Here is a 59,856-nt window from a genome sequence, read left to right as displayed (position 1 = left end):
TGGCCTCCCACCAGGGACTGCCAATGCTGCATATCTCCTCGCTAGCACTGAGGCTGAAAAAAAGCAAATTTCAACATAGACTAAATTCCAGCCAGAGGAAATCTAATGACAAAATGTAATGCTGTTACTATACAGTAACAGCTTTGCATCTCCAGCAGAACCATTCTTGGCATTTGGCTTTGAGCATGATAGAACATCTCTGAACCCCAGCCTGAAGAATCACAAATAAGAGGAAAAAAACAAAACAAAACAAAAAACTGGTCACAACACATTTCTCCCACTGCATAAAATAAAATACCTTGTGTCTTGCCTAGGCTATTTCAGTTTGGAGACCTCTCCTTATGAGAATCCAGCAAATGAAGAACACTGGAAGACAGACTATAATGAACTGGCAGCTCTGCTATCAGGTAGGGATTGTAATGGCTATATGATATGCTACTGCGTGTTTTTAACGTTTCAGGGATGAAAATTATTAAGAAGAATGATTTGAGGTAATTGCCCTCAGAGGAATGTCTGCTCTGGGTACATACCTATATTTGCACCCCTACCAAATATAGCTACAGATCCAGGCCTATGAAACAGGCAGTAACCCACAATGATGCATTCTTTGGAACATCAACCAATAAAATAGGTGACTTTGTAACTAACATCACTGCAGTGTCATACCACAGGCACATAGCAGGGCTAAGATGCTTTTTTCATTTTGATGTTAGCAATTAGACCATCAAGTAAGGGCTACTCCTATTTCCATGTAAAATCTTTTCTGAAGACTTGCTTCCTTGTTTACGGTGTGGGTTTTTTTTTGGCTTTATAGGGTCACAGTTAGCAGGAGATGCAACAAATCCATGCCTGAAAGCAACTCATGTCTGTAATCTGAGCAAGAAGTGCGTTCGGCTGCGCACAGACTATGCCTCAATCTGCACCAAGGGAGCAGGAAGTGAGGACATGTGTGACCGTCGCAAATGCCACAGAGGGCTAAGAAATTTCTTTGAGAAAGTGCCTGAGGATTTTACTAGAAGGATCCTGTTCTGTCCATGTCAGGATGAACTTTGTGGAGAACGACGCCGGAAAACTATTGTTCCTGATTGTTCCTTTCAGTATAACACTAAACCCAATTGCCTCTGGCTTCTGGACTCCTGCTTGGAAGACCACATCTGCAAGTAGGTCTGGCAGCAGCAGACACTAGCCACAAGACGAGAACAACATAGACGCTGATAGTCTTATTTTCCTTCCTACAGATCCCGACTGGCTGACTTCCAACAAAACTGCCAACCTGCAGATATGTCCCCAGATGGTTGCTCTCAGCACAATCATGCTGCATGCCTGCAGGCTTACATGGGGATGATTGGTAAGTGATACCCAGGGGAACACACAGGGTGAATGCCTTTAGGCAACAAACTTGCAGTCACACTGCTATGCCGTGAGGGACTGTCTTGCTTTGATGCAGGTAATAGTGCTCAGTGTGCTCATAAACATGCCTTAGCCTAATTGATGATAGTGTTCTCACTTGCTTCTGAGGTAAATGCAGCCCAAAGAGAGCTCCTTCATGGCATTTATCACTCTGTTTTGTCCTATCCACTGCTGTCAAAGCAGCAGCATTTTCCTGGGATCCTTGCACTCCTGTTTGCATCATCAGCTGATGCAAAATGCTCGAAATGCCTGACCACTGGGACTCTCTTGGCTGTATGAACTAAGACATCCCTGCTGTAGGAGCTACATCATGATCACAGGAGAATCCAATTGTAGGATTGTTATTATACATGCCCTCATTTCTTAATGTTTACATTCCTGGTGGTTTAACACTGTGTACATGCTGTCTCTGAGCCAGTCAGAACAACAGGTACACAAAGCACCATCAGCTGTTGGAATGAAAGTTGTCTTTGCTTACAGACATTTGCTGTCAGCCTGCTAATGCTTTTTCAGAATGGTTCAAAGGAGAAGCTGCAAAGTGCAACAGTATCTCAGAAGCTGTAATTCTAGACTACAACTTCTGTTTTTCCAGATGGTTTTGCTATTGTCATCCCAAATAAACTGTGCTCTGAATGGCACGCTACAGTGCCAGCACTTATTTGGCCATGCAGTATCGCCTGCTATGTGAGAACTGAGAGAGCCTTTTGCTGTTATATGCCAGTATTGCAGTTGAATCTTTGTAAGTGCTTCTCATCCTTCAGTCTAATGTTTTCACCATGTTCAGTTATCAGTATACCTCACCATCAGATTGTCTGAGTCAGGATTAGCAATCTCCCCACTTTCTCACAGTATAGCAGACTACACATGAATTCATCAGACCTGGGTCACCTTGCAGGGGCTTCTGATCTCTTTGAGTAACAAACACATCACAATGGAAGGCTTCTGCCTCCAGGGTAGCATTGCCTTTAACATAAGAGGACTGATCATGCTTCTTTCATTTAGTGAAGTAAATCTTGATTCCCATTTCTGGGGATTTGGGACAGGCACGCCTATGACACCCAACTACATCAGTAACTCCAGTGTGGAGGTCTCCTTGTGGTGTACCTGTGAAAGCAGCGGCAACCAGAAGGAGAAGTGTGACCAGATACTCAGCATGTTTGAGAGCAACAAATGCCTTGGTAAGCATCACATCATGGAACTGGGGAAACAGCTCAGCACACGGAAGTTCAAATCCTGTTCCTTTCAAAATCCTACATTGCATTGCTCTTGCATATAGTTCTGTCTTCTGAAGTGTTTCCATGATCTCCTAGCCAACCTGTGGGACCAGCCTGGATCTGGTCACACAGGTGATTTTGTATCTTTTACCAACACAGACACCAGTGAAGCTATCTACAAACAACATTCAAATGAGGGATTACAAAGAAATCGGGGGGTGTCAGACATGTTGTATCCATAGGTTGCTGAGTAGCCCCATCACTGCAGAAGGATTATGGGGTTTTGGTTTCCCCTCCCCTTATTAGCAACATTTAATAAGATTTAAATACTTTGTTTGTAAAAGCTTCCAGAAGATATCAAACAAATAAATCAGCATAATTAGATAAATGATTATTTAAATCTACCTACTGCTATACTGAAAAGACCTGTGCCCAACACTGTAGATGCACCTACAACCTAAACATCCCACCTGAGACACTACATACCTGCCCCTTACAAACAGACAGCTGGCAAAGTCCCATAGAAATCCAAAGGTCTTCAGATAGAGTGAAAATTGGCTTTGTAGTCTGTTCTAAAAGTCACAAGTAAACCCACAAAGTAACATGCAATTTATTAAACACAAAATATGTATTTTCTAAATCAAATCCATACAGACTGTGAGTGCCTTTCTTAAAATAGCTACCCTAGACTTCTGTTCACTAAACTACAAGGTATGCACAAGAAAAGTATAATAAGACTCTTGCTTTACTTCTGTTTACAGAAAATACTATTTGGTCTCAAATGCACCAGAAGCAGACAGGTCTGGAAAGACAGGAAGACTTATTTTATTCATCTTCCCTAAGCTTCCAAGGAGACAGTGCCAGCACATCTCTTGCTTCAGAAATGTCCCAGGTACGTATTGCTTTGTTGCCTCCAGCAAGTGGTGAACCAAGCAGCATAGATACAGTTGTCCAATAAGCCTGGGTCTGGAAACATACGATTTTGGACATCAAAGTGAGGGATGCCATATGCATGCAGAACCCTAAGCTGCTTTAGCTGAACCTATTCCTTCCACAGACAAGCAGAAATAGGAGGCCTTGCTGCTTGGCTGCAGAAGTTTCCCATAGTCTCACAGCTGTGCCCAGAATTGGAGGCTCTACAGAGGTATTTGAGCACAAATAGGTCTAACTGGGATTCATTCCTCTTTTTCATTTCCTAGGTGGCTGAAGTGAAGACGCATCGAGAGACCTCTGAACACAGCAGTTTGCCTATGGTCTCCTCTGTATATTCTGGAGCTGCTGTTTCTTGGTCATCTCTGTCTCTGTTCCTGGCCCTGTTGCTGAGTGCACTTTAACTTGGGATAAATTGCATCTTTCCTTCCCATATTATTAATCTTATTCCATGTCCAGGCACCTCCCACTACTGATTTACCCTGGAGAAACAAAAGGCTTCTGGAAAAGAGGAAGGGAATACCCTTAATCCATAAATGCAGTCACTAGAAACCTCTCCCTAGCTTGGACCCCACTTTCCCCCAGTCAGTTTGCACTAAGAACTGCAGATCTGGAGCACACCATTGCTTCTGCCATGTTAGTATTTTGAGTAAAAGTCCAGCTGATATTCAAGCACTGTATTTTAAAACAGAAGTCTGAATTCTGTCAGAACTTGTGCAGGGTTAGGTTTCTGAATAGAGAGAGGCACCTTTAGTCAGAAACTGCATGAAGCTGCTTCAGCATGGAGCTGTAACAGAGGAGGCTCAGGCTGGATTTTAGGAAAAGGTTCTTCACTGAGAGGATGTTCAGGCACTGGAACAGGCTCCCCAGGGCAGTAGTCACCACACTGAGCCTGCCAGTATTCAAGAAACATTTGGACAATGCACTCAGCCATATAGTTTGATTTTTGGGTGGTCCTGTGCAGAGCCAGGAGTTGGACTTGATTATCCTTGTGGGTCCCTTCCAACTCAAGATATTCTAAGATTCTATACCTGACACTGTATCCTATCACCCCACCTCCTCAAGCTATTCCTCAGGCACAGAGTACAGCATACCATTTTTTAAGATTTAGTGGCCTCACTCCAGGGAGAGTTGCAAACAAAGCTAAGTAAGTGTAAACATAAAGTCCCTGTCAAATACCAGTTTTGTATTACTTTCAGTTCCTTTTATTTTTATTTTTTTTTCCAAATCCATTCTTTTAAATATATGAAAAACACTATCCCAGCTCAAGGATGCTATACCCCAGATTATGTTCTTGCTTCTTTCAGTTTTGCCCCTTGTAACTATACATAACATCCATTAGCATGGCTAGCAACAGACTTGTATTTTGTGGGTTAGTAGAAATTTCTCTACTCAACCCTAGTAAATTTATCTAGCCAAGGATGACCTTGCCAGGCCTCAGGCCAAACCTTTTTAGGAATGCTCACAGAAAGCGCATAGCTCATTGAAGCTGTATTCACTACATTGAAGTGGTATTCTCCTGGCACATTCAGTTGCAGAAGCCTCTGAAAGATGGAACTAGTTTGTAGCTTTCCACATATTGAAGTTACCATTTTCCCCTTTCACTCCCTGCCAGCCTCCTCCTTTGCCAAGCTCTATTTCATAATCTGTTTATTCTGAGTGTAAACATGTGCACTGTATAACTGCTGTTATTTTATGCTGCATTGGCCTGTTAAAATGTGGTGTTAAGTAAATATTGATTTCTGAGCATAGGTTAATAGTCCACAATCAATTGTGTGCAAGAGTTGCCTCATCAGCCATCTTATGCTTTCAGGATAGCTAGAAACTGAGTTCAGTACAGCTTCTCTACACACTCATATAATGCCTCTTGTTCATCCTATGAGGCACAACAGATCTGAACAATATTATGCACAGCTAGTACTGTGTGAGCAATATTAGAGTCCTGAATAGATGCAGAACAGGTTAGCATTTCCTTTTACCTTGTGCTTTATGTGCTCCCAGAAAGGTACCAGCTAGGTAATGTGCTGTGGTTCCCAGTCACTGTCAGACACCTTCTTACTAGAGAATCTTCCATTGCTAAATGTATCAGAGTAGCTATCCTTCTGCAGCGCTAATATTTCTATTTAGAATTCCAGCCTTCTCTTACCTTCTTAGGCAGATAGGGCAGGAAAATGATTGCAGGGAGCAGGACTTTGTCTGTTGCACAGAGAAGCAACACCTTATTTCCATGCAGTAGGAACAAATATCATGTTATCTTATTTAAGAGGAATATGAATGCTGTTATTTACCATTGCCTACTGAAATGTGACTATGTGAATCAAAATACAGTATTGTTTCCACATGTTTGTTACCCCTCTTTAATGAAAACAGAACCCACATTACCACAGAACTCTGAGATCTACATTTGACCATCCTCCATGAGCTGAGGCTGGAAATGTGTGTCAAGGCTCCTTATTGTAGCATTGTAGGTTCTGTTATCTCCAGCAATTGCTGGAGAGTGACAGGGAAGAGGAAAACACTGTGCTTTACAATATTCCACAAATCAGTGAGAACGTTTATCAGACGAATAGCTTTCCCTGAGCCATCTCTACCACATATACAGTCTACAGCATCCATCTTCCACTCATCTATGCTGCGAGCTTTCCTCTTTCTCCACTTCAGTGCTCTGAGACAGGTGGATATGGGGAAAGGCATTAGCATTTTGTTGTTCATATTCATGGCACTGTGGACTTTTAGCCCCTAATAAGAAGGTTACTGATTGCAACTGCAGCCTCCTGTTGTGCCCTGGATTACATAGGAAAATGCTTTACAGTCAGACAAAATCCTGCTCTAGACAGAAATTAAATAGAACACATCAGTTGGGATTTTTGTCCAAATGTCTTTTTCCAAATGTCCTTTTTCCATGTACATATGCACTTTTATATATACAGCTGCCTCCTAAAACTCATTCATCAATAACTGGAAACAAAATTTTCCTATAAATACACCTGCACTCACAGGTACGCACACTGATATGTGTACAAATCCATTTTTACTTAAACTTTCTTAATACCTAATCTCCAAATATCACAGTTGTTGAATGACACAGCATACATGCATGCAGAAGTATAACTGCTACTAAGAAACATCATGCCAGTATCAGTCCAGTTCTGCTAGCATCACAACACACATTCAGAACAGTTCCTACTATCTGTACTACACGGTAATTTACAAAAAACAACAACAACAAACCCTCAGCATCTATTCACTAGTAACTGCAATACAACATCTACCTAGCACCTTTGCTCTAAATACAAAAATAATCTAATAGAAATTCTCTGTCTTGTCAGTCTTAATATTGAACTCTCCGCAAGCATATAAAAGGAAGGAACCTTCTAATTGTTGTAATGTAAATTATTTTTAAGAGTATAAAATAATACCAAAACTCAGTAATAAAATTTATCTTGCAACTCTAGAAGTCTCCTGCCTTTCTGTGCCTTTAAGAGAAGCTACACTCCTTTGTGTCTACTGCTGGACACACTATGGGAAAGAAATTTAAAGAACAGAGACAGGATCTCTTACCAAGCAATCTCAACATTAACTTTTTCACTGTCAGGGACTTCAGATATGGCTACAGAAATGTACATCTGATGTAGCTTTAGATTTCTTAACATGGTTTAATGTATTTACAAAGGGCATTCACATAGTTCTTTTTGAGTAGTGAGCTCAGTCACTGTGTTGGATGAGTTATTTCTTGTCTGACAAGTGAGAGAACTGATAGGCATTTCTTGCCAAAGGTCACAAGCAAGGTTATGCCTGAGATAAGCCTTGGATTTGGAATCCCTGAAGCATCATGCCCTAGCCTCGTTAAAATCAAGTAGGAACTTCCTCCGGCAAATGCACAAGCTTAAGGAACAACCAAAGGAACATGTTTTTCTTTTTAAAGAGGGACACCATTTGTATCACAGATATGGAAAAATTAAGCTTTACTTCAAACACTAATTCTTGGTTACTACCCTGGAATGCCTTTTAAAACCTGCTGATGGTACAAGGTAACTTGGAAGTTTACAAGACAACACTACAGGTTCAGCACCCATAAAGAACAAAGGTATCATTTTCAATATATCAGAAACGTCACAAGTTGCTCTATTTGCTAAAATGGAAGGCAGCTTTACACAAGAACATGAGGAAAAACCCTCCAAGTAATCTTCGAGGTGTCCACACACCAGACAAAGCTTTTGGGGACAACAGTGAAGAAGCAGGAAGCCAACCAACACTGTTATGGAATCTGAACCAGCTGCTGCTCTACAGCTGCTTCCCCCATTGAAATATGGTAAATATGATCCACGGCTAATCACTTTTACCTAAGGGATTTTGTGGCTGAACCTTTTTTTCAGATGAGGGAGGGTCAGTTGAGGCTGAACTTGGTTTTGCCTCTAATGGAAGCTTTTCTTATAGGTGATTAGCTCTCCTCCAGGAAGTGATTTGGTGTTTGGGTTTCTTGCAAACCCTAGGGTTAGCAGAGGTCAAAGAATACAGCAATTTCTCCAAGTGCCTTCATGAAAATAGCCCCACATACTTTCCATTTACAGCTGATCACCTCCATTATCTGCAGGCTAGGAGGAGATGATCAGCAATTGTTAAGTGCTTGAATCAGACTAATAGCTCACTGCTAATTCCCCCAGTAATGTGAATCTAAATTCCTGGTAAACAAACTGACTGCTTTTCACGCACAGGGACGCATGCCAAAAGCCTAATATTAGAGCTCTGGAGCTAAAGCTTTTAGAGCAACTCAAAGATGTTTGATAACATTATATTATGTACTAAATAATTAGAAAATGAAGGCCCACTTGGAATCAATGAGTTACTGTCTAATTAAGATTAAAAAGGGGCTCTACCCTTTTTTAAACAAGTTTATACTAAAATGGTGTACCTGATAAATGGCGCTGATAGCTAGGTCTTTACCTTTGGGCAGAACACGGCAGCCATTAAGCTAGTAGAAAATAACTGTGATTTTTGGCTCATCTCTTACTCTTATTGGTCCCACCTGTTTTCCTGTAAGGCACAAGCTTCAGCAGTTCTTTCTCTCTCCCCATTAGATGACAAATTTTATTAAGCACCATTCAAATAGCTTATCTTGACACAGAGAATCATCGTTACCTTTGTTTTACTGTTGTTATATATGGAGTGGTAATTCGTGTCGAGAAAATGGTTGATATTAATAAAGAAGGGGGAGATTTGGGAGTGTGGCCATGGGGGTCGGAAAGCTCCGTGGTTGAGATAACATTAGACTCTTAACGATGAGGCCATCAGGAATGTAAAAGTGTTTAGAGGGAACAAAGAAGGGTGATTCAGGAGACTCCATGCAGTCTTGGGTTTCTTGTTCTCCAGCCGTTAAGGCATGGAAGTTTCTGGGTGTTTGCCGTTGCTGTTATTTGCAAAGTTGTTTGACCAACGAAAAGTTGTTTTTGAAAAGGACTGCTGTGGGGAAAAGGGTATAAGAGGGGAGCCTGCTCTCAAGATTAAAAAAAAAATAGCAATATGATGCGATGAAGTTATGTCATCAATAAAGAAGTAGAAAGAAGAAATGAAAAGGAACAGGCTAGCAGAACGGAGACCAGGATGGGAACAGGCACATTGATTGCCTCATGAAGATAGGTTCGGCCAGACTCAGCAAAATGCTCAGAGAAGCTCGTACTGAAAGTCGCTGGAAATAGGTGCACCGGAGCTGGGAAGAAGCTCAAGCTGAGAGAAGCGGACCTGTGCACACAACTGCCCCTCACTGAGAAGCAGCTGTGCAGTATGGGGAATCATACGTCCTTAGGAACAAAGACTGTCCTGGTAACCTTACGGCTTATTCTCCTTATTAACAATCGGACAGATTATGAGCCTGAAATATGGGACCAAACTGAGGTCAAGGTGTGGGACTCTGCAACTAAAAACAACAAGGTTGTAGTGGGATTGCTTGGCACCTGGCGAGCAATCTCTGAGGTCTTAAAGAGCCATGTGGGGCCACAGTCAGAAACGTGTGGCTTGCCAGATAGTGAGGGAGCTGCAGGCTCCTTTACTGATCCGACTGCTACGCCATGGGCCCCTCTGCTGCTACATCCCTCGAAAGCTTTTGCTGTTATGCCCCCTGCTGACCTGGATGTGCCTTTTGACCCAGGCCCTATTGGCTTTGAAAAGGAGATGGATGTGCTTTTCTTCTATCCGGGAAGAATGGGATACATAAGGCCTGAAGACCGTGTTGCTTGACAACTTCAAGCAAGACATATTGTTGAAAAGGAATGGAAAATGGAGACTTGTTTGTAATCAAGAAAAGGAACGGAAAATGGAGACTGTTAAGTCATGGAACTTAAAGGATTGTTTGTTACCTTTCCTGATTGTACGTATGTATAGGCATACTTGGGTTTAATATGTAAAAGCGACGTTTATATATTTAGAATGTTTGATGTTCGTGTGTGCGTGTTGGTGGAGCATAGACTCCCTGCACACCCAGTGCTGTTTACTTGCCTCTTTTACCTTTTATAGCTTTTATACCTTTTATAAATATAAATATTACTAAATTCAGATTGAGTTGAGACTTCATTTATAACACTGTGTGGCCAGAATCTCTGACCTCACACCACTAGATGTTTGAAGAGCTAAGAGATGCAGACTGGAGCCCCTAGAAGCAATCTGCAATAGGAATTGCTACCGAGCTTGAGAACACAGGAGAAGATTACAGTTATCTCTTTGTTTAGTTAGAAGATTGAGAAATGTTCTATTGATTATCTGGTTAAATTATAATTAATTAGAAAATTAGTCTTCAACTAAATTATATTTCAGCAACCTCTAAACAAAATAAAGAGCAAAATTTTAGAAAAGCAGTAAACAGAGTAGATGAAACTGTTTATTTTTTAAAAAAAATTCTACTTTCATTATACAACATGTACACACAGACACTTCTGTATTTATCATCCCTTGAAGAACGTGCAAGTCTTAACACTTCAATATCAGTGACACTGACAGTGGGATTGAGTGCACCCTCAGCAAGTTTGCAAAGAACACCGAGGTGAGTAGTGCAGTAGATACCAAAAAAGGAAGAGATGCCATTCAAAGGAACCTGGACAAGCTTGAGGAGTGGGCCCATGTGAACTGCACGAGGTTCAACAAGTCCAAGTGCAAGGTGCTGCACCTGGGTCAGGGCAATCCCTGACAGGAATACAGACTGGGAGAAGAACTCATTAAGAGCAGCCCTGCAGAGAGACTTGGGGGTTCTGGTGAACAGAAAGCTTGGCATGAGCCACCAGGGTGCGCTTGCAGCCCACAAGGCCAACTGTGTTGGAGTGGCCAGCAGGTTGAAGGAGGTGATTGCTCCCCTCTACTCTGCCCTCGTGAGGTCCCACTTGAAGCACTACTGTGTCCAGGTCTGGGGCCCCCAGCACAAGAAGGATGTGGACTTGTTAGAGACGGTCCAGAAGAGGGCCATGAAGTTGATCAGAGAGGGCTTCTGAGAGCCATTCTATGATTATAAGAACTTGGGATATTCTATGATTCCAAATGTCAAAGCCCTAGATTGCACTTATCTGAGTAATGCTGACATGTTTCTTCTTCTAATATTGTCATCTTATAAATCTACTTGTTTTTTATCCTTAGTTAAGTAAAACTTTTCAGAGGAAACACTTGGCTTCAACTCCTGGCACCCAATCCACCGAGCAGGAAATTTGTAATATAACAGCTATGTGCTACCTGTAAAACAAAGGTAAAATTCAATACAGTAAAAATAATTTCCTGGTTTGCTGATAAGACAGTATTGCAATTTTTCTTAGGAAATATGCACAATAGAAAGTGTTTTAAGTTTTTGCCATGAAAAGCATGTGCTGCTACGTATGTATATATCGCCATGTGACATTTCATACCAGTTATGAGAGTTATCAATTGATTATTTTTTTACACTCGCTGATTTCAATATTGATATGTGTTCTTTGCAGAGATTATAAATTCAGGGTAAAATCTGTCAGTCTAGTGTAACTGACAGGCTCTTGATTAATAAAGCCTAGGACTGAAATTTCAAAAAGGGGTGGATCTGCTGTTGGCAGAATGGAGATAGAGTTTCACATGGTGAAGCATCTGTATGTAAGGATGCTTTTCAGTCACCCTTGCTTAAGATAACTGTGAAAATAGTACTATTAATACATAGTGAAATTGCAGTAAGATTTTAATAGAAGTAAATGTAGTTTCTCCAGACTGTGGGCTGCCAGTCCCATTTGGGAAGGCTTCTACCTTTATCTGACATCTTGTTTAGCACTGATAACACTAGAGTCCAATTAAAGTATTTCAAGAAGACATCCCCATAGAAGACTACATTGATTGTTCGCTAATGTGTATTGAATTTTAGCTAAATACAGCCCCGGGGTGCTGTGCTGGAAAGCAGAGGAGCTTGCTGTCCGAGCTCTTAATTCCTTTTATATCGATTTGGCTACTAATGATATAGCCTTCTACTCTAATTAACTGACATCTGCATTAGGCTGAACAAGAGCCCCCTGCTTGAGGCTGTCCACTTGTTTGTGTTATGAAATGTGTCCTTTTGTGTTCAATTTTGTCCAGATTAGCTCATTCTGTGCAAAACAGTTTATCTAAAGGATGACTTTACTTTTAAATATCTTGTGAAGCAAGTTTGTCTTTCTGCTGTCTGCATTCCTACCTATGTGCCCAGGGCTAAAGTTGCTGGTGAGTCTAGCCAGAGTTGTTTCACTGAAGGATGCTTTTCTAATCCTTCACAACAGATTATTCGCCCCTTACAACGATTTGAGGCTGCCAAGAAAAGTGTAAATTCAAATAATGATGCAGGCAGGGTATGAAGACCTGAAGATGAGTATGATTATTTTGTATGCCTCAGAACATGAAACAAACATCTGATTTAAATGAGATTTAGCTAAAATTGTACAAATTTGTTGGAAAATATTTGAAGCTACACATGATTTTGATTTAGGAAAGTGCTACAGCAGTGTACTGAAATAATTATACAAGCACAATATAGCAATATATTCTTAGATCAGAGTACAGATGTGATTCCCTTTATGGGTCTCTACATACTCACTTTCACAGTGCTGGACATCCCCAGTGGCCATGAAGGCCAGGTTGGCTGAAGACAGCTCAAGCCTATTGCTCCCTTCAATTTTTTTTTTTTTTTTCAGCTGTTTTTTTCTTACACTTTATGTTGGGCTGAGTTATGTATTTGCTCCCTCTATGCTGGTCTCCCTAGCTCAGGGAAACATTCATACTCTTTAATGACCTCAGGGGGAAACATTTGAACAACCGGTTGATCCATTTAACTGTTGATAGCTGTTTAGCTAAACCAAAGGCCACCTTCCATCCTCATTGTGTTGGGTCAGCTTCTTCCAGTGGCTGTGGTCAGGCAATCCCTTCACTATTCCCTGAACTTCATGGGCACAGCAGCCTTGCTTGCCTATCTCTGCTGAGCCTTCTTCCACTGTAGGGCTTTAATCAGTGAATCACATTCCAACCCAGGATTTTAATCAGTCCTGGCTTCATACTCAGTGATATATACTGCAGGAAGATTCAGAAGTTGGTTTCTCTTGCTCTGTCTGTAATGTCATGTGGTTTTTTTTTTCTGTGAATACTATGAGAGCCACTTGTTTTTCTATGTTGTTTGTGGGGCTAGACAATCTCTTGAGAAATAGACCTATATATGATTGCATTTCCAGTGTTTGTTTGATTGCTATTCAGCCAAACTTGACACATAATAACTGTTTGAAGGTTTCTGTTTTGATGCACTTCTGAAGCTAGCAACTATGAAAAGGACAAAAAGTAGCACTCAGAGAAGAAATGGACAGAACTCAGCTGGTGAGACTATAGGCTTCTTCAGTCAGCGTTTGTATATGTCACTTAATGGCCAGTATGTACATAATCCTGGACTGGCTTACAGTATCTTCTGTTTTTTGCTTGATGGGGATATTGTTAGGAATGCAGGCTTTTTATGGCTTATATACATTCAAAGACAATAAGTCTGTGAAAACAGGCTTCATTAGTTCCTTTGCTTAGGGAGCAAATAGTTTTCCATGCCATTCTAGTCCTGTAATGGTAAATTTTATTTTATACTTTATTCTGTGTGTTATAAAATAATTCTAGTTATGGTTTATTTCCACTAAAATGATGTTCTCACTCTGGTTTTGCTAAGAAAATTTACAGCTTTGAGTTGTATTTGAAGTTTTTATTAACAGCACTAGAATTACTTTATCTCTTCCTTCTTTTTTTTTTTTTTCCTTTTTTTTTTTTTTTTTTCTTTTTTCATCCTATTGAATCCTACTTACGTTCTGGGGGACATAGAGAGTAATTAATTCTATTTAAAGCAATGCAACCAGTCCTGGTTTAATTCTTGATCCATCACTTTTGATTTGTCAAAGTCTTGTGCTTGTAATTAGTGCTGTCACCTTCTGTTAAAACAAACAGTCTGTGTACATGCCATAGTAGCAATGACGATATATTCCGCTAAGTAGTGGCACTGCTTTTCCTTAATCTGGTTTCTTTCCAGCCACTGGCTGTGAGCAGCAGAGGAAGGAAACAACAGAGGAAAGGTGGAAACAACAGAATCCAGAAAATAGAGGAATAGCAAATATCATTTTTTTCATGTGGCTAAAGGTTAACATAAATGAATCTCAAAAGGTGGCAGGTGTGTTAAACAGCAATTTTAGAAGAAATGTAATTGTCAAGGAAATGAGCAGTAGCCATAATCAGACAAGGTGCCTGAGATCCATGGTCATCAAAAGGATCTAATGAAGCTGAAGGAGTAGGCAACATAATTACAAACGGAATTTGGTGTTGGCAGATGTTAGAGAATACATACAAGAAGGAATGATTGAAACACTCATGATTATGGTGCTTTCTGTTGCTTATGACCACTTAAAAAGATCCAGGTGTCACTATGGCCATGATAATAAAGACTTCTCTTCAGTGAACAATAGTAGGGGTTAGAAGGTGGTCCAGCTCTGGGGCCTCTTGAATGTTAGTCCTTGTTAAGTCTTCTTTGCTTCTGTCATATTAACTGTCATATTTTAGGGTGAAGACAAAATGCAAATTGGACATTGGTATTAAATTGCAAAAGGCACAGGCCAGAGGAAAACGTTTGAGTCTGGGTTTCCATCTTTGTGTTCCACACTGATACTGGACAGACCAGTGTACTGGATCCTGAAGCCAGCTTGCAGAAGCACCCAGTACAAGGGCACTGAGCTCTTGAGAGGAAAACACAGTCTTGTGGAGAGTTCATGCAGTCTCTAGCAAGATGGAAAGCCCAGCCTCTGCTAGGGATGACAACACCTGGGTAGAAATAACACTGACAGCCTAAAATGAGTCATCACAGAGCCATTGATTCAAATCCACACTTCAGTTGGCCTTTTCTCACAGAATGTTTACTGTGTAATTCATGGAGGGATCTTTTCATTCCTCTCTCCTCCCTCAAGCATCTGGGTTTATTCCAAAGCTGAGAACAGAAGAATACAAGAAAGGTGTTTTATTGGCAATGGGATTTTCTGTTCCTTAAAGAACCTTTGCCTCTTTCACTAGAAAAGTGACCTCACATGTAAGAAAGTCTTGACACATTAAAGGCTCTTCAGTTGATGATAGTTTTACTTAAGTGGAGTTCTTGAGGAATACTGAAGATCAGTTATACCCTGTTGCAGAAGGTTTTGTAACTTTTGACAGAATGTGTTTCTTAGTTAGCTAAGAGCTGTGATGTCAGAATGTGATATGACTGAGCTTTGTTTGAGAACTTCTGTTTGTATTTCCTTACAACATATGAGAATATCTAAGATTTACTCATCTCAAAAGCAGAACTGAATTATTATATTACCAAGTGTGCAGACCATTTTTACTCTTGTCTGTGTCACTGCAGATTGAGGACATAATCACAACTGAATTGTACAAGACATTAAAACATGTCATTAGGCTAAGTCTTGGAAATGCTAAGTTTTTAAGGCTAAGGCTAAGTCTTTAACATAAGCAATGGACTCGGAATTGAAAAGTTCATGCTTAAAATCTGAATTAAACAGGCTCAGGTGGATACGAGTAATACTGTGCTGTCAAGAATGATTGTAGGATTTCTGCTGAGATCTGCTAACTAAGCTGAGATCAACCAATCAAAAAAAAAAAAACAACTATATATATATATATAAAATCTAGTAAAGTGTTCAACTCATCATCTTTTCTCTTTCCTTACCATTTGATTGTGCATGACTTACCAGATGGAAGATATAACTCGGTGATGCTTGAGAACAGAAGCCAATCTTGAGCTTCTAGTGACAGCATTTCAGTCCTATAGAAGGAATGTATCTCCTATGTAGTATGAATATAGCTGAGATTTTACTAACATCTTAGTAAGTCCCTTCATGGCAAGTCATAATCTCTCTCTGCCTCAGGACCTTTCTGTGTTTAAAATACATATAAAGCTTGCATCTGCACTATGATTTGCAGTTCCTTTTGAAAATATGCATATAAAGAATGAAGGATTCAGTGAGCTAAAAATGTGCTTCTGATGTGGTGCTACTGCTGTTCCAGTGCTGTTGGATGTAGAATAGGACTAAATTGTGTAGTAGATTTAAGGACCTGGACAATTTGTTCATTAAGGATTTTGTACAAGGCTGGATTGAAAATTGAGAGACAAGATGACAAATCTCTTTAACTGTTTCTACTAGAATTCACATGTTCTCTGATTTGGAATGGTGGAAGTGAAATCCAAAAAGGTTGAGGCTGGAAGAATTAGTTGTTAATCTCACATTTCTACAAAAAGACTGAGTGATTCCTTTTTTATAGTCCTGAAAACATAATGGACCCCTGGGGATTACTGACACAACAAGCTTCTGCTAGCACTTAGCAAAATTGACCTCAGTTAATCAAAAAACAAACCTTACCAAACAACAACAACAAAAACCTGCTGATTTTGCCCTCTAGCCTGGGGGGCTACAAGGCATGTAACTGTGTAGATGGTTAAAGAAATTTAATCTCCTTGAAGTGGGTGTCAGTGACCTGTAATGTCAGCACGTAATCGGCAAACTCAAATGGAAAGTAATTTACATGCTAAGGTGGTGGAATAAGTGAAAGGAAAGAGAGTAGAGCTAGCAAAAGAATGGCATTTTGCTCACCTTTTATTAAAACATTTATTGAGCATAGTGTTTATGAATCTGCAAGCACATAAAAGACTATGGCACTAACAGGAATAAAGAGAACAGAATTAAGCATGATCTGGAATACTAACATACTCTATTACAGGGAATCAGTTGCCATTATTCCGACTCACGTTCCAGGGACTTTTGAGTCATTTTCCCGTAGTCCTGTTTCGTGGCCTAAAATAGAGCCCTGAGGAACCCCACTAGGGACTGGTTGCCAGCCTAATGTAACCCCATTTACTATAACCCTTTGAGCCTGACCTTTTCAAAATAAAGGAAAGGCTGTAGCAATGCAATCTGTGTAGATTTCAGAAATGTTATAGAACACTTTCATAGTGTATCTTGGAGAAACCCAAAGTTATTTTTCCCCAGTAACAACTCATGTAGGCCATGAGTACTTTCTGTAACAGAAAAGCTGCACACTGCATCTTCCATTACCTTCCAGTTTAATTAAATGTTCCTTGAATAAATCTTGTGTTTACATTCTTGTGACATGCTCCCAGTGATAGCTTCTCCATTTATAAACTGACTGGATTCAGTCCAATCATTGCTGCTTATTGTACCTGTCACTCAAAGAAAACTCCAGACTCTTACAGTCATTCCTCTTTGGGTCCCTCTTTGCTAGTTACTAACTTGATATGCCTGTGAAACTCAATTATTTAGATGAGCTATGTAACAACAGACCTCTTTTAGTTCACTTGCCTGGAGTAGCCGAGAGGTTGAAGGAGGACAGGACAATATTCCTTAAACTGGAACTACTATAAAAATTGTAAGTTATTAGTTAATTAAATTTAAAACATGAGTATCCTCCAACTGACTACACATTTCTAGGCCACTGCAACACCACGGTGATTTAAACTAACGTGTTTTATTTAGAACAGATGAGAAGAGAATATATGCTCAATTGTCGTCTTTCAGCAGATGAAAGGGTATCTTTCAGAGAAGATGCAGTAATTGTTTAAATCACCATTAGCTTAATCATTAATCTGACCAAACACCACTATGCAACCTGAGAAGAGAAGGCATCAAGTGCCACAGAAGTCCTTTCAGATCACGTCTGCACTTAATAAGACAGAATGAGGATAAGCAGTAAATCACATACCACTGGCATTAAACTTGTATTCTCTGATGTTCTCCTCTCCTGAACCACGACGGTTGCCAGAATTTTTTGTAATGTTGCATTTTAATATACATTCCATGATGACTGGGAGTCATCCTTACTCTTTATGATGATAAGAAAAACAAAGTTTATCTACTTACATTAAAATAATCCCTACAAATTGGAAATTTCCTTATATTGCAGCTCCATTATACTAAGGTAGTGGTGTTTGTAGGGTTTTTCATAGAATCATGGAATGGCCTGGGTTGAAAAGGACCGTAAAGATCATCTAGTTTCAACCCTCCTGCTCTGGGCAGGGTTGCCAACCACTACAGCAGGCTGCCCAGAGCCACATTCAGCCTGGCCTTGAATGCCTCCAGGGATATATTGGGATTTTGTATTTCTTGCTCTTAAAAGGGAAGAAAAAAACTTTTCTGGGCTTCTAGAAGAGAGTCACCAAACTCTCAGAATCAATTTGCAAGCATATATTACTTGAAATTATTAAACTAAGTACTTCAAATGCCTAGGCTAACACTCAGCATATCAATGTTGGAGTTAAAGCACCAGTTCTGAAGGTTCTTAATGCCCCAATTTCTGGTGACCTGTAGAAGATTAACTGGAAATAAACTATGTCACAGAAGTCACTATTTGGCCTCATGGACTTTCTAATCCATCATAATATGGCTAGCACCAGACAATTTAGAAATACTAAATTCTGTTTCAGAACAGCATCACCCTCAATTAAAGAAAAAAAGGCAATTATGTGCATAACATAATATAGTAATATTTAACTTCATTTTCCTCAGGATGTCTAGTATGATACACTGTTATATCAAGGAAATAAATTTTGCATCTTTATCAGATCCAGTGACAGCAGAAACCGCTCCTGCAGCAATTCATCAACATAGCACAAGTGTACATGTGCACTACTTTATCTGTCATCTGAAACAGTACAGCTCAGTTAAAAAGCTAGGAATTTCAATATAATTAACTCAAGTGAAAAAAGCCCTGTAATTTAGTGTTGCTGTTTACTTGGATATTCACAATGTCCCCAGACATTCGTAATTCAAGTAAGGCTTGCATATCACTAAGTTCCAAAAGAACTGAGGAAATCTGAGGAGTAGTTGCAACTGTCCAAGAAAGTTAATTAAAATTAATTTTATCATCACCACATTAGAACCTAACTTCCAAAAAAAACACTTTGAATTTTTATTCAAGTAACAGGTGTATGAAGCAGAAAGAGCATTACTTTCTTAATGCGTGTACCAGTATACATGATGGTGGCCACTCAGCTGTAAAGTAGACTTGGGGGCCCTGGTGGACACCAAGCTGAACATGAGCCAGCAAATGTGCCCTTGCCACAAAGAAAGATAACAGTGTCCTGGGCTGCATTAGCAGGAGTGTCACTGTAGATGGAAGAAGGTGATTCTTTCTACTCAGCATTGGTGGGGCACCCAGAGACAGGACCAGAGGCCATGGGCACAGACTGGAATACAGGAGGTTTGGTCTGAACATCAGGAAGCAGTTTTCCGCTGCGCAGGTGAGGGAGCACTGGCACAGACTGCCCAGAGAGCTGGTTGGAGATACTCATAACTTGTCTGGACATGGACCTGGGCAAATGGCTCTAGGTGTCTCTGCCTAAGCAGGGGGCTGGACCAGACTTCCAGAAGTCCCTTCCAACCTCAACCACTCTGTGATTCTGTGAATTTTGCAGATCTGTAACTACAAGACAAGTTAAGTAACTTATCCAAATGCAAACAGATCATGCACAGAATTGGTACCCAAACTCATGTCTCGTGTTCCAGTCCAGCATCTGAGCCACATGAGGAATCATACAGCTTTAGGAATCATACAGCTTTACTGCTACAGATTAGAAAGACTTGTCAAACAAACAAACAAAAAAAACACAGTGCTGTTTCTTGCACAACTCATTCTGCTCTGCTTATCAAGCTTAACTGTTATTGTCTTTCTGAACCAGAAATATTTCACATATAATGATGTTTTTTCTAATCATCCCAAGATTCTTCTAATATACCATGTTTTACTCAAGTTCCTTCCTATCACATTCTTTTGTTTTTAATATTTTTTCCTGCACATAGCCCAGAAGTAACACCTCAAAAACTTCCCAACTATTCTCCATTTTCTGCTCAACTTTTATTTATTCTGGATATTAAACAAAACAAAACAACCAAGAAACAAACAAACAAAAAACAACCCAAGCTCAGTTGAAACTGCAATTAAATAAAATATCTTTGAAACAGAAAATACATGGCATGAGTAAATGGATTTTTCAAATATAAAGAAGTGATTCAGGCAGAGTAAACACTTCTGCTGCATGACTCCAGAGTCCTCAGAGGCATTTTATGTCACTTCATCACAATTAACCTCCCAAGAAAGCAATTCAGATCTGAGCAAGAGAGAAAAAGAAGATATTACTGACAACACACAAAGTGTGTTCTGATGTCATAATGCTATATTACTTGAGTCACAAGCAGATTTCCCGGTATTCAGTTTCAAAGCAGAAAAACAGACAATGGGGAGCATATAGAAGGAAGAACAGCTACCTGCTGTGAATCAGATGCAAAATGATTTAAACTACTGGCCAGATGCCGATGAAGTTATTTCTACTGCTGAAAGTTAAAGAACCACACCTGAACACATTATTTGGCTTCGAAATGTTCTCCAATCTCAATTGGGCACATGCTGCAAATGAAGAATATAAATTCCAGCTCTCCCACAGTATCTTCGCGGTTAGAACATGCTCTTCTATCTCCTTATTTCTGAAAATGACAATTTACTGTAAACTCAACTTATAGCTCCAACTACCTCTTCTGACGTTGTTGTTCTAGCACCACCCTTTATGTATCAGCACCACCAGCTGTCAGTACTCTGTTAACTTACTTTAAGACACCTCTTTTTTTTTTTTTTAATTGCACTATATTGCATTCCACACAGAAAAATACGGTACTTCATGAAACAAGAAAGTATTTCAGCTCTAAAGAAATTATCAGTCTGTGATAGGGGATCAAAAGGACAAAACACAAGGACTGCTGTAGCTATATGCACAGGTCTGTAGGGTTCTAGTAATACTGAGAAATTCTTACTAGTGAGACCACCTTAAACATTAGGTACATTGGTCATAAAATGAGCAACCTTAATAAAACTAGGCCTTAGTACTCTTTGGTCAAAACAGATGCTCAAAATTTCTATAGCAATCCGATGTTATACAACAGCACTTTAAAATAAAAATAATTAAAAACCCTCATATGATGAGGATACATGAACACGTATTTCTGCAGTTCTTACACAGATCTTTACAAATAATAATTGCAGGAGGAAAAATACAGTTTTCCATACTAAACCGCTATGTCAGTTCCAGCAGGGATCTGTCTCAGCTTGACTGTCATCTGGTACCTCTCTAGTCCATAAACTCCTAGCACAGAGATATCTGCACTACAACACTCTTCACCATCAGTAATGCCTTCCTGCTAGCAGACGAAGCACATGGATTCCAAATCAGTTGAGAGCAAACTAAGCCCAAGTTGCTTCTGGTGCAAAGGACAGTCCCATGCTTCTCATACATTCTTGTAAACTTTTTGCCATCCTTGTGAGCAGCCCTACAGTCTCTCTACAAGCTGGACAAGGCAATTGATTCAGTTGAAAACTGAAGCACCCTCTTTCATACAAAATTTGTTTAAAGCTAGATCAGTTTTACAGTCCAATTTATTCTGTGGTTGCATAATTGTTCCAGTCAGCATGACAGACTCATTAGGAGAAAGCAGCCTTGAATAGGTGAAGAAGGATCACAAAACAGCAGTCTAAGCAATGTGGTAAAGGAAACTGAAGGTGTTCAGACATTTTTAAGGTATCATTTCAAGACAGCCCAATGACAGTTTACGTACTGCCACTCAACTACTCGTCTTTCCCTTGAAGAGCACACAAGCAGAAGAAAACACTCACCTAATTTTTTTGCAGTATGAAATCCATCTGCTTAGCCTACCACCAATAAAAGTTTCTCAAGGAGGTAGAGTGGATTTTGTGAAAGAAATATTAAATCCTTCACTACCACAACCCCAAGTTCTCTTCTTGATTTGAATGGTAATCCCTGTAATGCAAAACACTGATGTGTGAATGAATGCTTGCTGCCTTGTTACCCGTGCTATCATTTCATGGACAAGGACTATGTGCTTCCCAGGACTATCTGTGTCCTGGGAAGGACACTGTGCCTGTTTTTAAAATTCTGGTGAAGAAGAATGTGCTGCTGCAGTAAACAATTTTCTTCTATCATGTTTGTAATGAAGACATGTCTGCTTTCAATCAGGACAGTTCTAAGCCTCCCTTGCTGTGTATTTTATCACTGCTTGTCCCCTAAGGGAGAAGGATAGCCAGCACTGCATCAAACAACTGCAGAAAAAAAAGATCATCGTATTGTGTGCTCCATTACTCATGTTAACACACTCTCTGGACATCAGACATTTTAGATTGTGCTGGTCATTACTATGACTGGACTATAATGCACGTTAACCACATGAGATATTCCCCAGTCAATTTCCCATAATCAGTAAATGACTCCTTTTTTTCTTTTTGCAACATATTTGATTTATGAGATTAACAACAGGTCTATAAATAGAGAAGAAATAACGGGGGAAAAAAAAAAAAAAAAACATGATGAGAGAAAAAAACAAAACATGATGAGAGAAAAATCATATTAAAATCACTCCTTCCATTCTACCTGAAGACTACAAACCCTAACATCCCATTTTTCAGTGCATTTCAATTGACCCACAGCATGAAGTGTCTATTTTTGTCACAACAAGATCCCTGCCCACATTAATGCACCTCATTAATCAGTAGGTCTTTGTTCTGTGTTTTTGTAACATTCTTAATTTCGGATCAGTTGCCAGATCTCCAGTTTATACTAAACAATTTGTCCACGTCCTGTGGGTTTGTGCTCTTTCCACATTTATTCATAGTGTTCCCACTTCCTCCACTCACAGATCTCTGTCTTGGACTTAAGCAATTTACACACGCTGAAACAATTGTTAATGACCTCCAGAACTACTGGGACTAGTTTCAGATTCTCACTTTCACTGCTGTAATAATCATGCCAGAACCAGTACGAAAAGTTTTCCTACTAAAAAAGCCAAACCTGTAGATTTCACCAAGGACACAAAACTGCCAAATCAACGATCCCTGTAGCCCAGTTTCTCCCATGTGGTTCTGACAACTGTTTCTCAAAAGGGTGCAGAAATTCTTAAAATACATTGAGAACTTCCTAATAGCAGATATACGCAACAGAGTTACCTGTTTCAACACAATCACTACTTCATATTGACCTTACTGAAAACCCCACAGTACCCCAAGGAAAGATGACAGAGGATGACAGCTGTTTTCCACATAGATGAAATGTTCACTCCCTATATCCTACTCTTCTCCATACCTTGCAGAATCCCTGACCCAGGTGCTGGGGTCCCTCTAATCCTAGGGTCTAATAGCATCTGCAAACATTTGAGTTGTTTAAACATTTCTGTACCAGACAGATGCCTCCATGTGTTTTGACATCCATTCTGAAGAAACGATGGTGTTCAAAGAAACACCATCTGAAATCAGAAACGCTCTAGAAATACCTAACCAGGACAAGGGTTGCAAAACCCTACCAGCTGCTAACATTAAGAGAAAGTTGAATTGGTAGCACTGGCATGCCCTTCCCATCACAGCTCTGTCACTCTTCTCCATGGTGCACCCTCCCTTACAGGGACATCTAAGAGGGAAATCCAAGAGATCCCAGTCCTACCATGTCAGTGCTGCTCTTATCAACCTTTTTGTATATCCTCCCAATCAGCCTTCCTCTCATTCTCCGTCTTCCCTTTCACATTTCCAGAATGGTTCTGTCACTGCCCTGCTGTACTGTACTATTTCAAACAACTACAGCAGGAATCCATGTATTAGCAGTACAATGCAGAGGAACTAGAGATGGGCTAAAGTTTCCTCTTTCCACACAGACTAATGATGACTTCCTCTAGCCTACACCAGGGCAGACCCACTCTTGCCTAAGAGGCTCCATGCTGCATTTCTCCGTCCAGTACCAAGTTAGAGGAAAAATAAAAAAATAAAGAAAACCACACCTTCTTAAATGAAAGTGTACAGTTGAATTTTAAGTTGGATCTTGCTTTACAGCTGATCCTGCTTTGTTCAGGGAGTTAGACCAGATGACCAAAATACGTACTTTAAACTGTCTTCATTGAATAACCAATGCCTTTCAACAGCTATGAAACAGCTATGAACAACATTTTGTTTTGTTTTGTTTTGTTTGTTTTACCACATAAGGTGTCCAAAGAGAGGTGGTTAAATTAATGTTGCTTAATATGAACAAAAACCTAAACTCACACACCTTGCAGAATTCTATGCATATTACTTCTCTAACAACAATTTTATTGATGAGTCTGTAATCTCAAAGAATGAAGCACAGTTTGATAATAACTGCTTTTCAAGAGATAAATAAGTAAATAATTAATTAAAGCACAGGATTATAATGCCGGGATCTTATACAAAAAGACAGGAGTCTCCTGGAAAGAGTCCAGCGGAGGGCCACAAAGATGATACGGGGCCTGGAGCATCTTCCTATGAGGAAAGGCTGAGAGAGCTGGGGCTGTTGAGAAAAGAAGACTGAGAGGGGATCTTATTAATGTTTACAAATGTCTTAAGTGTGGGAGATGGAGGGATTTGGCCAACCTCTTTCCAGTGGTTTGTGGGGACAGGACAAGGGGCAATGGCCACAAAATGGAGCACAGGAAGTTCCACACCGACATGTGAAAGAATTTCATGGTGAGGGTGACAGAGCACTGGGACCACTGGGACAGGCTGCCCAGGGAGGCTGTGCAGTCTCCTTCTCTGGAGATATTCAAGGCCCGTCGGAACGCCTACCTGGGCAACCTGCTCTAGGGAACCTGCTTTGGCAGCGGGGTTGGACCTGATGATCTCTTGAGGTCCTTTCCAACCCCTACAATTCTGTGATTCTGTGAAATCTATTGTATCTTTGATTTTTTTACTAACAAGAGCCAGCAAGAGAGCTGATTATTAGCAGCTGTGTGATTACATGATCATTTTGTAACTGAACTAAAATACTACAGTTTTATTTGGTAATGACTTTGATACACAAAAGTCAAAATGCTTTTGCTTTTCAAGCTGCATTAAATGCCCCATAGGGCTGTGTCTTTCAAGAAAAAAGGGGACAAGGGTTAATCCCAGTGAATTTACTTTGGTCTTAGATTTTCTCGTCTTTTTCTTTTAAGGAGGGAAAAACACATTACAAAGGAGTAAATGTTCAGATATCTAACGATAGAATTTGCCCTGAAATCTAGATAGTTAAAAAAATAAATAAATCAAACAGTTTCAGGACAAGTATTTGGTAGTTTTATAACTGCTACAAATTGTACTGGTAATCTGACTATCTGACTACAGTTAAATCACAATAAAGGCCTCCCACTAACCCTGGAGGTTATATACATCTCTCTACAGGCCAGGAGTGTAACAGCAGTTGAGAACCTCTTACAAATGCAAAGAGTGAAAATCAGAATAAAAATTGCTATTTGGGTCTAATGAAGCTACATACAGACACCCATTTATTCATATGATTAACTGATTTTTGCAAGAATCTACATATCAGTACTGTACGTGTACAGTACATACAGATTGTACTTACTTATATGACCTTACACAGAAATCACACAAGACTGATGGAGTTCATTGAATATGTGGTGTGGAATACATACTAGAAGATTAGATCAAACAAACTCTTTTAGAGCTCTCCACAAAGTGGTTACAAAAATCTGCTAAGTACCTACCAAGTACTTGTTTCCTAGCAGAGAACGAAATTTCCTTGAAAATGTGCTGTTGTCAACACTTAGACCTTCTGAGGTACTAATTTTCACTAGGCAGGAAAGAATGACAAACATCTTGACTGTTATGTGGGCAGAATATTTATATACATACATGTGCATATACTAAGTGTATAAGTGTATATACTATATACATGTGTATATACTAAGCCTTGTAGTTCTAAAGAAGTTACCATTGAATTTCAACCAAATAGTACAAATTTCAACTGAAAGTTTAAGTATCCTAAAATTAATTCTAGTGTTGCCAGGGAAGGAAGACTGTAGTCCTTTTTTTTCCTAAACCAAAGGTCACTTAAAGAGTTCTAGCATAGCATGCACAGACAGTCCAGACATAAAAATAACACTCATTTCTGGAAGCAAGAACACTAGTAGAAATAGGAGATATAAAGGATATTGGAAAGAGATGGTTGTCTCCATGGGATGAGAAATTTGGTAGGAGTCCACCTAAAAATAAACAGCAGTTCCACACTCAGGAACTCAATAACTGCATCACAGAACTTGATACAAATCTCTCGGTAACCCTTCTCACTTCTGACAGGCACTCTCATGTCCTTTGAAACTATTCACAGCTTGTGAAAATTTATTCTTTGGTCTTGGTGTAAATCAAGTATAAATGGTTTCCTTTACATTTTAGGGTCACATGGTTTCCCAGCTCTAATCTTAATGACGTCCTGGCAGACTGTATAACAAGCAAAAGTAGGAGTTGGATAACTGTGTTACACAGAGAATATAACCAATAGTGGAAGAGAATTTCTTATTACATGAGGTTTCTAGTGTAAAATTATAAAACAACCTGTAATCATTGTTGATTTAAAATATTTTTAAAAGCACTGTTTGATAGACTTATAATGAAGAAACTGACTTCAGATAATGAATAAGTCAGGATTTTCTAACTGGCTGAAATGTCTGCCAACGAATGAAATTCCCTGTATTGGTAAGACACTTCAGCATTACACTGGATTTTGTTGGAGAAGAGTTGTACTTTTCAAGATTTTTCTCCTTGAAAATATTAATCCTCTTAATATAAGAGTATCTGCACTCTCCATTTGTATGATGGGTATATTTTTGTTACCACGTTTCTGTGAGGGACCAGAGACCAGCTCATGCATGTAGGTGTGCAATGACATAGCGAACAAACTGCTGCTCTTTCAGCAGCACCCAGTTAGTACAGCCAAGTCAATCTGTGTCTCTCTGAGATATTATCAGTTTCATGCACAGCGTATTTAATTAGTCTCCTGCTCTAAAAGCCAGCCCTGGGTGTCACTTAATAGACGCATCTATTACACAATGGAATGACTGGAAGAATTATGCCTTCTCATTATGAAGCAAGTCTTGAGAAATTGAATTACTGAACTCTTAGCCACCGTAAGTACCCTCTCACCCTTTTCATGTTGCCTCAAGGAAGAGCCCAGAGCGCCACCTTCTGTTTAACGGCCAGAATCACAATTTCAGCTGCTGCTAACTGCTGCAGTAACAGCCATTCACAGCCAAGTCGATCGGATTGGGTACCAAAAAGAAAACCGTTTTCTTATTAAACAGCTCAGTATGTCATACTTGTCAGACCTACAGCTCTTCTAGAAATGCAACCATATGAACAGATAGAGCATAGCTGCCCAAGTGGCACACATCCAGATGCTGACACAAAGGATATTTTTCATAAATTTCAGCAAGCATCCAAATGAGTAGCACCTCATACATTTTTTGCAGAAGGTTTCATATTTCTTACTTAAATCTCACAGAGCACTTGCAGCTATTGTCACAATTTCCACCCAGGAAAACAACACACAATACCCAGTGTGACCAAGGCTGAAGTGAAGATAAACAGACTTTGATAAAATTACTTCACAGACCTCACTGAAAATCACTCACTGGATTCTTGTAAAACCTGAACAGCCTTAAATTAAAGCAGTGTAATTAACAAATAAATATCAAATACAAAATCTGAGAGTACAGAACAATTCACTCTAACCACTCTAACCACTCTAATCCCCAAATATAGAGAACACAAGAGAGACTGTAAGGACAACGAAAATTCATTTTTAGATAAAAAATAGGAGTCTCTTTTCATCTGTGTTTTGGAGCAGGGCAAGGAGAAGAGGAACAAGAAATGAGTCATAGGCATTTTGTGTGTTGATTAGGCATCTTTGTAACAAGAAGAATAACAAAGAACTTTTCATTTGTATCTTGGACATCTGGGCTGGCAGAGTATTTTCTGTCAAAGCTACAACTGAACTTGCAATATGTTTGGCTATAATCAAAAGAGAAATAAATGCAATATTAATTCAGACCTTAAACAATGGATTAATTTGCTTTGTTTATTTGAAAGACCATAAATAACTCGTCACTGCTCACTTTAACAATAATGTGAGCTATGCCTATTTCTGTAAACCTCTGCAGAACAACCGTCATTTCAGCAGGCTGCTCCAGAACAAATGGATCCAGACCAACATAGAGTTACAACCTAGAAACTGTTGTAGTAATTGTCACCAAACTGAAAACAGGTGGTGGACTTAGAATTCAAACTGGATTAAGTGCAATCAGAAATACAAACATTCAGTGGCTCACAACAAAAATCTTTCACTATGATAATAATGAATCAAGTATGGTGACATCATACTAATCAATGATACTCCTTTTATTACCAGTGACCTTGAGGCCAATTCAAACACAGTGTCCTCTCATTCAAGTCACTTTTGTAATAAAAGAAGCAATTGTGAAGGATATTTTCATGATACTGAGAATAATGTGCCTTCACAATCATTAAGAGAAAGAATAAAAAATATAAGCTTCAAACTACATAGAAAAGAATTTTAACATTACTAATTCTTAATTACTCTCTTAAAAGGGTCATCACTGACACTCTGATACTGGAATGAACACAAAAGAAGTATTACCACCTTTCTATAAATGCTTAAAAAGCAGTTGGGTACAATGATCCTAAAATAAGTCCTTAAATTTCTGTATTTGAACCAGATACAGAAATTGAATCAAAAACCAAACTGAAACCAAAAACAGAAATTGAAATTGAACCAAATACAGAAATTGAATTAAACACCATAGAAAAGATACAGAGCCAAACTACATTCTAGCATAATATCAGTGAAGTCCCCAAAGCATTGTAACAGAAATGCAGTGGGAAATTGAAGAGGCTGAAGTGAATAGGAAAAAAATGTGTTAAAAGTACAGCCCCGAGATACCAGTATTAGAACTGATTCAACTTGTTTTCAAGTTACAAGCCATAAGTCTGAAAGCGTTGTCCAAATGCTTCTTGAACTCTGCAGGCTTGGTGCAGTTATCACTTCCCTGGGGAACTTGTTCCAGTGCCTGACCACCCTCTCAGTGAAGAACCTTTTCTTAATGCCACCCAGCCTGAACCTCCCCTATCACAGCTCCATGCTGATCACTTTGGGCCTGTCACTGTCACCACAGAGAAGAGATCTCCACCTGCCCCTCTGCTCCCCTCTTGAGGAAGCTGTAGGTTGCCATGTTGTCTCCCCTCAATCTCCTCCTCTCTAGCTTGAACAAATCAAGGGATTCAGCTGCTCCTCATATGTCCTGCCCTTCATCATATTTGTTGCCCACCTTTGGACACTCTCTAATAGCTCAAATCTGCACACAGTACTCGAGGTGAGGCCGCACCAGCGCACAGCAGAGCGGGGCAATCCCTTCCCTGGACTGGTTAGCAACACCATGCCTGATGCATCCCAGGGTATGGTTGGCCGTTCTGGCTGCCAGGACACACTGTTGGCTCATACTCGACCTGCCATCAACCAGCGCCCAATGATCCCTTATCGTGGGGCTGCTCTCCAGCTGCCTGTCCCCCAGTCAGTATGCATATCCATAGTTGCCCCATCCTAGGAGAAGAATCTGGTGCTTGGTCTTGTTAAACTTCATGAGGCTGGTGACTGCCCAGCCCTCTAATTTGCCAAGATTTCTCAGCAAGGCCCCTCATCCCTCAAGGGAGTCAATAGCTCCTCCTAATTTAGTGTCATCTGCCAACTTACTTAGTATGCACTTGACTCCTGCATTCACATCATTTATGAAAACGTTCAAGAGAACTGGGCCTAAAATTGAGCCCTGTGGAGCCCCACTAGGCACTGGTTGCCAGCCTGATGTAACCCCATTTAGTACAACCCTTTGAGCCCCATCTGCCAGCTGATTGTTCAGCCATTGTATAATGTACTTGTCTAGCTGTATGCTGGATATTTTGTCCAGAAGGATACCATGAGAGACGGTATCAAAATCATGACTGGTCTTTTGTCCCTGGCTTTCATCCTACAAGAGCCACCAACAGTCTAAGACCCAAAACAGCTAAATTTTAATTATATAAAGTGGGAAAATTCAAAATATGTGAAACATTGAGTCAGAAGTGAATGAAACTTTCAGTTGCAGCTAAGTTCAGTAAGACCATGCAAGAAGTCTTCTTACTGTACTAACCCTTCCTCAGACTTCTCTGAATGGGCTTTCTTCTAGTTTTCTCTCATCCTTGTTTCTCCTCACTCTGTAGCTTCAAAAGACATGAGCCAATGTGTCGCAATACAGGTATCTGTTAAAGTAAGATAGTATTAATCTACCTTAGATGAAAGGGACAAACCCCAAACATTTATCAATGTTCTGTCAGTATGCAAAAGTCAGGTGTAAACTACTTAATTTAAAAAACAAAACAAAACAAAACAACAACTCAGAAAACAGGGAAAGAAGGATGACGCTGAGATACGCAACCCCACACCTCCAGAAGGTAGAGGGGCATTTTGAACCCTTACATTTGCCTAGCCTTTGGAAAGCATCTGCTTTTGCGGGTACTTCCCAGCAACGGGCCCGGCTGCGGCCGCAGCAGTTCGCACGGGAGCCCCCGGGGCGCCGCCCCCTCGAGCCGCCGGGGGGCGCAGCGCGGCACAGCGCCGCCAGGCCGCAGGGCGGCGCCCGCGGGCGGGGCGGGGCGGGGCGGGGCGGGGCGCCGCCGGGAGCTGCCCAGTCAGACGCCGAGGCTTCGGCGAGCCGCCTCGGATTGGGAGCGAGGCTCCCCGAGCCCGTCCAGTGGCCAAGCGGCGCCTGCGGAGCGGAGGCGCGCGGAGTGCGCGGGGCTGCGATTGGCGGGGACGCGTCGCCGGCGGGATGGCGGCGGCGGGGCTGTGCGGCGCCGACTTCTCGGACCTGCGGGAGATCAAGAAGCAGCTGCTGAGCGTGGCCGAGCGCAGCCGCGAGCGCGGCCTGCAGCACAGCGGCAAGTGGTGAGCGCCGCGCCGGGCGGGCGGGCGGGCGGGCCCCGCGCCGGCGGCTGTCCGCGCGCTAACGGCTGTCTCCACGCAGGGCCTCCGAGCTGGCCTTCGCCCTGGAGCCGCTGCCGCTGAGCGAGCTGCCGCCGCCGCCTGCGCTCACGGAGGTACGCGCCGGGGCGGGGGGGGAGGCCCGGCGGGCCGCGGCACCGGGCTGGCGACCGGGCTGCGGCGCCCGCAGCGCGCGGGGCGGCCCCGGGCCCGCCGTGTCCGCGGGAGCGGGAGCGGTCCCTGCGGCCCTTCCCGCGGCGGGAGCCGCGAGCTCGTCTTTAGCCCCGTCTAAAGACGTTAAGGAAAAATGCGATAGAGCTTTATTTATTTTTTTAAGCCGTTGTGCACGAGGTAGTGCTGAGTGCCGATCCTTGTGCGGCGCTGTGCAGGTCCCGTCCACCTTCCTTTTTTTGCGGTGGCCGAGCCCGAGTAGGCCTTGCAGGCGAGCACGTTCCTTTTCCCACTTTGCCCTGTGCTAAGTGAGAGACTCTGTAAGCAAAACTGGAAATCATGCCACTTAATTTTGACTTTTTCACCTTCACTAAATTGTTGTAATACAAATTATTTTATGCCAGTAAACTCGTCCTCCTTAAGACACAGGAGAAGTAAGTTGTATCATCCCCGCCTCCACAGTGGTCCTGTACAACTCGTAGGTATAATCCTGCTGGGTTAAGTTACTGCAGTGTAACATGTCATAAATGCATTTCACAGGATGTTCTAGGTTGGGAGTGACCACAGGGTCCATCTGGTCCCACCCCACCCTGCTCCAGCAAGGCCACTTAGAGCAGGTTGTCCAGGACCACACTGAAGCATTTTTTAGTATCTCCAAGGAGGGAGACAGTGCAGCTTCTCTGGGCAAACTGTGCCAGTGCTCTATCACCCACACGGTACAGAAGAGCTTCCTGTCGTTCAGACAGAGCCTTCTGTGTTTCAGTTTGTGCCTGTTGCTTCCTGTCCTGTCACTGGGCAGCGCTGAGAAGGGCCTGGCTCGTTCTTCTTTGTACCTTCTATTCAGGTACATTGGTGAGATCCCCCTGAGCCTTCTCTCCTCCAGGATAAACAGTCCCAGCTCTCTCAGCTTTTCCTCATATTAGAGATGTTCTGGTCACTTCATGTTCATGATCCTTCATTGAACTCTCTCCGGTATGTCTATGTCTCTCCTGCATTCAGGAGCCTGGAACCAAACATGGTTCTCCAGGAGTAGCCTCACTGGTGCTGAGTAGAGGGGAAGGATTGCCTTTCTCGACCTGCTGGCAATACTTTGCCTAATGCAGCCCAGGACACTGTTAGCCTTCTTTGTGGCAAAGGCACGTTGCTGGCTCATGTTCAGCTTGGTGTGTACCAGAACTCCCGGAACCTTTTCTGCCAAGAAATTGTTCAAGGCATAGGTTCCAAGGAAATCTTTGCATTTAAATTGTCATGTTAATACTGTCCGATGTAGAATTCCTGAGTAGTTTTTTTTAGTTGTTCATACTTGTTGAACAGCAAATTCTTGATGTCTGTCAACTTGCCACTGTGTATTTCCTAGAACCACTCTGTTTACTTTAGATGTTTCTAACCAGTCTGTATTCATTATGTCATAACTAGGAATCCAATCATATGAGGGAGTAGAGAGACTTTTTGGATGGTACTTAACTCATCCTTTGAGAATGAACAAAACTAGTGTTTTTTGTTTTGTTTTTGTTTAGCTTTCAGGGCAGTTTCATTTATACGCTTGTAACTAAGTGATTTTCATAAAGCATGGCAGAGCTTCTAAGGTCTTGAACTCTTCTGTGTTCCTGCAGGAGGATGCTCGTGATCTGGATGCCTATACATTAGCCAAGTCCTACTTTGATCTAAAGGAATATGATAGGGCTGCGTATTTTCTTCGGGGCTGCAAGAGTCAGAAAGCTTACTTCTTGTATATGTATTCTAGATACCTGGTAAGACAGAAAGAAAAATTGCCTTTAAGCACTGAACTCCTCTGCTTCCTTTCCTTCCCCCATGTGGAATTTGCCAAACCTTATTTCTTTGTCTATACTGTTTCATATGTTCGCCTAAAAATCCGAACTTACATATATATAGTGGGGGTGGGGAAGAGGAGAATGGGGAGGGTTCTTGTTGGAACTGTCTGTGACGTTCATGAAAATTCAGTTCACGTGCTGCTACCAGAACTGCAGCAAACGTAAGGGATATGCTGTTGTAAAAATAATCTCGGTTTTCCTCTGTTTTCCACAGTCAGGAGAAAAGAAGAAGGATGATGAGACAGTGGATAGTTTGGGTAAGGCTCTGGTGTCAAGAAATGCAAGTTAATATAATGAATCTTGCAATAATGCATCTTCATTTAAATCATTTTGGTTTCATAACTTTTCCCTTGATTTTTGGGTAATAGCGGGCTGTAACATAATTTGCTTTCATTCTCTTTGTTGGCTTAAGACAGGTTAAAGATTTTCATCTTTCAGTTCTTCTGTTAAAGCAGATCATTGGACTAAGTGATTTTATTTTTAAAACAAAAAACAATAGTGACATGCTGGGAAGTTTTCTGGTCATGTCAGTGATGATTCTAAATATACTCTAGAGTTCATAGTTAATGTGGAAAGACTTGAACAAAAGCTTGCTGTTTGACTTGCTCTTCATGCAGGACCACTGGAAAAAGGACAGGTGAAAAATGAAGCTCTACGAGAACTGAGAGTTGAGCTCAGCAAGAAGCACAAAGCACGGGAACTGGATGGGTTTGGCCTTTACCTGTATGTGTCTACAAGTATTTCTAATGTGTTTCTGTATGTTTATGTGGATCTGCAGGGTTTTATGACTGATTAACTTGATTCACAGGTATGGTGTTGTGTTGCGGAAGCTGGACCTGGTTAAAGAAGCAATAGATGTTTTCGTTGAAGCTGCTCATGTCTTACCTTTGCACTGGGGTGCCTGGCTGGAACTTTGCAACTTGATTACAGATAAAGAGATGGTAAATGTTGGGAAATAACAAGTTGTGGTAACAATTTCTGGACTGTAACCTGATTTAGTAACCAGTGATTCAGTTGCTGAAAGATTGGTGTTTCCCACTACTTTATTCTGTGCGGCTGTGTCTGAGAAGGCAACCCAAGATCATAAATTATATTGTTAAAGTCTTTTTCTTCAATTGCTTGCTATACTGTTGCCTGCGAATCTTTATACAGGCAGGATTATTTCCTTCACATTCACACACAAGGTGGTGTAAGAAATGGCTGATTCACACATTCTGAAATAGTTGTCCACTGGATTATTGCTTTGTGTCACAAAACAGATCCTCCTAAGGTACTTTTTTGTCTGGATCTAGTACTGCAGTTACTGAGCACTTTTGGTGACTTGGTATTATATGTAGAACCACTGCTTGTAGTGTTTTCAAATGACTGAAAGTTTGTGCTTTTTCTGTCACATACTACTATGCAAATTATTTGCAATGATACAAATGGTTTGGTAAGCAGTCATTCATCCAAGTAAGCCTTTAATAAGTCTGTTCCTTCACTATTACCAAGTAAAGTATAGTAGTCTTGAATCTGTAATTGGAAATAATTGACTTAGAAGACCCATTGTTTGCACTGGATATGACTTGGAGAGATTACTTTTAACATGCTGTTGTCTGTTTTTGTGGCTTAGACATCTATTAGTAATGGGAGTGTGTCTCTTGAGTTTAGCTTTATCCTAAGAGAATCTAGATTGCATACTCTGATAGAGGTTCGTGATGTGAAATAAAGCGTGCTTATGGGGGTGACTGAGAGATTTGCTTCTGAAGTGCCAATCTGATTCAGACTAAAAGGTATTCCCTTCATTGAATATAGAGCCACATGTATGAGATGAACTGAACTTTGATTATTTTGTCTTTATGCATGGGATTTATGAGACCACTCCTGTAATTCTTCAGTCAATTCTGGCTGATGGCATATTTTAAAAAGGAGAGGTGGCACAGAAGAGTCTTACTGATCTTTGAAGAACAGGAAATACATTTTTGGTGAGATTATTTAGAGTTCTGTTCATTTAGCTCATTTAAAAAAAAAAAACAACAACAAAACAATTTAATATTGATGTTCAAACATGGGAAGAAGGTACAGTCTTTTGAAGGACTCTTGAATTTAAAGTAGAAATAAAGCCAGTAACCAAAGCAGAAGCCAGATTTGAAGACAGTTGTTTCTTCACTGATTGGGCAAAGCAAAGGCTTCAGTTCTGATTTCAATCATCATAGAATAGATTGGGAGTGACTAAATGGAATTACATGGTCCATATTTTACTGCTTTTTAGAATGGATGTCTTAATGCTCCTTTCTTGTTCTAATATTCTTAATTTAAAGGCATTATTTAGCCTTTCCTGTGGACAAAGCTGATATTAATTTTTGGTCCTAACCAAAGCTCTTTCATAGCTGGTATTATGGCCTTAGAAAGCACGATTACAGGAAACTCTCCTACCTCAAGACTGCCTACTAAATCATGGGAGGGAAGATAATGGGTTCTTTGCCACAGGTGGCTCTTAGAATACTACTGATTATCATCTCTTCCTCCTCTTCTTTGTTTCTTGCTAGTTGAAGTTCCTGTCCCTGCCAGATACATGGATGAAAGAATTCTTTCTTGCACACATTTATACAGAGCTGCAGCTGATAGAGGAGGCTCTGCAGAAGTATCAGAGTCTCATTGATGCAGGATTTTCCAAAAGCACCTACATCATCTCTCAGATTGCAGTTGCCTACCACAATATCCGAGGTCAGTGGTATTTAATAACACAGAAGAATGAGCATCTTAACACAAGCATGGCATCTGTAGTTGTTGTTCTCACATCTGCTGTTCTTCCTTCAGATATTGACAAAGCTTTATCCATCTTTAATGAGCTAAGGAAACAAGATCCTTACAGGATAGAAAACATGGACACTTTCTCCAACTTGCTGTATGTCAGGGTAAGCACCCTTTCTATTCCATGTCCATCATGAGGCTTTTTATCAGAGGTAAGTTAAACACTGGTGAAGCAGCTGCTGTTATCTAGCTTCTCTGAATATAAGCACTCAGCTTCTGTTTTCTGCTCCACAACTCCTTGAAATAATATGATCTGTGCATTGTCAACTGCTTAGGTTTTCATTGTCTGAATCTGTAACATGATCCTTTCCTCATCACGTTCACTTTGTTTCACTAGAGCATGAAGCCTGAGTTGAGCTACCTGGCTCACAATCTCTGTGAGATAGACAAGTATCGTGTTGAGACCTGCTGTGTAATTGGTGAGAGCCAGCCCTTTTACATGTTCTTACTATGCTGTCTGCAGACTGTAGGAGAAAATCTTATTAACACTTGTGAAGATGATCAACCAGCAGGGCCATCAAAAACATTTGTTGAATGTAATTTCAGGCAGCCTAATAAGTGTACAGAATGAGGGTACCCCTTTGTCTCATTTCTCTCTGAAAGAACTGCTGTAATACTATCAGTGCAAAAAGTAGTTGAAGAAAACATTATGAAGGTCTATGTAGCTGATAATGCCTTTATTTATAGTCCTGAAACTACAACAGAAACAATTGTGTGTCAGGTCTAGGAAATCTGCTTATTAGATCATGACGTAAGTTTCAACACAGAGAGATGAGATCTTAACTGATTGGTACAACCAGAGAAGCATTTGATCAGAACACTGGAGAACAGACTGCCATTAGGTCTCTTGAGGGTTGAGTCAGAGACCTTTAATATGTCTCGTCTTAGAATCTGAGTTAGGAGGTAATAGATAATACTTCTTCCATCTATTTTTTTTTTTACTTCTCTGCTGTTTTTTTTTCCTATTTATTTAAATACTGTGATTTTTGCTTTAGGAAATTACTATAGCTTACGTAGCCAGCATGAAAAAGCAGCACTCTATTTCCAGAGGGCTTTGAAACTGAATCCTCGTTATCTGGGAGCTTGGACACTTATGGGACATGAATACATGGAAATGAAGAACACATCTGCAGCTATCCAGGCTTATAGGTATCACTCATGTGCCATACAAAACAGTGTTTGAGTTTGCACACATTTGAGTTGGATTAGATCTCTTTTTTTTTTTGTTGTTGTCTTTTGCTTAACTCTGTCATGTTTCTGATTATAAATGCTTTCTGACTAATTTGTCTCCTTTTCTTTGACAGACATGCCATAGAGGTGAATAAAAGGGATTACAGAGCCTGGTATGGCTTGGGGCAAACCTACGAAATCCTCAAAATGCCATTTTACTGTCTCTATTACTACCGACGGGCCCACCAGCTCAGGTAGAGTTGAAAACATAGCCATGTCTATTGGTGTTCACCCAGACCTGGTGGCTACTAGCTGAGGAATTTGCATACAGGAACTGAATTGGGGAAGGGGGAAGAGCATCAATGCCATGTGATTTGTGCAGTCTCTCTATTACAAATTCTTCTAGTTGTATTCATTAGCTGTTAGTGGCTTTGTCACTTATATCCTGAGGAACACTGATCAGGAATCATAGAACCATTAAGGTTGGTAAAGACTTCCAAGATCATCTTGTCCAATCGTTCCATCATCTGGCGAAACTTGAGGCCATTCCCTCTTGTCCTGTCGCTAGTTGTCTGCGAGAAGGGACTGATCCCCAGCTCCCCACAACTTCTTTTCAGGTAGTTGTAGAGAGCAATAAGGTCTCCTCTGAGCCTCCTCTTCTCCAGGCCAAACAACCCCAATTCCCTCAGCTGCTCATTACAGGACTTGTGTTCCAGACCCTACACCAGCTTCTTAGCCTTTCTCTGGACATGCTCCAGGGCTGCAGTGTCTTTCCTGCAGGGGCTCAAAGCTGAACAACATACTTGAGGTGCAATCATAGAATATCCCAAGTTGAAAGGCACCCACAAGATTCACCAAGTCCAACTTCTGGATCCTCACAGGACCACCCCAAAATCAAAACATATATCTGAGAATGTTGTCCAAATGCTTCTTGAATTCTGGAAGGTTTGGTGCCAAGACTACTTCACTATTCCAATGCCTGAGGAATGTAAGTGAAATTTTATGTAAGAGAAGACGAAGAACACTGGCAGATATAGGTTCTCTCCCCGCAGCCCCTTGAGAAATCAGCTGACTGTCCATTAAACTACATTTAGTTTTTTTTGTTTGTTTGTTTGTTTGTTTGTTTTTTTTTCAGACCTAATGATTCCCGTATGCTGGTTGCTCTAGGAGAATGCTATGAGAAACTTAATCAGTTGGTGGAAGCTAAAAAGGTAAGTGATGACTGGCATGTGGAGTAAAACATTAGGATGTCCCCCTCGACTCTAGGTAGAGATGGAATAAAATTGTGTGGCTAGAGCTACCAGAAATGCATGCAGCATGTTAGGTTATGGAAACCCTTTCTGTTGCAGTTTAAAACAGGCAAAGTTCTGCTGTGATGTAACTAGAATAGCTGTTAAAGAGAGATGTTTATCTGATATGTGTCCTTTTGCTTTAAAGCCGTGCAATTTTCTGTTTCTAAGTTGCTTGCCTGAGTCATTTTTCTTGTGTGCTTGACTGACTGTTCTTTGACAGTGCTATTGGAGAGCTTACGCTGTGGGAGATGTGGAGAAAATGGCATTGGTGAAACTAGCAAAGTGAGTATGTATTAGTACTGAACTGTCAAAAATGTTGTTAAATGCAACTAAAGCACTTTTATACCTAGTGATAATTGAAAACAAGTGGAATTGCCATTAGGTACTATTATTTTTGAAGATGCATAATAACTACTATCTTTAGAAGGTTTACAGCAACTGCACACTCTCTGGTGTCCAACTTTAGCTTTAATTTTCCCTCAGAACAGCTACAGAGGAAATGACGGGATAATAGGGGTTGCAAGGGATTTCCAAATCCTAGGGTGATTTTAGTACTAGTAATTGTACGTCTTGCAGTGAAACTTAAACTAATCCAAGCAATTTGTGGTCCTAGATGCTATAAAAAATTGTAGATTGATTTTTACCCCATTTTCTTCCTAATATATGGATGTGACATTAGAGAAGTGTCTAATGTGAAATAAATGTGAACACTGATGTTAGCATCATTTTTTGGTGGGGGAAAAGTGAAGGGGAAAGAAACAGGCAGGTGAGAGGTGAAGCTACTGTACAAAGATTTTTGGGATGTAGGGGGGAAGAAGGAGCACTGGAAGAAATAGCCAGTTATAAAAGACTTTTCCTATCTTATTCCCTGCTTTGGTTGTATCTACAGTGCTTCTATCAGTTGTTACCTGACTGGTTTCCTTCCTGATAATGTGACTGTTCTCAGGCTAGATCACTTCTTTCAATGCGGGATAGTACATGATGCATGGCTTGCAAATTCTTAAGGAAAAGACCTATCTCTAGTTCTGGTCAGGCTTAGTAGATACATTCTCATTGACCAAGAAGGTCTTTGGCAATGCAGTGTTGTTCCAGTGGCCCATTTTTTCTCCTTTTCTAGGCTGCATGAACAGCTGAATGAATCTGAACAGGCTGCTCAGTGCTATATCAAATACATTCAGGATATCTATTCCTGTGGGGTAAGATGGTATCTTGGGAACAAAAGGAAATGTAAACGTGATGTACAGCTACCTTGGAAGATACTCAAAGGTGGTTTTTCCTCCCTTTCTGTAGGAGATAGTGGAGCACCTGGAGGTCAGCACTGCCTTCCGTTACCTTGCCCAATACTACTTCAAGTGTAAGCTCTGGGATGAAGCCTCAGCTTGTGCTCAGAAATGCTGTGCATTCAATGATGTGAGTAGTTGCACAATCTCTGGTGTCTTGGGGGATCTCTAACATTAATCTTGGCTATACTTGTAGGTATGAGTAGACAAATCACTTGTTGAAGGAATGAGGACTGTCTGTCATGCACGTGAACAGTCTCATTCTGAATGTTTTTGTATACCTGATTACTACTGCTGCTTGTGATTAACTAAAGTCAGGGAATATGGTATAGATAGTAAACTCGAATCAAGTATCGTTGGTTTGTGTTGACTAAGTATAAGAATTTGAGACTGCAGTCTGAAGACTGCTGAAAATCTTGATGGTGGGAAGTGGTTAAAAGTTACTTGTTTTTTCATCTTGTATGTGTAGACAGTACAGAGGTTACAACAGCACTTGAGTTCTATATATGACTCCATGTTCTGAGCTTTTCTGTAGCTTGTAAGGGGGCAATTTTGGATTTTTATTTCAGACTAGTAGCTAACAGCCACAAGACAGGGTGTGTGTCCTATCTTTAATAAAGCTGTCTGGAACAAAGAAGAACCTGAATTCAGCTTATTTGTATCTTCTCCTTTCTACTTTTTGATGGATTATGTAGACAGTAGCAGTTGTTGATGGTACCACTGTCACAAGTAACATGCAAATCAGATGAGTAAAAAGATTATTTAAAAAAAAAAAAAGTAGCACATTATTGTTCTTGATAAGTAGCAGAAAAAGAACCGAGGACACTTTTTTATATTTTTCAGAGTGACAGTCTTACTGAGCGATAAATTGGTATAACTTAGGTTGCTTACATACTGAGTTTGACCCAGAGAAAATCCATACATAGATGTGTTGTTTTGTTTTTTACAAATTATTTTCCAGACTAGAGAAGAAGGAAAGGCCCTTCTGCGACAAATCTTACAGCTTCGCAACCAAGGAGAGACCTCATCCACAGAAATTGCTGCTCCCTTTTTCCTCCCTGCATCATTGTCAGCTAATAGCACTCCCACACGTCGTGTCTCCCCACTCAATCTGTCTTCTGTTACACCTTGAACAATGCTGATACCTCTAACTTGTGCATTGAATGTGATGTTGCAGATGGGGTTTGCAACCACACAATTCTTTCCGGTGAAATTTTTACATTCAACGTTGCCTTCACGTGAAGGGTTAGGAGTTACCAGAGTCCACAGCTGAAGAAAGATGTGTCCAAACAGGCAAAGATGCAGCCTACGTGAAAGTGCCTATGCTGAGATGTGAGCATCTGCCGTACTTCTCACAAAGTCATTCCAGTCAGTGGGCAGATGTGTTCTGATATACTGGACTACTAACTGAGGGACTGGGAAGAAATTGTCTGCTTGAGTTAAAATGTATTAGAAGTTTGACTGCACCCTGTTAACTCTGGTCTTTACTGAACTTCTTTGGATGACCTCTTAGTGGTATTGTTGCTGCATACATCAGAAACTGTTACCTGCCTGGCTGCTTAAGAACTTTTGCCTGTCTCAAACTACACAGAAGTTCCACTAAAGTGTTATGAGGCACTTAGATATAGTTGGCATTTCTATGTTAAAGGACTGAAGTGTCAGGAATCTCAAGTAGTCACAAGTGACAGCTGTTTGTTCTATCTGTGATTTTTGACAGATATTTTGACTTTGAAAAGATAGCCAGTGGGATAGCACAATTAAAAAAAAAAAAAAAAAACGATTCAGCTACTGTCGTTGGGCTATTTTGTGATGTAGCTTTGATGGGTACTGTAGCAAATTAAATTGGATGAACCATCATTTTAGGACTGCCAAATGTGGCGGATGATGTGATGCGGGGGGTTCCTTTCTTCCAAGTCTGCTGAATACCAGGGTAATGCTTGTCCCTCTTCATGCATCCAGCCAATGGTAAGGCTAAGTGATTATCAAAGATGTATGCATATGCCCATGTAGTACAGATATGACCGTAAACGAATGGTTTAAAGCCAATAAGAGGATAGTGCCTTTAGAGATGCACTTGCTTAAGTCACAAACCATAGAAATGGCCCGATCCTCTTCCTACTTGCTGGTTTATCAATTTACTAGTGGAACATACATATTTGCTTTCAGTGTCTCATGCACGTTCTCTGTTCTCTTCAGTCCCTGGCCAAGACCTTAGCTGTCTTCAGTATCCATATCTAGACCTTTAAGCTTTTGTTCCGTCTCAACCCTGGAACTAGGATCTCTACAGATTCTGTTTTTCTCCAACTTGCCAGCTAGTCCCACTTGAGATTGCTATTGGAATTATTGTACACACATGCACACAAATGCATCCAGTGCAGAAGACAGGTTGCCCTAGGGTTTAGTAAGTGTAGAACACTGTGGTGATGGGATGCAAGGCTCAGTTAGACAAAGCTTACTGATCAGCAGCCTGCTTGCTTGCAGTTGTTAGCTTCTTCTCCCCATTCCCAACACAGTTACTCCCTTCCATTTTCCCATACTTGTTGCTTCCTGGCCTATCTTCACCCCCCTCACTTGATCTGTGGTTGTTCCCTTAGACATTCTATGATACATTTCATGTGGTCCTGCAATCCCCTTCAGACATCTTAACATAAATTTGCTCTTGCCTGTGAGACCCTTCCTGATAACTGAAACCAGTCTTACTGGTTACAAAACTCCTGATTGAATCTCTTCAGAGTTACGCTTTGGTGGTTCCTTTAATGGCCAATCAACCTATGTCTTAGAGCGCTAACCATGGTTATCTGTCAGGAGGCTTTTAAATACGTGTGCTTCTTTTGCTGCATTTCATGTTTATTGTCCTGTCTTTTACACTCAGTAGCTGTTACACAGATATCCTTACATGTGTATGTGGTTTGTTCACACTTTCACTAATGTAATGAAGGATAGAAGTTAATAACCCTGCTGACTTTGACTTGAATCGTCTTGCTCATTGACAGTTAGTACCCTTCAAAAACAGTGTTTGTGTTTTACCTGCATGGGAGGAATGTCATGTTGCTTTGAGAAGTGAAGAACAACCAACAGTTCAGGGTATCAGTTTGATTGATGACCTTGAATGACTTCAACTGAATCTTTCAGTTCTATTCAGTTTCACCTTGTAAACTTATGACCTGGAGGTATTTTTAAAAGTACTTGAGACTTGTGTACATTTTTGACTATGAATATATGTTATGAATAATCTGCAAATGTTCTTTTTCCTTGCTAAACAGGCTCCAGTTTCCTCAGGGCTATCCAACAGTGCAATCTCCAATGTATTTTGTAATTGTTTGAAGATTTCCTTACAAGGAAATTTTCACAAGTTTCAACTGACTGTCTTTTAATGAGGATTGTCCAATCTCTGGTGCTTACTAAGGTCCTGCATTAAATTCACTGTCTGGTTGTCACTGTGGGAGTCTGCCTATAAGGATTAATTTACAGACACCAGATCTGAATACTAGGATTGCACCGAGCTGATACGATGCTTGCTGAGTTTCTAGAAGGCTTTCAACACCAGGAAGATTAGTAATCTTGGTTTCTCTTGATGTGGAGGATATTTCTTCCAGATCCATGTATTTTAAATACTTACTTACAAAAGGTGCTGTAGAGTTGCGGAATTAATGTCTAAGTTTGGTTGTGAGGATACTAAACAGCCCAGAAAGAACTGAGCTCATCATTTTGTCTCCCTTATCCCTAACAGAGATAATGGCACTTATTGCCAAGTTCAGAAACTTGTATTTGGTGAAGATGTTCTGATTGATATGTCTGCTATGCTATGCCAGTTCTGGAAATATGAAAATCCTTGGTGATAATGACATTAGTTGTGCAAGGTGGGAGTGATTCCTTAAAAATAAGGCATAAACTACGTATAGGTAGAGGTTACTGTCTTAAGCCTGAAAATTCAATGGGACTTCCTTGTTTTGGAATATGGCCTATCAGTATGTTTAGAATCCCAAGCCAGTCTACTAGTTTTCTAGTATAATACGTAGCATTGAAGTGTCCAAGTTGCAAACATTGGTGACATAAGGAAAATCAGTAGTTTCTAGCAACAATTAATGATCAGTTCTTGTGCCACCTAAACAGCAAGTTGTATGTTACACAACTCATGCAGCAGAACAAATGTGCTAGTTCTGTCTTTCCCTTCTGGTAAAAGAAATAAGCTTTATATTTATCATAAATAATTATTACCTTGGAAAGTATTATAATACAGGAGGCATTGAAGAGCAACTTTCAAACTCTACATGCTTTTGAGGAATGATCATGATTATGTAGAGCTATTACTGTTTGTTTCTTGATACTTTGTGAGCATCTGCATGGAAATATTTGCATTTTATTCTGTTACTATATTCATAGATCTCTAAAGGAGATACTGGTTTTTAACATCAGTCACATCTACAACTTAAAGTCATGCATCATAGGATTACATTTTGGAAATAAACTGGTTTCTAAATAGGTATGAGTGTTCTGCAGTACTGACTTGCACAATCTTCCTTCTACATTGTTTTTGTCCTTGTTCAGTCATAGTACTGAACTGTTCATCTCTCCTCAAGTACTGTGCTTAACATGCTTGAAAGGTTGTTACTGAAATCAGCAATACTATTAGTAGGTCTAACTATATCTCTTCAATTTATCCTCATTTGGGGGATCACCCTGTAAAACAAGCCATTTTGTGTCTTGGTGTTCAGCTTCAAGTGTTAGGATGTAAAGCATGAGCAACCCTGTAAAATGAGGGTAGGATGTGGGCTCATCAGACCAGGCTGCCTTTCCTGCCTTGGAGAGGTTTAGATCCATAGTCTTGGCTTGCCTTGATACACTGGTATTTCTTAGGAGAACATTACACTAGACAATGTCTCTGACCTCCAGCCAGAGTGAGAGAATGGGGATAGAGCAGCTGTGACAGTCCTGGGTGTCACTTCCATATCACCTGTACCTCCGTTTCAGGCCTGTGGAGCAGCAAGAATGGGCAATACTGCAGCCTTGCCTCCTAAGAAGCCCACAGACAGAAGGGGACTATTTTGAAGTTATTTTGCTGTTTGCCGCAGGAGCCCATAGGACACTATGGAGCCTGCCAGATCCTGTTAGGCTAATTTTGTAGACTCTGTGCTTGCGGGCCCAGAGGAGTCATGCTGCTTTATACACCTTTATAATGTTTGTAGTAGTTTTTTCCCTTTTCCATATACTTCAGACCTTCCATTTATCTAGTACAACCACTGTACTAGTCTTTAAAAAGGCCATTTCCAGAGCTATATATTCAATAAAAAAAAAGTCATGAAAAATCAAACATTTATGCTAGACATAATCAGGCAGCAGCTTTTAAAACTTTTTAAATGGGACTTTGCTTTATTTTGGGCATTGAAGTTTTCTTCAGCCACTGTATGTGTTAACTGCCCCTGGGGAATTTCTTATGAAAACACTAATTCTGTAAAGCCTGTTTATAGCATCTTCCACTTAGATCTCTTAGAGTTTGTCATATGGCAAGTGCTTTTCCTTTTGAGTCAAGCTCAGGTGTGTGAGGACATAGTTCATGTGAGGTTGAACTGAGGAGCTTATTGCATTATTTGGTAAGTGTAAGTGTACTTTTTTCTTCCTGAAGGATTTCATGGTAGAAGTTGGAAACACTGACACTTAAAGTAAGGATTGGCAGCTGGATAGTAGGAGCTCTGATGGAATTGGGTACTAAGGGTGGATGACTCAAAGTTCAGTGTCTTTGTCACTATTTTTTTTCTTATTTTGTCACTGATTCACCAGGAAGCTGCTTCATAGAGTGGAGATAATCTGCAAATCCAGTAGCCAACTAAGCCATCTTCTAGTTTTCAAACATCTTTGTTTCCTGCGCGTTGGTGTGCTTAGCAAAAACAAACAGACCAACCCAAGCGTGTTTGTCTTCAGTTGGCCCACAAAAAGAAAAGCCTGTTTTTGCAGAAAAGCTGATGCTTTATCTGACCAGGCTTAGCAGCCACGTTTGTCTTCTGTGTAAAGCGCCAAGAGGATAACGACTGGAATTCTTGATGCGTTTACTAGCAGTAGCCTACCGACCTCTTTCAGGGATACCCCTGTCAGTATCCGGAAGGATGGAGACGAGGAAGCACCTGAAGAAACCGAGGAGGATGTGCTTCCGCGCCCGTTGCTCTCACGACTGCCTCACCGAGGCTTGGACCACACACAGAAGCAGGAGAGCGGGCGGCTTATTCGGGCGTGCGGACAGTTCCCGTTATGTCAGCCTGGGCCGGAACGCGGTACCGCCGAGGTTCGTGCCCGCCCGCCGCACCCCCCCGCGGGCAGGCTGCCGGTGCCTGCCGTTGGGCGGCTTCCCAGCCCGCGGCGCCGTTCCGCGGGGGGAGGCTGCAGCGGGGGGCTCCGAGCGCGGCCGCCCGTCCCCGCCGAGCCCGCGGCGCGGACGCTGCCCCGCCGGGCCGGTTGCGCGCGGCTCCGCGCGGCCCAAGCAGCCGGCTGCGGGGCCCGCTCCGCCAGGGAGCCCCCGGCCCGCGCCCTGCTGCCGGCGCGGGGCCGCTCGGCCGCGGCGGGCGCCGCCGCAGCCCCTTCCCGCCGCTCCGCCGCTTCCTCCCCTCGGGGCCGCTCCCGCGGCTCCTCCGCCGGCGCTCGCCGGGCCCCGCGGCCCCGCGCCCCTTCTGCCGCGGCGTTGCCATGGCGGCGGGCGCGCGGCGCTGCGGCGGCGGCGGCGGCGGCGGCGGCGGGGCGGTGCCTGCCGCAGACCCCGGCCCGGCAGCGCAGGCCTCCGCCGCGGGGAGGCGGCGGGGCGGGCGCCCGCCCTCAGCGTCGGCGCGCAGGAGGCCGGCAGCGGCCGGGGCTGGGCGCTGGAGCCGCCGCGGCAGCGGGAAGATGGATGCGCCGCGCCCGTGCCTCGCCGCTCAGCATCCTCCCCGGGCCGCGGCACGGTGAGCAGCGGCGGCCTCCCGGAGGGGCGCCGGGCCCCGCGCAGGGGCTGCCCGCTCCCCCGCCGCCGGAACAATGACTTCGGCCGGCTGCGGGGGCCGGGGCGAGGGCGGCGGAGCGGGGCCGGGCCGGGGCGGCGCGGTGCGGTGCGGTGCGGTGCGATGGCGGTGAGACGGAGGCCGAGGTGATGGGGAGGAGGCAGGCGGAGACGATGCAGAGGAGAGGAGGCAGAGATGGAGATGGTGGAGAGCAGGCAGAGGGAGAGGTGTGGCGGGATGCCGCCGGCAGCCGTGCCGAGATCCACCTCTGCCGCTCTCCCGTCCTGCACCATTGTGTGCCAGGTTGGTCATTGTCTTGCCTTCCTCACTGCATAGCGCGGCGTGCTGGGCGTGATTCTGCTTGCAGCGGAAGGAATTTTTCCAGGGCTGAATTTGATGCGCGGAGAGTCACAGCCAGCAGAGCCTGGGCTGGGCCTCAGTGAGATGGCATCTGCGGGTGGGCAGTAAGCGCAGCTGAGCGCAGAGCAGCTGTAAAGGCACTCCCCTGGTTTATTTTTACTCGCGATGCATCTTTAACTATTCCATTTGTTTGTATAAACGGTATTGCATAAGGCTTCTTTCTGAGCAAGCCTTTTCAGAAAGGCACCTGTACACGTCTTGGACTCGCAGGGTTGGTGTATTTGTGGATGTGTGTATGAATATATGCTCCTTTGCATACAGAGACCCCACAAGCTGCATCTCTTTGTATGTGCAACACGTCTTTTTTTTCCAGTCATTAACCGATGAAACATGCCACTTGGGCTGATGTGCAATTTATTCTTAAATTACTGGATGCTGTCCTTCACTTCATTATGGCTACTTAAGACAAGTCTAGGTCTTGCATTTGGGCTGCTTTTTTTTTTTTTTTTTTTTTTTTTTGTGGCATTGAATAGTCATTTGTAGCCTGTTTCTATTTTTTTTTTCTGTGAATATGTATAAATGTATATATATATATAAGGTGCTGAGTATCTTATAGGCTAGAAACATAGAGAGGTATATGTTTTAAAAGATTAATTTGACCTTTTGTAAGGAAGAATATAATGGGATGCATTGTTACAACCTTTGCGTTGTGATACTGCCCTATGCATTACGCTGAGGTGACATGCTGCAATCTCATTCTCTATGTCTCTCGTTTGCTGGGTCAAATTCTTCACTTGTGCATATACTATGCCTAGTCTTACTAGACTTACTATGCCCAGTTTAGTAAGCAGAGCATTTGTCCATTTCAGGAAATGATGTTAGGTTTATTGCTTCTGCTCTGTCTCAGGTTTTGTTTCTATTGATCTGGCCTGCTGCTCCACAATATGAATTTCAAATCTGGATCTTTTGTGCTGTAAATGCAAGCTTTGCTGGCACTTGACCAGATTTAAATTAGTGCTTGAGTGAGGTAAATCTGTGGTGATTCTAACAGGTTTTCTGGGAATGGTTGTGGTATTGGTGAAGTCTGAGAGTAGTTAGCTATTAATTGTTGAAGAGGAAGTAGGGTATGGGTGCTCTATAAATAGATTTGTAGCAATCAAAAGACACCATGGACCAAAGAGATGTGATGAAGTTAAGGGGGCTGCAGCCAGTTCCACCCTTACTTACACAGTGAACAAAATCCTGAGAAGGAGGCCCGGGGCGAGGAAAGGCTGGGAAGTTTCTGTTAGGATTTCCATTGGAGTTGCCTGGTAGAGGTGGCTGCCAGGAGCTGTTGCTCTGCTCTTGGGCTTTGCTGCTTTTCAGCACTGGGGCAATCCAGTATACTGCTGGGGTTGCCTGGTCATCAGCAGAGCTGAAGGAGCAGGCTGCCACTGATGGATGCTACATCATTTCTGACTTGCTGATCTTGGACTGAAAATCTGTTAGTGCCTCAGGTACAGAAACATGGTCCTGACCTTGGAGATGAATTTGAGCCAGGTATTTTTACAGTGTCCATCCAGAGCTTAACTTTAGTCTGTGTGATATTGCAAATACTAATGAACTGTCTCAGTCTCCCTTCTGATAACCTTCTTCCTGTCACCTTTCAGTGGTTTGTGATGATTCCTCTGCTTCCGTTGGCCATTTCCAGCTAGATCTTTTGATTAAGAACTTCTTTGCACTACTTATTAGGAATTGAACATAAGGTACAGCTAAAACATGGTTGTGTGTAGAGCAGACAAGTGGCAGTTGTCATTCATAAATGCATGGTGGGATATGCTAAACCATTTATTTTCGAGGCTTTAATGTTGCTGGAAAGATGCAGCATAACTTCTCTGCCATCACAAAGGATGAGTGACCTCAGGGTATTCAAGAAAAATGCCGTGAAACATAACTGGCAAAATGAATAATTTTCAATTTTGATTTCTATTCATCCATTCAAGAGACAGTTGCTACCGTGGTTTCAAAACTGTATAAAAGCAGCCTTCTAACTGTAAAAGTATGGTGTTGGATTGTACTCTCATACGATATAGCTCAAGTGTAGCTTGAGTGGTTGAAATCCAAGTAGTTGTAAATTATAACTTTTTTTTTCCCTTTTTTTTTTTTTAACTGAGCTATGGGACTGAACATGTTTACAACTAGTCTTTCACTACTGAGTCATGGTCAGTGTGCACTGTGGTTAGCGTTTGTGCTTTCTGTTTTCTTCATAAAATTGTGACAAAGCAAATAGTCCTTACCAGATACCTGAATTTTGGGTCACTTTTGAGTTCGTCGTATTTTTGGGGTTCAGACATGTTTCTCTGTCATCTTTGTGCATGGCAATGCAATATTTGAGTTACAAGATTACAAAACAAATGCTTAAATTCAAGTAAAAAGGTTATTTTAGCTGAATTGGCAATGGCATGTTTGCAATGTGTGTTTCTAAACTAATAGCTCACTTTAATTCCCAGGAAGTAGCTTTTTCAACGTTCTCATGTACATCTGTATCACTGGTCTATACCAGATCACAACAATCTTGTCCTCCCATCCTCAGAGATGGATTCTCTGATGCCTTCTCTTTAGTCATCATCTACACCTGTGCAAAGCTGAAGTGTAACTCTGTGTCATCACCTTTCAACATTCAGCATCCATGAGGGCATTAAAATGTCATTTATGCAGTACTTCTAGTTTCTGTATCTTTAAGGTCTATTTGAATTTCTTCTCTAAAATATGAGGACTAAAAAACTTTTCCCGATTTAATTTATTTGCTCCAGGAGGTGGGACTCTAAATAGAAAATTCATCAGCATGTCATGAGAAAACTCTGTGGTCTATCCACACTGAATGCTGTGAAGTTGAAATGAGTGTATTTGGCAATGTCTTTGTACACAACAGAAAACCTGTGTTGATCACAGCCTGCAGATTGGATTCTGAAATATCCAATGAACTTTAAAGGAAAAATAACAACATGCAAGCACTTTCACGAATGCAGGCTTTCAGTTCAGATCCCTAAAATTCCTGTTGTATGATTTGTTTGCCATGAATTTGGATCACTGGCAGTTAGTTGAGAAACCATCACACATCCTGGAAACTTTAGGGCCTGTTCTGTTTATTTGGAAGATCATATTTGGACATCACAGCCTGTTCTTATGTTAAATAGTCAGAATCAGCTATTGTCGGAATAAAAGCAAAGTGAACTAATTGGTGTGACAATCTACATAACATAGTTAAATGAGAAAGAGGCAAATGCAGAAACTATTTTAGTACATAGCTGCATAATAAGAAACCCCTCAGTTAACTGTTTAACAGATGCCAACAAATAATGAATACAAATGAAGACTGGGTGGACCACATTCATATCATATCATATCATATCATATCATATCATATCATATCATATCATATCATATCATATCATATCATATCATTTCTAACTAGATAAAATATCCCTGTGATTAACAATAAAGCAATGTAAGGTACCTGAGGAAATGGTTTAGATAGAACAGCTGCTATGGTAAGCCAGGTCTTCTGTAATGTTATAATTTGCATCATCATTTTCAACATGACCTCAGATTGAATATATTTTATCAAAAATAACGAAATGACTGATTTAAATTAATTGATAACTGCTGATGCTAAAGTGCAAGTTTTCTCTCATTTTCACATTATGAATTCCTCCTATCAGCACCAGGAAGGTATTATCTTCCAGTTACTGGTTGACACTTGTACTTCATTTGTTAAACTATTTGTTGTATTTTGTTGAAAACATTTATTATAAAATTTTTTTAAGCAGCTAGGGGGAAAGAATTGTTAAGCCTTACATTGCATGGGCTGTAAATAAAAGCCATCCAAATGTCCAACTTAAAATTGCATTGAATTCCCAAGTTAGCTTAGAGTAATCAATTATGAGTGATCAAATGAAGTTGAGAGAAATGGTAGAGTCAGAGCTTCTGGGCTTCTTTTTCCTCCATGTGCACTAGTTTACTGAAATTCACCAAGTTGATTTTCTTTTAAAATTGATGCAGAAATATTTTTCATTATTCATTTCTATAGTGCATGCAAAATCCTTAGATTGCAAGTGATAGATAGAAATTAATTATAATCAATACTGTATTGTTTTGCATGTATTTGTTGTAGGATTGGTTTACAAATATTGCAGTGAAGAATTAAAAAAAAAAATTGTATTAATACACAATATGCAATTACTTTTTAATTATATTTTCATGAACCCAAATGCTATTTTTGTTTCTGAAGTTCTATTATTCATAGGTAAAACTTTTTTTTTTTTTTTTTTTTTTTTTTTTTTTTACCCAGTGTTTATTTGTACTTAATATTCAAGATTCTCTGAGCTGCTATTTTCTGCCAATGTGTATTGGTGAGGAACAAAATGAGATGCAGTCATTTTTGGAGAATCATCTAAGAGTATCTGCTCTAATTTCATATGACACTTAGTAACGTCCCTTTTCCATTTTCTGTCCATGACTGGAAATTATAGTCAGTTATAGTCACTTTCAGAAAAATGAAGAATGTTTGGGCACTTTTGCACTTGAAGAACATTTAATAATCTACATCTGAAAGGACAATTGTGTTAGTTACTATTTGGTTGCGTGTAACTACATGAATGGTTACTTTAATTAAATTGGCAATGTTTTTAAGAATTAACCTGTAAGATGAGAGAATGCCAAGTGTTTTAGACTCACAACTAATAGCAAATAAGCATCCATGCAGATTCAGTGGTAAGTGTTACTAACTGAGTGGTATTTGGCCTGTGGTTGCAAGATTCTGTGTTAGCAGATCCCTTTTGTACTGCTTCGTGTACTTTTTAGGTCACAGAATGACCTACATGTTGCCTTTTTCTTGGAATATGCAGTCAGTGTCAGTGATCTGCCTGTTAACCTGTGTTAGGTGAAGTCAGTAAAGATGTAAGCATTGTCCTTGGAAGTTGATTTGAAATGTTATACAGTAGCTTAATGCCTATTAAAATCTCTATGAAATTGCCATAAATATTTTTTCTGGTTTCAGATGCAGCCTTAATGGAAATCTGGGTGCTCAAGACAGTATCCTGAATGTCTTATAAATGAGACCTTTTTGTTTTTTCTACTTTGTCATGTCATGTATGAACCAGTATCTCATTTGGGTTTAATGGGTGCTGTTTCATGCTTACACTTTTGCCAGCTGAGAATCCCACCCATCTCCTGCTTACATAGGTGGAGAATGCCCTGACCAACATTAGCTGATGCTTCCATATTTAAAGCATCACAGCTCAGCTAAAAATCTTCATGTAAATTTCACGAGCAGCTTCTGATTAATAAGCTGTAAAGAGTAATTCTACATGTGATGCGAGTTTTGCTTTTTCCTGACTTTTATTTTATTTTATATTTGTTGAGTTCTGTTCCTCTCATTATGAATAGAGCTACAGTATGCATGATGAATCATGGTATGGTGTTCTTTAATTTGTTTTGTTGGGAGGAAGCAAATAACAGTTCCTTGTACCTCAGCTGATTAATGCCATTGATGGAAAAGAAGATTTCTAATGTTACCTGCATATTAAGGGCCACTGTTAAAAAGCTCATAGACTGTAGAGGTCTTGAGGGAGTCTATCTTGCAACATACAATAGAAGAGTATGATTTACAACAAATCAGAAATGAAAAAGACCAGCTGTGGTAACAATATTTTCATAAGTGAATAATCTGAGTGTTTCTAGTGAATATTGCTTCCACGTGTTTTTTTTTTTTTTTTTTTTTTTTAATTATTATTATTCTTTTTAAAGGCATTTTGACTGTTAAAGATGAATAGGAATGGCTAACAGGATGTTCACATAGATATTCACATTTCTTCTGAAAAGCTGATCTGAAGAGACAAGGTGTAGTTCCAGTTGGCTTAGGTTTTGCATAGCTTGGAGTATAACCCATGGTAATGGGAACATTCAGATTATTTTCCCAGGCAATGTAATGAAAGGCTAAGTGGGATACAGGACATGGGAAATTAGAGAACTGTGTACATCAGGTTCTGCAGGACATTGACAGTGATATAGTGGAAGTAGAAAATACATGTTTTGAAGATATATTGAGCTGCAAGAATGTAGTGATCTGATCAGAAGCAAGGTATTCAGAAAAGAAAAAAAATATACCACAGAGGTCCACATTGTTAAATGTTAGAAGTGAACACAGGAGGCCAGAACACTGAGTTTTCTTATGCAGTCTGACACCTTATCTAAATCTACCTTCATCGGCTGTAGCAAGAGTTGAGCTAAAAATGACAAAAACTCTCACAAGTTATCTGGTGCTTTTAATAGAAAAAATACTTAAATATCTCACAATTTTTAATAGTGAAAACAAAATATCCTCCTTTGATGTTTGTAAGACAATAGATAATGAGGGCTATGACCATGGAAAAAAAAGGAAGTGTTTCTACAAGACACAAATGGGACATGAACACTTCCCTCACTGTTTGTTCTTTTCTTGTTTATATGCATTTTGATTAAATAAAAGATGGTTTTGCTGGCTTATTGAAATCAAAATCAAAGGAAGGAAGGCCTCATACTGTAAGTTTCGTGATTTGCAATATTTCTCTTTCAGGCTCCATGTGTTGTCTCTGGAGTGCAATTTTACTTGTATAAAATACCTTTACAAAATGTCTTTTCAGTAAACCAAGAATGGGCCTAGAGCAACACTAAAAGTACAGAAACACTGAAATGTTTTTTTAGACCCTATCTTCCAGTGACCTGGGCAAGTTGATGGAGTGCGTAATTTTCCTGATAATTTGATAATTCTGTTATTCTTCAATAGTGTGTCTGATCCGTGTCCATGTATATTTCCCTCTGTTGAGTCTGGGAAATTTTTATTTCCTTTCAGGATAAGGAAGGATTTCATATATTTACTGGTAGTATGCTTCATGGTAACTTCTAGGAAAACAATTGTTTAAAAAAGAGACAGATGGTATTTTACCCACCGAATAATACAATATTGGTTTAATAAATCTGCTCAGCTTTGCTGCGGATAACAATAATGCTTCTGCCCCCTTTTGAATGTTTCCATGGTGCTGCCAGCAAGTTGGATAGGGATTTTTGGTTCATGTTTTAGAGCAATAGCCAATGGCAATTTTAGCAGCCTAGCAGCACCAGATTCATCCTGTATTCCTTGTGTGGAGCCTGAATCTGAGGAATATTTTGAGTATAGTTCTGAAGACATTTCAATATTCGTGACAATTATTGTGGTATTGATAAAAAAAAATATCTATCACACTATGATTTCTGTATAGTCAAAAGCCAAAGTGGTTAGGATTTGTTCTGAAGAGCTATTTATCACCATTTGGTAGAATAAAACACATTTAAGCTGCTAGCACATGAAATTTGTCATGTTCTGTCTATAAAAAAAATATAGAACAGAATTGTATAAAGGCATGCAAATATTTGTAGGAAGCCTGAGCTAAGTTTTTTCTTTGATCTTGGGATGCTGTATTATGATTTCATACTAAGATAATACAGATCATGCTTTTAATCGCAGTTTCCATTAATCATTTATTCCATTATGTGACATAGCATACACTGCATGGAATGCAATAATTCACACTTGAATTTTATTCTGAACCAATGTAAAGCATAGATGAAAATTGGTAAATAAGACAAAGCAAAGACTTAATTTTGGATTTATTCAAATCCCACTAGAAAATGCAAAATAATGTGCATCCTGACAATAATGCAGGAAAGCTTGTCTGGAATCTAGTATCAGAGCACTGATTGTTCCTGCAAAGCTTCACCACTGTTGAGGAGTCTGCCCTAACCCTTCTTCGCAGTTTTCATCTTTCAGTTCTTTGCCCATATCCAAAGAGATGTATTGACGTTTGCCCCAAACATCAATCATTTTCTCTGCTAACACCCACAAGTGGGAATAATAATAATGCTGTCACATGAAAGTGATGATTATGATGTTTATCTAATGTCATGAAATTTATTTCATACAGTTAACAACCAAATCTTAGTGTTCTATATGTTAGTAGAACCAAAGTTAGAAGAACCAAAACCGTAATGGTTACATTACAGAATAATCTTGCCATTCCCTGCACCATTTGTATGCCAGGTTCTTATCCTTCTAAAGTGTTGGTGGAATTTCTCATCCTGTGGCAGACTGTAAGATATTACTCCTTAAAAGTAAACACTTGTGAATAACATCTTGCATTGCCTGTGCCTTCGATTTAATGGTCAGTATCCCTCCTTTGTGAAAACTACTTTATGTAGCTAAGCACAATTTATTTGGAAGCCCAGTAGCCTTAGCAACTTTCTAGAATTATGGATAGATGGGACTAGATCCTCAAATGCAATGTGTCTTTGTCACTTGAGCATCCAATATGTGAGTTATAATTGGTGAGACATCAGCTGCAGATGCATCAGATGTGGACTGGAAAACAGAAGAAGCTAAACAAGGGGGTGCGATACTAATCTGCTGCTGCTGTCTTAGTTACTACAAGGAACAGAGCTCAAGGTTTCTAGTTCTGAACTTTGAGATGTTAAAAGCAGAAACCCAGGAGTGCAGGGTATGTCTATATATTTTAAAGGTACTTAGTCCCAAATTCCACTGAGTGTTTGGGCACAAAATAGGCAGGAGTAGACATTCTTAGTGTTTTTTGTTGTTGTTGGTGGTGGTGGTGTTTTTTTTTTGGCGGGGGGAGGGGGGACAGGGAGGTAATTTCTATTGTGTGTTCGAAGTCTAGATGATCAAAGAGTCATCAGGATTAGACGATTTCTCTGTGCAAAAGGATATTGTGAGCATATGCTTGGTTTCAGTTTTACCTTTGCCAAATGCTTGCACTCTGGTCTCTGCCACTTTGAGGGAATGTATATATACATGTACTTGTTCCTCGGGGAGACACAGCATGTGTTTTGGTTCACTCAGAGTCAAGGTTATTCCTGTGTTGAGATTTAAGGGTTTTGTATGCAAACCCAAACAGGCCAACACTCTTATTCAGGAGTACACCAAATCTGGCACATGAGACACCTTGCTTTGCTGAAAGGAAGGGTTATACTTTAGAATATGTTTTAAAGGATTTTAATTGATTTTCTAAATTCTGTGGAAATTGTCATGTTATTGCTTTTCTAAAAAAACACTCATCATGCTTGCATTTGTATCAGTTTGCTAAAGATAGCCATAAAAAACTGTGCTCTTTGATCTTTGAGTAAGAACTCCTGTGTTTCACATGGAGCTCACTGCTGCAGTCTTAGATGTCTTAGTCTTGTATGTAATTCGTGCAAAAAGTAAAGTCATGGTTCAGAAGACAAAAATGGTCTGGCTATATTCCTCTAATCTTTATTACAGCAAAACAAGATAAAGTGGTTAAGATTCCTGTTCCAAATGGGGAGAGTAAAGAAGGGAACTGTTAAAACACTGTAAGAGAATGATGGCCTCAGCTCTTTTCCTGATGAGGCCCAAAGCAGTTTCCATGATATAAATACAGGCTTGCTTGTCATATGTGCAAACTGGAGCGTATATGCCTACGGCTGTTTGATTAGTGTGCACTCGTGCCTCTTCATACTTGGCTGGACATCCCCCACAAAGAGTGTGCTGTTTCTCCTGCACTTACACTATTATTCCAGTGAGACTAGAAAGGTATTTTGTGCAATGGGTCTCATTCAGCAGAAGCCCAAACAGAGAAAGGAGCCAATTTTGGACCTTCAGCTGTCATGACAAAGCCTTACCTAAAGACAGATTGTTTTGAAATAGCCCGACCCCAACCTGTCAAATTAATTTTCAGTATGACAGTAGTGATTTTTTGCATTTTAACACGGGAAGACAGAAGTGAAGGCTTTATACTTATTTTATTTTATTTTATTTTATTTTATTTTATTTTATTTTATTTTATTTTATTTTATTTTATTTTATTTTATTTTATTTTATTTTATTATTTTATTTTTTTTAGAAAAAAAACGTCCATATAACTGTAACGGTCTGCAAACACAGAGTACTTCCCCTGGATTCACCTCTGGACCATGTCAGATATACGACTTGCTCAGTGTTGCTATTTGGTTCTAAGCCCACTTGGTGGTCATGCTAATAAGGATATCCAGTGAAATGTGTCTGAGTCTAGTTTGCATGATATTCTAGCCATGAAGAATACAATGAGAAGGCATTCCTTCAGGCTGCTGAACTCCACCACACCCCAAATTTCAGGTATTTTTAATGGGGCTGTTTTATTCTATATCCTTTTAGATAAAGGGTGTGATGTACTTTAACAAGAAAGCATATCTGAACTGACTGCCAAGGCAACTTCAGGGACAACTCAGGCAGGAAGCCTGTTACCAGATATATTCTGCCCCTACTAATCTGTTCTGGTTGGCTTCACCAATTTAGAAGTTAAAGACAGTTTGGATTTGCCATAGGTTGTCATTAGGAGCAAAATCCAGAGCAGTTTCCTCACCACTTCAGATAAAGGAATAATCACAGAATCACAGAATTTCCCAAGTTGGAAGGGACCCACAAGGATCATTGAGTCCTGGCTCCATACAGGACCAAAACCAAACCATATGTCTGAGAGCATTGTACAAGCTTATTTTGTACTACATTTACTGTATGAAAAACAGTAATTGATTACTGCTTTGAATGTAATATATTTGCTATTCAGAAGTTTGATTTTAAGACCTGACCTGCTTTTCATAACCTTATTTATTTTGCCTTTGGTACGGATACAGAAATGATACTGTTTGAATCTGGAAAATTTATCTGAACTTTTGTGTGTGTTGAGTTCTGAGCAAAGTTTTCAAACCAACATGCGCAATATCAGCATCTTTTTCCATAACATTAACTACACATAACACATAACAAGGAAACAGTACAGAAAAAGTCACCCTATAATTATTTTACATTTGTTTGCACACCCTTTCACTTACAACTACTTGCAGGAGAAAGAAATATGAACTAGAGGTGGAAAATCTACCAGCAAGCTGTAACTGGAGACAGATTTCAAAAAGTAGTTTTTTTGGCTTGGAAGAATTTTCTCCTCTTCCCATCTTCAAATACTCAGAACCCAATGAAGTTCATTCCTTTCAGTGATAGTTAATCGAACAGTTAATATGAACTCTAAGACAAGCACACTTGTTCAGACTATTAATACCACAAATATTAGAATGTAACAATCACTTTGAGATGAAGTACTGGATCAGAAACACTGCTCTTATGCTCAGAACAGCTTCAGAGTCCCATGTTTTCTGGGATCAGGAGTAGGAATTTTTCCTCTCTACTTTTGCTAGCATATGACCAAACCCACACAGAAAGTTAGCCTAGAATGCAATGGAAAAGGAAAGGAAAGGAAAGGAAAGGAAAGGAAAGGAAAGGAAAGGAAAGGAAAGGAAAGGAAAGGAAAGGAAAGGAAAGGAAAGGAAAGGAAAGGAAAGGAAAGGAAAGGAAAGGAAAGGAAAGGAAAGGAAAGGAAAGGAAAGGAAAGGAAAGGAAAGGAAAGGAAAGGAAAGGAAAGGAACAACCACAAAACCAACCAACCAAACAAACAAAAAAAAAAAAACGGACAAAGGGAAATTAAAAAAAAAAAAAGGGGGGGGGGAAGGGGAGGAAATTAAAAAAGGAAAGCATGGAGGAAAAAAGAAAAGTAATAGCAATAAGTGAAATTTGTAGGAAGGGATGAAAACAGAAGATTAAAGAGACTAGGTAAGAAGCTTTCAGTGCAATTGCTCATCAAGTTGCACTTGTCTTTTTAAATATAATGTTAAAGATTACAGAGTGCTTTCCTTGAAGCATTTACTGGAGAACAAGTCTTATGAGGAGCGGCTGAGGGAGCTGGGTTTGTTCAGCCTGGAAAATCGCTCTTTATAAGTACATTAAAGGAGGCTGTAGCAAGGTGGGGGTTGGTCTATTCTCCCATGTGCCTGGTGACAGACAAGGGGGAACGGGCTAAAGTTGCGCCAGGGGTGTTTTAGGTTGGATATTAGGAAGAACTTCTTCACTGAGAGGGTTGTGAGGCATTGGAATGGGCTGCCCAGGGAAGTGGTGGAGTCACCATCTTTAAATGTCTTTAAAAGACATTTAGATATTGAACTTAGCGATATGGTTTAGTGGAGGACTTGTTAGTGTTAGGTCAGAGGTTGGACTCGATGATCTTGAGGTCTCTTCCAACCTAGACAATTCTGTGATTCTGTGACTTTTTAAGGCATGTTCTGTTATGGGACAAAGTACAGTGTTATCTGTGCACTTGCTTTGAACCTCTGGGAGTGTGAATATGAATACACTTCTACTATGTGCTTATATCATGCAGCTAAGCCTGAGTTGATCTCAAAAACAACAACAACAAGATTCAAACAACGTACTTTTTCCATACAGGAGCAAATTTAAGTAAGTTCAAGTATTCAAGTATAGCCATGATTTCTTGCTGATAAATTCTTCACAGCCTGTAGCAATGTGTTGCTTCTTCACATAAACAGTGTGGCACATTCTTTAGGGAATTCATTTAGACTTTCATTGAAGGTACATCTCAAAGAAAATTTGCGGTACTTTTACTCAAGAATTTAGTAGATGGATTTTCTAGGGAAAGGAGCAAAATGGAATCTCTCATGGTGGGTTCCAGTCTGAATTTAGTATGCTTTAGGAATGGACTTAATCCTGTTATCTTGGATTGAAATCTGCCCCCTTTTTTTTTTTATTTTTTTTTTAAGCAATCTTGATTAACTAGGTATTTTAATGGCTCTGAGGGCTCCAATAATTCCTACGCATTCTACTAGCAAGTGCTGAAGAGGGCAAAGCTGATAGGAGATGCTCCTGCTGCTATTGTACTTGGCAGCCATTCATCATAAGCAATTCTGATGGTCTTTTTGCCTACAGACATCTGACAGATGCTTCTTGCAATCTCTAAATAGCTGCATGGCCAAATATGCCACCAGAATTTGAAACAGTTAATAGGGTAACATTATTCTCACAATCTGGGAATGTTATGATGGTTATGATGTTTTTAATTTCCTTGACAGATATGCCTTATGATATCAGCACTATGCACTGTGTACTTCATAGGGAGATCTATGTACC

General features: G+C 40.6%; 2 protein-coding genes across 3 annotated transcripts in view; both read left to right on the top strand.

Moving 5' to 3' along the window:
• The window catches only part of GFRA3 (GDNF family receptor alpha 3), a gene marked incomplete at both ends in the record, with an annotated part of 8,281 nt that extends 4,323 nt beyond the window's left edge, over positions 1-3,958 (top strand). The window contains 6 exons of the mRNA XM_084295467.1: positions 315-407; positions 815-1,160; positions 1,239-1,348; positions 2,454-2,588; positions 3,386-3,516; positions 3,824-3,958. Coding sequence (XP_084151593.1) covers positions 315-407; positions 815-1,160; positions 1,239-1,348; positions 2,454-2,588; positions 3,386-3,516; positions 3,824-3,958 — 950 coding nt within the window. The remainder of the gene's footprint in view (positions 1-314; positions 408-814; positions 1,161-1,238; positions 1,349-2,453; positions 2,589-3,385; positions 3,517-3,823) is intronic.
• Positions 3,959-30,748: 26,790 nt separating this feature from the next.
• On the top strand, positions 30,749-43,774 carry CDC23 (cell division cycle 23). 2 transcript variants are annotated; one of them, XM_084295623.1, is made up of 16 exons: positions 30,749-30,924; positions 31,004-31,076; positions 32,745-32,882; positions 33,178-33,220; positions 33,581-33,686; positions 33,772-33,904; positions 35,492-35,669; positions 35,763-35,860; positions 36,094-36,175; positions 36,752-36,905; positions 37,061-37,180; positions 38,062-38,137; positions 38,439-38,500; positions 39,336-39,414; positions 39,509-39,628; positions 40,676-43,774. In XM_084295623.1, the coding sequence occupies exons 1-16, from the start codon at positions 30,809-30,811 to the stop codon at positions 40,769-40,771; spliced, it is 1,674 nt and encodes a 557-aa protein (XP_084151749.1). In that variant the 5' UTR covers positions 30,749-30,808; the 3' UTR covers positions 40,772-43,774. The 2 variants fall into 2 exon arrangements, with proteins under 2 accessions (XP_084151749.1, XP_084151748.1); XM_084295622.1 differs by having other exon boundaries at positions 40,460-43,774.
• The last annotated feature ends 16,082 nt before the right edge of the window (positions 43,775-59,856 follow it).

The sequence above is a fragment of the Netta rufina genome (assembly GCF_964035555.1).
Source record: "Netta rufina genome assembly, chromosome: 14".
Taxonomy (NCBI): Eukaryota; Metazoa; Chordata; class Aves; order Anseriformes; family Anatidae; genus Netta; species Netta rufina.
This window is presented reverse-complemented; position numbering and strand designations above follow the sequence as displayed.

Excerpts from the sequence above, each read along its gene's own strand:
- CDC23 (XM_084295622.1), top strand. The coding sequence starts at position 30,809 with ATGGCGGCGGCGGGGCTGTGCGGCGCCGACTTCTCGGACCTGCGGGAG. Across the intron at positions 33,221-33,580 it reads TGAGACAGTGGATAGTTTGG|GACCACTGGAAAAAGGACAG; the intron begins GTAAGGCTCTGG and ends CTCTTCATGCAG. Across the intron at positions 36,176-36,751 it reads TGAGACCTGCTGTGTAATTG|GAAATTACTATAGCTTACGT; the intron begins GTGAGAGCCAGC and ends TTTTTGCTTTAG.